The sequence below is a fragment of the Nicotiana tabacum genome, chromosome 1 (assembly GCF_000715075.1).
Source record: "Nicotiana tabacum cultivar K326 chromosome 1, ASM71507v2, whole genome shotgun sequence".
NCBI classification, from domain to species: Eukaryota; Viridiplantae; Streptophyta; class Magnoliopsida; order Solanales; family Solanaceae; genus Nicotiana; species Nicotiana tabacum.
In genome coordinates, this window is record NC_134080.1 from 40,686,338 (window position 1) to 40,758,426 (window position 72,089).

Below are 72,089 nucleotides of genomic sequence, written 5' to 3' on the forward strand. Positions count from 1 at the left end.
ATAGCAAACAATGTAAAGCATCACCCTTCGATCTTTAACACTCTTCCTCACCCAAACAACAATCACAAGCAAAGGGGCAAGGGAATAAACAAAATAGTAATAGAGATCATGGCAAGGGAACAACAGCTAAACAATTAAATCCCGGCAAGGGAACAACATCAATAATCTCAATATCCCGGCAAGGGAGATAATCAACAAGCAACAATATCCCGGCAAGGGGATAATTTAATAACTCTTTCTCTTTCTTTTACTTTTATTTCATAACTCACTTTACCACTTGAGCCAAATACTCCAAAGGGTTCAATCATCTCTTATACTTTCACAATTCATAATATAACTCGAGCCAATGCTCCAAAGGGTTCAATCATCTCATATACTTTCACAATTCATTATAACTTGAGCCAATGCTCCTCGATGTTCAAAGGTTAAAATTCCTTCCACAAACTTTCCACAACAATTAGAAATCTTCACCAAGGCATGAAAGATACAACGAAATCAATATCTTCAAAATTTAAAGACTCACGGTCATGCTAGACACTAACGTATAGATACTCGTCACCATGCCTATACGTTGTACTCAACAATTATCATGCAACAAATAAGACTCAACTCCTAATCCCTCAAGCTAAGGTTAGACCAAACACTTACCTCTATGCCTCGAACACAACTCAAGTTTCAATTATAGCTTTACCCTTTGGTTCCTTCGCCAATTCGCTCGTATCTAGCCACCAGTTACTTAAATACATCAATAGACGCTAAAGGAATAAATTTGAATGCATGAAAATGAGTTTTCCAAAGTTTTACCTAAAAAGTCAAAATTACCCCTGGGCCTACGTGGTCAAAACCCGAAGTTCGAACCAAAACCCGATTACTCATTCCCCCACGAGCTCAAATATGTAATTTGTTTTGAAATCGAACCTCAAATCGAGGTCCTAATCCCCAATTTTTTGAAAATCCTAGGTTCTACCCAAAACACCCAATTCCCCCATGAAAATAATTGATTTGAAGTTGAAATCATGTTAAAAGATGTTAATGATTGAAGAAAACTAGTTAAAAACGACTTACAATTGATTTGGAGAAGAAAGGTTGTTTGAAAAATCGCCTCTTATATTTTTGGGGGTTTTTGAAAAATGCAAAATAACTGAAAATCTCGTCTATTTATACCCCTCTCAAACCCCGTGTACAGACCGCACAAAATGGACTGCGGCCGCACAGGCCTTCCTGAGGTATTGCGGTCCAATGCCCTATGCGGACCGCTCAAAATGGACTGCGGCCGCATAGGCCTCCACCGCGCACCGCACGAAGTCGACGCTGACCGTACTGGCCTCTTTCCGCGGTCGCACACGATTTTGTACGGACCGCACTAGCGGGTTCAGAGACCTGCAACTTCTGGTTTTAAGTCTAAAACATCCCGAACCTACACGAAACTCACCCGAGCCCTCGGAACTCCAAACCAAGTGTGCATACTAAATCAAAAACATCATATGGACCTACTCGTGTAATTAAATCATCAAAATAACATCATGAACATCAAATTAAATCTCGAGATTAATGAAATTTTCTCAAAACTTCTCTAAACATAAATATTTTTGCGATTTAAGTCCGAATCACGTCACATGACATCCGTTTTTCACCAAATTCCATAGAAATATCTTGAATCATATATAAGACCTGCACCGATCGCCGGAACCAAAATATGGGCCCGATACCATCATGTTCTAATCAAATTTCATTTCAAATTTATTTAAACAATTCTAGAAAACAATTTCCTTTAAAAATTCGTTTCTCGGGATTGGGACCTCAGAATTCGATTCCGGGCATACGCCCAAGTCCCATATTTTCCTACGAACCCTCCGGGACCGTCAATTCAAGGGTCCGGGTCCATTTACTCAAAACGTTGACCGAAGTCAAATTAGCCCATTTTATAATCAAAACTTATCGTTTTTCACAGATTATCATATTTATGCTTTCCGGCGACGTGCCCGGACTGCGCACACAAATCGAGGTGACTCTAATGTAGGTTTTCAAGGCCTCAGAACACAGAATTTCATTTTAAAAAAAGTGATGACCTTTTGGGTCATCACATTCTCCACCTCTAAAACAACCGTTCATCCTCGAATGGAAAGAAGAAGGAAGTACCTGAGTCAGGGAAAAGATGGGGATAACGGCTCCACATATCAGACTCAGACTCCCAGGACGATGCCTCAGGAGGCTGACCTCTTCACTGAACACGAACAAAAGGAAAACTCTTTGACCTAAACTGACGAACCCGCCGGTCTAGAATAGCTACCGGTTCCTCCTCATAAGACAAGTCCTTGTCCAATTGGATAGTGCTGAAATATAACACATGGGATGGATCGCCGTGATATTTTCGAAGCATGGACACATGAAATACTGGATGCACGGTGTGATGACCCAATAATGTCATCTTTAATTTAAATATTTATTTCTATGTTTCATGAAAATGTCAAGAACTTACCTGCTATGAGTTGAGTATCACTTAAATAGTTGATATATATGGCATTTCTTTTCTAGCAACATATTGCTTATGAGGTCACTATCAGAATTGTGACCTCATAATTCTTGGTGTTACGTTGATTGGATTGTGTATGTGTTGTTAGGATTGGTTCTTGGGATTCTCTGACAGGTGGATAGGCCTAGTTACAAAGGAAACTCTGGCAAAAAATTTGGAAAACTTGGGAGTTAGTCAAAATTTTGGAGTTAGAGATGTGTGAGAAAAGCGATAAGTTACGCTAAGTATTTGGGGGTCGACTCTACTTCTCATTCGAGGACTATTAATATGATGGATACCAATTAGATGATAATAGGTGTACGAGACATATTAGAAGAGATATGGGGTCTAAGGAAAGTCCTAAGTCTAAGCCAACTTGGAAAATTTCATAATAGACAAAAGTTGCAAATGAGTACGCACAAGACCTCACTTTGGACGAGCATATCTACATATATATAAGGATTTGTGTGAGGCACAACCTATCAAATTAAATCTCTATGAGTCTAGTTTCCAGAACATCAAACCGATTGTCATTTGGAGGTGTATACAGAAAGTTATAACCATTTTATAAAAAGTTAGCAGAGCAGGCTACGCAACCTGTGTATGGCTACGCAGCAGGCTACGCAACATGCGTAGCAAAAATCAGGATTTGGCCAAATTGAAAGCCTCTTGCGTAGGTTTCATGCGTAGGCTACGCAAGGAGGCTACGCAGAACTAGAGTTGAATTTTAAAGAGCTGAAAACGTGGGTTTAGAGATAGAATGAGTTAGTTCTTCAACTTGGAATGAATTTTAGAGAGAAGGAGGAGCTCTTCCAGCATGGATACACTTCAAGATAAGTTATTTTGGCATAAAGATGATTATATAACATCACTAGGTGAGAATACTAACATTATTATGGATCAAATCCATAGAAAATGGGTTGAATCTTCACGAACACCAAAAGGAGGAAAAAATTAGATTCCTCCACCAAAAGATAATTCCTTCACTTGAGCTTCATATATATGTAATATTGGAGTATGGATAGCATGTTTATGAGTTTTATTTGAAGTTGTAATGGGATATTGTATGAACCCTAAGGGTGGGTCTTGAAAATGCTATTTTTGGGGAAAGAAGAAGATGAATAGTGAGGAATTGAATTGAGAATCACCATATTGATTGGAGTAAATGATTTTAACTCGAATTTGGTTAAATTACATGAATCTATTATTTTTTTTATCAACAAATTATTGTTTTAGGTTAAAAGAAATGGTAGAAAATTCCATAGACTTGAATTGAGAATTTGAAGGCCGAGTTGTGGTCGAATTTGAGTAATTTTGGTATGGTTAGCCTCGTGAGAGTATGAGGATTCTGAAAATGTAAATTTTTCCCGATTCTGAGATGTGGGCCCGAGGGGAATTTTGGTCATTTTACATAATTTTGCATATTATCTTAGAATTTAATTGTAGAATCAGTTACTCGAAGTGTTATTTACATTATGAAATTGAATTGACTAGATTTGGGCCATTTGGAGTCTGATACTCGTGGCAAAAGCGGTGTTTGAGGCTTGAGTTGGCCGTGGAAGTTCGAGGTAAGTGTTTGTTCTAACTTTGGCTTGAGGGAATAGGACTAGGATGTTATTTGCTACTTGCTAATGTGGAGTACGGTGTATAGGCATGGTGACGGTTATCTATGCACCGGAGTCTAGCATGAACGTGGGTCTTAATTGCTTTTAATTCGAATAATGTGACACAATCTCCTTGTTTACTTGATGAATTTCATATAATGTGAACGATTGATGTAGAATTGTGATTGGTATACTTTTGGAGTGTTAGCTCGAACATGAATGTGTTAGTTGAGGAAGAAGTGATTTAAAAAGAGAATGTGTTGTTAGTACTCCCTTGCCGGGATGTGTAGACTGATATATACTCTCCCTTGTCGGGATATTTTGGGTTGTTAGCTGTACCCTTGTCGGGTTAAAAGTATTGAGTTGTTATCCTCCCCTGAAGGGGTCTACTATATGAAGTCAGATATTATATGATATTATGGGATCGTGTGGCACGTCGTCCACTTATATATGATATTATGGGATCGTGTGGCACGTCGTCCACTTATATATGATATTATGGGATCGTGTGGCACGCCGTCCACTTATATATGATATTATGGGATCGTGTGGCACACCGTCCACTTATATATGATATTATGGGATCGTGTGGCACGCCGTCCACTTATATATGATATTATGGGATCGTGTGGCACGCCGTCCACTTATATATGATATTATGGGATCGTGTGGCATGTGGAAACCGGAGTTTCTTATGTTTATTTCCGATACTTCATTTTTATCTGTTACTCCCCGATAGCATGTCCCCTCCCAGCTTTACTTTGTATTATCTTGTTATTGTTTCTTGCACTTGTTATATATATCTGTACAGGTTAATTGTGGTAGGTCCTGTCTAGCCTCGTCACTACTTCGCCGGGGTTAGGCCAGGCACTTACCAGCACATGGGGTCGGTTGTGCTGATGCTGCACTCTGTGCATTTTTTTGTGCACAGATCAGGGAGCAGCTTTCGCACCGCAACAGTAGGACTTTTGGGAGCTATCTTCAGCCCAGGGACTCTCGAGGTAGCCTAGCTGGCGTTCGCAGGCCGAAGTCCCTTTCCATGTTTTTCGTTTGTTTATCTTGTATCAGACAAACATGATGTATTTTCCTTTCAGACATTGTTTGTAGCATTCTGTAGTAGTCCGTGAGCTAGTGACACCAAACTCTGGGTAGCATTTTGGTTCAAACTTCCGCACCTTTGATTTTCAGTTGTTTTAAATTTAAAGTCTTCTGTTTAGATTTTGTCTCGCTTATTATATTGTTGAAAGGAAGCAGGAAAGGTGTTTTAAACATTTGGCTTGCCTAGCTCTCATTAGTAGGCGCCATCACGACTCCCGAGGGTGGAAAATCCAGGTTGTGACACCATCGGTCCATTAGAAACACTAGGTTACTTAGGTCTCACAACTCACGGACAAGCTCAGTAGAGTCTGAGGGATCGATACGGAGACGTCTGTATTTATCCCGCAGAGGCTACTGAGTTAGGAAAACTTCACCTTGTTCATGCTTGTCGTGCGATTTTATTTCCCAAGTACTGATTGTCTTTCCACTATATTCTTTCGCAGATGGCGAGAACACGTGCTTCCTCTTCTACCGCGCAACAGCCTGAGCCCCCAGCAGCAGCTCCTATTAGGGGCAGAGGGCGAGGCCGAGGCCGGGGTAGAGCTCAGCCCCAAGAGGCAGTCCCAGTGGTGGAGCCTCATGTTGACTACGACGAACAGGTTCCAGCTCCAGTAGCTTCCGGTGGGCCCAGCTCACATCCTAGAGGGTTTCATAGCCACTCCAGTTCTTCAGGACGCTTTGGTCCGACTGGTTGGCTTTATGGAGGGCATTTTTATAGCGCGTTTGCTTCCCGTAGCTCCAGCCACATCTCAGGCTGGGGGAGGAGTTCAGACTCCCGATACTCGTACCCCATAGCTGGTAGCTCCTCAGGCTCAGATTCCATCAATTCAGCCAGCCGTGGCAGTTCAGCCAGCTGTGGCAGCCCAGCTAGGTATTGCAGCTCAGTCCAGTGATGGTGCGGCTATGTCCGCGGATGCTTTGTGAAGGCTTGATCGTTTCACCAAGCTCTTCACTACTACATATAGTGGCACTCCCTCAGAGGATGCTCAGGATTTTATCTTCAGTTGTCATGAGGTTCTACGGACTATGGGCATTGTAGAGACCAATAGGGTTGCCTTCGCCACTTTTCGCCTGGCATGATCCGCCAAGACTTGGTGGAGGGATTTCTGTTTACCCAGGCCAGCAGGATCGCCATCATTGACCTGGGATCAGTTTTTAGAGTTATTTCTGGGGAAGTTTCTTCCAGTTACTCAGCGAGATGCTCTTCGCAGGCAGTTTGAGCGTCTCTAGCAGGGTCCTATGACGGTCACCCAGTATGAGACCCGGTTCATTGATCTCGCTCGTCATGCCATCGTGATACTCCCCACTGAGAGAGAGAGGGTGCGGAGGTTTGTCGATGGTTTGGTTCAGCCGATCCGTGTTCAGATGGCCATGAGTGCCGGGAGTGAGATTACATTTCAGGAATCGGCAGATGGTGTCCGTTGGATAGAGCTGGCACTTTCTCAGGGAGGTGGTCATGGGTCAGATAAGAGGCCCCATCATTCGGGTAGATTCAGTGGTACCTCGTTTGGAGGTAGGGATTCTTATGGTAGAGGCCATCCTTCGAGGCCCTTTCAGTCAGCTCTCCGGGCTTCTCATGGTACACCAGGTGGTCGTGGTTCTCAGCTGCAGTATTCTGACCAGCAGCTCTTCAGTTCACCATTAGCACCTATCAGTGCACCACCACTTCATTATTCTTAGCAGTCGAGGGCTTGTTATACTTGCGGCGATGTGAGTCACATTGCCAGATATTGCCCTCGAGTTTCCATCAACTCGCAGTAGTAGGGTCCTCGCCCGATGATTCAGGCACCAGTTGCCCCATAGCCTGCCCAGCCAACTAGAGGCGGGGGTAGAGGACATAGAGGTGGAGGTAGAGGCCTTAGAGGTGGAGCTCAGACCGCTAGAGGTAGGGGTCAGCCAACAGCAGATCGTCCTAGGGATATAATTCAGGGAGGTGGGGCCCAGCCCCGTTGTTATGCCTTGCCAGCCAGGCCAGAGGCTGAGTCATCAGATGCTGTGATTACAGGTACTATTTTGGTCTGTGATAGGGAAGCTTCTGTGCTATTTGATCCCGGATCTACGTATTTATATGTGTCGTCCTATTTTTCACCCTATTTGGTTATGCCTAGTGAGGCCTTGAGTATTCCTGTATGCGTGTCTACACTAGTGGGGGATTATATAGTGGTGGACCGGGTTCATCGTTCCTGTGTTGTGGTATTCAGGGGTCTTGAGACCCGTGTTGACTTGTTTCTCTTGGATATGGTGGATTTCGACGTCATATTAGGGATGGATTGGTTGTCCCCATATCATGCAATCTTGGATTTCCATGCCAAGACCGTGACCTTGGCGTTGCCAGATTTGCCCCGACTAGAGTGGAGAGGGACTCCTGGTCATTCTGCTCGCAGCGTTATTTCTTATGTGAAGGCTCGACGCATGGTCGAGAAGGGGTGCCTAGCTTATCTGGCCTATGTTCGCGACTCCAGCACTGAGGTCCCGTCTATTGATTCTGTTCCTATTGTTCGGGAGTTTCTCGAGGTTTTTCCTTCGGACCTGCCGGGCATGCCGCCCCACAGGGATATTGATTTTTGTATTGATCGGGCTCCGGGAACTCAGCCCATTTCCATTTCGTTGTATCGTATGGCGCCGCCAGAATTGAAAGAGTTAAAGGATCAGCTTTAGGATTTACTTGAGAAGGGTTTCATTAGACCCAGTGTTTCGCCTTGGGGCGCACCGGTGCTATTTGTGAAGAAAAAGGATGGTTCGATGAGGATGTGCATTGATTACCGGCAATTGAACAAGGTGACGATTAAGAACAAGTACCCACTGCCGAGGATCGACGATTTATTCGACCAACTTCAGGGTGCGAGGGTGTTTTCAAAGATAGATTTGAGATCTGGCTACCACCAGCTGAGGATTAGGGCGTATGATGTCCCTAAGACAGCATTTCGCACTCGGTATGGGCACTATGAGTTTTTGGTCATGTCATTCGGATTGACTAATGCCCCAGCAGCATTCATAAAGTTGATGAACCGAGTGTTCAGACCTTATTTGGACTTGTTCGTAATAGTCTTCATTGACGATATTCTTATATACTCCCGCAGTCAGGAGGAGCATGAGCAGCACCTCAGAGCGATTCTTCAAACCCTGAAGGATAGTCAGTTGTATGCTAAGTTCTCGAAGTGCGAGTTTTGGTTGAGTTCGATCGCATTCCTAGGTCATGTCGTATCAGCAGCAGGTATTCAGGTAGACCCAAAGAAGATAAAGGCAGTCAAGAACTGGCCTCGACCAGCTTCAGCTACGGAGATTCAGAGTTTCCTGGGGTTAGCAGGTTACTACCGTCGGTTCATAGAGGGGTTCTCATCTATCGTAGCCCTGATGACCAGGTTGACCCAGAAGGGTGCCCAGTTCAGATGGTCAGACGCGTGTGAGGCGAGCTTTCAGCAGCTCAAGACAGCCTTGACTACGACACCAGTGTTGGTTTTGCCCACAGGTTTAGGGCCCTATACAGTCTATTGTGATGCATCTCGTATTGGACTTGGCACAGTGTTGATGCAGGATGGCAAGGTCATTGCCTATGCTTCGAGGCAGTTGAAGGTTCATGATCCAGTGCATGATTTGGAGTTGGCAGCCATTGTTCACGCATTGAAGATTTGGAGACACTATCTGTATGGTGTGGCGTGTGAGGTGTTCACGGATCATAAGAGTCTTCAGTATTTGTTCAAGCAAAAGGAGTTGAATTTGAGGCATAGGAGGTGGTTGGAATTGTTGAAAGATTATGACATCACTATCTTATATCACCCGGGAAAGGCCAATGTGGTGGCCGATGCCTTGAGTAGGAAGTCAGCCAGTATGGGCAGTCTTGCTTATATTCCGGTCGGTGAGAGACCGCTTGCTTTGGACGTGCAGGCTTTGGCTAATCAGTTTGTGAGGTTGGACATTTCTGAGCCTAGTCGAATATTAGCTTGCACGGTCGCTCGTTCTTCGTTATTGGAGCGTATCCATGATCGGCAGTTCGATGATCCCCATTTGTGTGTCTTGAGGGACACGGTGCAGCGTGGAGGTGCCAAGAAAGTGACCTTAGATGATGATGGTGTATTGAGATTGCAGGGGCGAGTTTGTGTGCCCAATGTTGATGGGATTCGAGAGTTGATCTTAGCGGAGGCCCACAGTTCTCGGTATTCTATTCACCCGGGCGCCGCGAAGATGTATCAGGATTTGAAGCAGCACTATTGGTGGCGTAGAATGAAGAAATACATTTTTGCATATGTGGCTCGTTGTTTGAACTGTCAGCAGGTTAAGTACGAGCATCAGAGGCCCGGTGGTTTATTTCAGAGGATTGAGCTTCCCGAGTGGAAGTGGGAGAGGATTACTATGGATTTTGTTACTGGACTTCCGATGACTCGGAAGAAGTTTGATGCAGTTTGGGTCATTATTGATAGGCTGACCAAGTCAGCGCATTTTGTTCCTGTTGCAGCCACCTATTCGTCGGAAAGGTTAGCCGGGATTTATATCAGGGAGATTGTTCGCCTTCATGGGGTGCCGCTATCTATCATTTCGGATCGGGGTACACAGTTTAGCTCGCATTTTTGGAGAGCGGTTCAGCGAGAGTTGGGCACCCAGGTTGAGTTGAGTACAACATTTCATCCCTAGATGAACGGTCAGTCCGAGAGGACTATTCAGATCCTTGAGGACATGCTCCAAGCCTGTGTCATTGATTTTGGAGGCTCGTGGGACCAGTGTTTACCTTTGGTAGAGTTCGCCTACAACAATAGCTACCAGTCCAGCATTAAGATGGCTCCGTATGAGGCGTTGTATGGTAGGAGATGTCGGTCTCCAATTGGATGGTTTGAGCCGGGAGAGGCTCGATTATTGGGTACGGATCTGGTTCAGGAGGCCTTGGACAAGGTCAGGATTATTCAGGATAAACTTAGTACAGCTCAGTCCAGACAGAAGAGTTATGCAGACCGCAAGGTCAGAGATGTTGCTTTCATGGTTGGTGAGCGGGTATTGCTCCGTGTATCGCCTATGAAGGGCATGATGAGATTTGGGAAGAAGGGCAAGCTCAACCCTAGGTTCATCGGTCCATTTGAGATTCTTGATCGTGTGGGAGAGGTGGCTTATAAACTTGCCTTGCCACCTAGCTTGTCAGTTGTGCATCCCATGTTTCATGTATCTATGCTTCGGAAGTATCGCGGAGATCCATCGCACGTGTTAGATTTCAGCACTGTCCAGTTGGACAAAAATCTGTCATATGAAGAGGAGCCGGTGGCTATTCTAGACCGGCAGGTTCGACTGTTGAGGTCGAAGAGTTTTACTTTGGTGCGTGTTCAGTGGAGAGGTCAGCCTCCTGAGGCATCGACCTGGGAGTCCGAGTCCGATATGCGGAGCCGTTATCCTCATTTATTGCCCGACTCAGGTACTTCCTTCTTTTGTCCATTCGAGGACGAACGGTTGTTTTAGAGGTGGAGAATGTGATGACCCAATAATGTCATCTTTAATTTAAATATTTATTTCTATGTTTCATGAAAATGTCAAGAACTTACCTGCTATGAGTTGAGTATCACTTAAATAGTTGATGTATATGGCGTTTCTTTTCTAGCAACATATTGCTTATGAGGTCACTATCAGAATTATTTTTCATGTGGTGTTACGTTGATTGGATTGTGTATGTGTTGTTAGGATTGGTTCTTGGGATTCTCTGACAGGTGGATAGGCCTAGTTACAAAGGAAACTCTGGCAAAAATTTTGGAAAACTTGGGAGTTAGTCAAAATTTGGGAGTTAGAGATGTGTGAGAAAAGCGATAAGTTATGCTAAGTGTTTGGGGGTCGACTCTACTTCTCATTCGAGGACTATTAATATGATGGATACCAATTAGATGATAATAGGTGTACGAGACATATTAGAAGAGATATGGGGTCTAAGGAAAGTCCTAAGTCTAAGCCAACTTGGAAAATTTCATAATAGACAAAAGTTGCAAATGAGTACTCACAAGACCTCACTTTGGACGAGCATATCTACATATATATAAGGATTTGTGTGAGGCACAACCTATCAAATTAAATCTCTATGAGTCTAGTTTCCAGAACATCAAACCGATTGTCATTTGGAGGTGTATACAAAAAGTTATAACTGTTTTACAAAAAGTTAGCAGAGCAGGCTACGCAACCTGTGTATGGCTACGCAGCAGGCTACGCAACATGCGTAGAAAAAATCAGAATTTGGCCAAATTGAAAGCCTCATACGTAGGTTTCATGCGTAGGCTATGCAAGGAGGCTACGCAGAACTAGAGTTGAATTTTAAAGAGCTGAAAACGTGGATTTAGAGAGAGAATGAGTTAGTTCTTCAACTTGGAATGAATTTTAGAGAGAAGGAGGAGCTCTTCCAGCATGGATACACTTCAAGGTAAGTTATTTTGGCATAAATAATTATATAACATCACTAGGTGAGAATAATAACATTATTATGGATCAAATCCATAGGAAATGGGTTGAATCTTCAAGAACACCAAAAAGAGGAAAAAATGAGATTCCTCCACCAAAAGATAATTCCTTCACTTGAGCTTCATATATATGTAATATTGGAGTATGGATAGAATGTTTATGAGTTTTATTTGAAGTTGTAATGGGATATTGTATGAACCCTAAGGGTGGGTCTTGAAAATGCTATTTTTGGGGAAAGAAGAAGATGAATAGTGAGGAATTGAGTTGAGAATCACCATATTGATTGGAGTAAATGATTTTAACTCGAATTTGGTTAAATTACATGAATCTATTATTGTTTTTATCAACAAATTAGTGTTTTGGGTTAAAAAAATGGTAGAAAATTCCATAGACTTGAATTGAGAATTTGAAGGCCGAGTTGTGGTCGAATTTGAGTAATTTTGGTATAGTTAGACTCGTGAGAGTATGAGGATTCTGAAAATGTAAATTTTACCCGATTCTGAGATGTGGGCCCGAGGGGCATTTTGGTCATTTTACATAATTTTGCATATTAGCTTAGAATTTAATTGTAGAATCAGTTACTCGAAGTGTTATTTACATTATGAAATTGAATTGACTAGATTTGGGCCATTTGAAGTCTGATACTCGTGGCAAAAGCAGTGTTTGAGGCTTGAGTTGGCCGTGGAAGTTCGAGGTAAGTGTTTGTTCTAACTTTGACTTGAGGGAATAGGATTAGGATGTTATTTGCTACTTGCTAATGTGGAGTACGGTGTATAGGCATGGTGACGGTTATCTATGCACCAGAGTCTAGCATGACCGTGGGTCTTAATTGCTTTTAATTCGAATAATGTGACACAATCTCCTTGTTTACTTGATGAGTTTCATATAATGTGAACGATTGAGGTAGAATTGTGATTGGTGTACTTTTGGAGCGTTAGCTTGAATATGAATGTGTTAGTTGAGGAAGAAGGGATTTAAAAAGAGAATATGTTGTGAGTACTCCCTTGCCGGGATGTGTAGACTGATATATACTCTCCCTTGTCGGGATATTTTGGGTTGTTAGTTGTACCCTTGTCGGGTTAAAGGTATTGAGTTGTTATCCTCCCCTGAAGGGGTCTACTATATGAAGTCAGATATTATATATGATATTATGGGATCGTGTGGCACGCCGTCCACTTATATATGATATTATGGGATCGTGTGGCACGCCGTCCACTTATATATGATATTATGGGATCGTGTGGCATGCCGTCCACTTATATATGATATTATGGGATCGTGTGGCATGCCGTCCACTTATATATGATATTATGGGATCGTGTGGCACGCCGTCCACTTATATATGATATTATGGGATCGTGTGGCACGCCATCCACTTATATATGATATTATGGGATCGTGTGGCACGCCGTCCACTTATATATGATATTATGGGATCTCATGTATGGGATCGTGTGGCACGGCGTGCGCTATATATATATATATTATGGAAACCGGAGTTTCTTCTGTTTATTTCCGATACTTCATTTTTATCTGTTACTCCCCGATAGCATGTCCCCTCCCAGCTTTACTTTGTATTATCTTGTTATTGTTTCTTGCACTTGTTATATATATCTATACAGGTTAATTATGGTGGGTCCTGTCTAGCCTCGTCACTACTTCGCCGGGGTTAGGCCAGGCACTTACCAGCACATGGGGTCGGTTGTGCTGATGCTGCACTCTGTGCATTTTTTTGTGCACAGATCAGGGAGCAGCTTTCGGACCACAGCATTAGGACTTTTGGGAGCTATCTTCAGCCCCGGGACTCTCGAGGTAGCCTAGCTGGCGTTCGCAGGCCGAAGTCCCTTTCCATGTTTTTCATTTGTTTATCTTGTATCAGACAAACATGATGTATTTTCCTTTCAAACATTGTTTGTAGCATTCTGTAGTAGTCCGTGAGCTAGTGACACCAAACTCTGGGTATCATTTTAGTTCAAACTTCCGCACCTTTGGTTTTCAGTTATTTTAAATTTAAAGTCTTCCGTTTAGATTTTGTCTCGCTTATTATATTGTTGAAAAGAAGCAGGAAAGGTGTTTTAAATATTTGGCTTGCCTAGCTCTCATTAGTAGGCGCCATCACGACTCCCGAGGGTGGAAAAATCGGGTCGTGACACACGGTTGATAAGCTCAGCGGCAATGCAAGTCTATAAGCCACCTCTCCCACTCGATCAAGAATCTCAAACGGACCGATGAACCTAGGGCTAAGCTTGCCCTTCTTCCCAAATCTCATCACACCCTTCATAGGCGACACTCGGAGCAATAACCGCTCTCCAACCATAAAAGCCACTTCTCGAACCTTGCGGTCTGCATAACTCTTCTGACTGGAGTGAGCTGTACGAAGCCTATCCTGAATAATCCTGACCTTGTCCAAAGCCTCCTAAACCAGATCTGTACCCAACAATCGAGCCTCTCCCGGCTCAAACCATCCAACCGGAGATCGACACCGCCTACCATATAAAGCCTCATAAGGAGCTACCTGGATACTCGATTAGTAACTATTGTTGTAGGTAAACGCTGCTAAAGGAAAAAACTGATCCCACGAGCCTCCAAAGTCAATGACACAAGCTCGGAGCATATCCTCCAAAATCTAAATAGTCCGCTCTGACTGCCCATCCGTTTGAGGATGAAATGATGTACTCAACTCAACCTGGGTGACCAACTCTCGCTGAACTGTTCTTCAGAAACGCGAGGTAAACTGCGTACCTCGGTCCGAAATGATAGATGCAGGCACACCATGAAGATGAGCAATCTCCCGGATATAGATCTCAGCTAACCTCTGGGATGAATAGGAGATTGCCACATGAATGAAATGCGCTAACTTGGTCAGCCTATCAACAATGACCCATACTACGTCAAACTTCCTCCGAGTCTATGGGAGTCCAACAACGAAATCCATAGTGATCCGCTCCCACTTCCACTTGGGAATCTCAATCCTCTGAAATAAACCACCAGACCTCTGATGCTCGTACTTAACCTGCTGATAATTCAAACACTGAGGTACATATTCAACGATATCCTTCTTCATTCTCTGCCACCAATAATGCTGCCGCAAATCCTGATACATCTTCGCGGCGCCCGGATGAATAGAGTACTAGGAGCTATGGGCCTCCTCTAAAATCAACTCTCGGAGCCTATCCACATTAGGCACACAAACGCGACCCTGCAATCTCAAAACTCCATCATCATCAAAGGTTACCTACTTGGCACCTCCGCACTACACCGTGTCTCTAAGGACATACAAATGGGGATCATCATACTGCCAATCACGGATACGCTCCAATAAAGAAGAATGAGAGACCGTGCAGGCCAATACACGACTAGGCTCAGAAATATCCAACCTCACAAACTGATTGGCCAAAGCCTGAACGTTCAAAGCAAGCGATCTCTCACCGACCGGAATATAAGCAAGACTGCCCATACTGGCTGACTTCCTACTCAACGCATCGGCCAGCACATTGGCCTTTCTCGGATAATACAAGATAGTGATATCATAATCTTTCAACAACTCCAACCACCTCCTCTGTCGCAAATTCAACTCCTTTTGCTTGAACAAATACTGAAGACTCTTCTGATACGTGAACACCTGACATACCACGACATACAAATAATGCCTCAAAATCTTCAATGCGTGAACAATGGCTGCCAACTCCAAGTCATGAATCGGATAGTTCTTCTCATGAATCTTCAACTACCGCGAAGCATAGGCAATGACCTTGTCATCCTGTATCAACACTGCACCAAGCCCAATACGAGATGCATCACAATAAACTATATAAGGCCCTGAACCTGTGGGCAAAACCAACACTGGTGTCGTAGTCAGAGCTGTCTTGAGCTTCTGAAAGCTCGCCTCACACTCGTCTGACCATCTGAACTGGGCATCCTTCTGGGTCAACCTAGTCATCGGGGCTACGATAGATAAGAACCCCTCCACGAACCGACGGTAGTAGCCTGCCAATCCCAAGAAACTCCGAATCTCTATAGCTGATGCTGGTCTAGTCCAGTTCTTGACTGCCTCAATCTTCTTCGGATCAACCTGAATACCCTCTGCTGATACAATATGACCCAGAAATGCAACTGAACTCAACCATAACTCACACTTCGGGAACTTATCATATAACTGACTATCTCTCAAGGTCTGAAGAACCACTTTTAAATGTTGTTTGTGCTCCTCCCGGCTGTGGGAATATATCAAAATATCATCAATGAAGACTATCACAAACGAGTCCAAATAAGGTCTGAACACTCGGTTCATCAAATCCATAAAAACTGCTGGGGCATTGGTCAACCCAAATGACATGACTAGGAACTCATAATGTCCATACCAAGTGCAGAAAGCTGTCTTAGGAACTGGTGGTAGCCAGATCTCAAATCAATCTTTAAAAACACCTTGTCACCCTGAAGCCGATCAAACAAATCATCGATCCTCGACAATGGATACTTATTCTTGATTGTAACCTTGTTCAACTACCGATAATCAATACACATTCTCATCGATCCATCCTTCTTCTTAACAAACAACACCGGCACACCCCAAGGCAAAACATTGGGTCTAATAAAACCCTTCTCAAGCAAGTCTTGCAACTGTTCCTTTAACTCTTTCAACTCCGGCGGGGCCATACGATACGGCAGGATAAAAATGGGCTGAGTGCCCGGAGCCAAATCAATGCAAAAGTCAATATCTCTGTCGGGTGGCATACCCGACAGGTCTGAAGGGAAAACATCAAGAAACTCTCGAACAACGGGCACAGAATCAATAGAAGGGACCTCCGCACTAAAATCACGAACATATGACAAATAGGCCAAACACCCCTTCTCGACCATATGTCGAGCCTTCATATACGAGATAACACAACGGGTAGAATGACCAGGAGTTCCTCTCCACTCTAAACGGGGCAAATCCGGTAAGGCTAAGGTCACCGTCTTGGCATGACAATCCAAGATAACGTGGTAAGGTGATAACTAGTCCATACCCAATATAACATCGAAATCGACCATGTCCAGAATTAACAAATCCATACGAGTCTCAAGACCCCCAATCACCACAATACAAGAACGATAGACTCGATCTACCACAATAGAATCACCCACCGGTGTAGACACATAAATAGGAATACTCAATGAATCACTAGGCATGACCAGATACAGTACAAAATAAGATGACACATACGAGTAGGTAGACCCTGGATCAAATAACACCGAAGCATCTATATCACAAACCAGAATAGTACTTGTAATGACTGCATCTGAAGCCTCAGCATCGGGCCTGGCTGGAAGGGCATAACATCGGGGTTGGGCCCTACCACCCTGAACTACATCTCTGGGACGGCCTGCAGCTGGCTGGCCTCCACCTCTGGTGGCCTGAGCTCCACCTCTAGTACCTCTACCTCCACCTCTAGCACCTCTACCCCTACCTCTAGCTGGCTGGGTGGGCTGTGGAACCCCTGGTGCCTGTACCATAGCACGAGGACCCTGATGCTGATAGTTACTCGGTGCTCGAGGGCAAAACCTGGCAATATGACTCGGATCACCACACGTGTAACAAGCCCTCAGCTGTGGAGACTGCTAGCCTTGACGACCTGAATGACCACCCCAAAAACTCTGAAGCGGTGGTGCACTAATAGGAGCAGGTGGTGCACTGTAGGACTGCTAATCGGGATAATGCATCTGGGGACCACGACCACCTGGAGTATCGTGAGAAACCTGGAGTGCTGACAGAAAGGGCCTAGGAGGATGGCCTCTACCATACAAATCTCGACCTCCGGATGAGGTACCACTGAATCGGCCTGAATGGCGGGGCCTCTTGTCTGACCCATGACCGCCTTCCTATGATAGAACCATCTCAACTCTACGAGCCACATTGGCCGCCTCCTAAAAAGTAATCTCACTCCCAGCCTCTCTAGCCATCTGAAGACAAATTGGCTGAACAAGACCGTCAATGAACCTCTTCACCCTCTCTCTCTCGGTGGGGAGTATGATGAGAGCATGGCGAGCTAAGTCGGTGAACCTGGTCTCATACTAGGTAACAATCATGACACCCTGCTAGAGGTTCTCAAACTGCCTCCGATAGGCCTCTCTCTGAGTAACGGGGATAAACTTCTCCAGGAATAACACTGTAAACTGCTCCCAAGTCAAAGCTGGCGATCCAGCTGGTCTTGCTAAGCAATAATCTCTCCACCAGGTCTTGGCAGATCCAGACAAGCAAAATGTAGCAAAATCGACCCCATTAGTCTCAACAATGCCCATGTTCCTGAGAACCTCGTGCAGCTGTCTAGATAATCATGGGGATCCTCAGTAGATGCACCACTAAAAGTAGAAGTGAAGAGCTTGGTGAACCTATCCAGTCTCCACAAAGCATCGGGGGACATAGCCGCTCCATTACCGGTCTAAGCTACCACACCTGGTTGTACTACTCCAACTAGCTAAACCGCTGGAGTCTGAATCTGAGGAGCTACCTGCTCCAGAGTGTGAGTAGCAGGAGTCTGGGCCCCTCGTCCAACCTGAGAGACGGCTGGTGCTACAGGAAGCAAGCCTGCCCGGGTGACACTCTCTATGAGGCCCACTAATCGGACCAGAGCATCCTGAAAAACTGGGTAGCAATAAACCCCTCTAGGACCTGAGATGGGCCCACCGGAACTGCTGGAGCCGGAACCTCCTCATCAAAATCAACCTGAGGCTCCGTCACTAGGGCTAGTGCTCGGGGCTGAGATCTTCCCCTACCTCGGCCTCTAGCACGGCCCCGGCCTCGCGCTCTGCCCCTCGTGAGAGCTGCTACTGGGGACTCGAGCTGCTGAGCGGAGGATGAGGAAGTGTGTGTTCTCTCCATCTTTGAAAGAACAGAGTAGAGGTTCAATTAGCATTGAGAAACAAAACCGTACAACGAGAAAGAACAAATGTGAAGTTTTTCCTAACTCTGTAGCCTCTGGGATAAATACAGACGTCTCCGTACCGATCCCTCAGACTCTACTAAGCTTGTCTATGAACTGTGAGACCTATGTAACCTAGAGCTCTGATACTTGCTTGAACTGTGAGACCTATGAACTCTTAACTACTTGCTACGCTTCCATATTGCTTCATTTTAACAAAACACAAGGCGATAACATGATAATAGCGGAACTTTAAATAATTTAGCAGAAGTCAACAATTAATTATATTAAGTCTACGTCTATTACAACTTTTAAAACCTCAAATACCCAAAACTTGCTATCATAGTGTCATAGACTATCTATGATTTCTACATACAAGGTCTGAAGAAATAACAGTACGTTGTTTCTGAATAAAAGAAAATGAAACAGGAAGTAGAGATAGAGGGAGATGCTAGGGCCTGCGGACGCCTTCAGTATAACTTGGGTCCGGGTGGACTGAAGGAAGCACTCCAACTACTGTCCGAAAGTGGCTCCTGGATCTGCACACAGTGCAGAGTGTAGTATTAGCACAACCGACCCCATGTGCTGGTAAGTGCTTAGCCTAACCTCGGCGAAGTAGTGACGAGGCTAGGACCAGACTACCAAATAAACCTGTGCAGTTCAAATATATATACAGCGGAAAAGAAATACAAAAATAACCAGTCAAGTATGGGAGGGGGAGCATACTATAGAGGAGATAACAATTCCGAATATAAAGACATCAAGTAAACAAAAGTAACAACATAACCCGGATATCAACAAAGAATCGGAAATCAATAAATGCACGGCATCACCCTTCGTGTTTTTACTTTCGTCCTCACCAATGCATCATATAATAAAAATATGCACGACATCACCCTTCGTGCTTTTACTTTCGTCCTCACCAAATCAATCATATAATAAAGATGTTCACGTCACCACCCTTCGTGCTTTTACTCTCTTTCCTCACCATATAATCAATGAAAATCGGTACCAAATGGAACATCGTATGGCACGATGTCACCCTTCGTGCTTTACACTCTTTCCCCACAATAGCAAACAATGCATGGAATCACCCTTCGTGCTTTAACACTCTTCCTCACCCAAAAAACAATCACAAGCAAAGGGACAAGGGAATAAACAAAATAGTAATAGAGATCCGGGCAAGGGAACAACAGCTAAACAATTAAATACCGGCAAGGGAACAAAATCAATAATCTCAACATCCCGGCAAGGGAGATAATCAACAAGCAACAATATCCCGACAAGGGGACAATTTAATTACTCTTTCTCTTTCTTTCACTTTTATTTCATAAATCACTTTACCACTTGAGCCAATGCTCCAAAGGGTTCAATCATCTCATATACTTTCACAATTCATAATATAACTTGAGCCAATGCTCCAAAGGGTTCAATCATCTCATATACTTTCACAATTCATAATATAACTTGAGCCAATGCTCCTCGATGTTCAAAGGTTACAATTCCTTCCACAAACTTTCCACAATAATTAGAAATCATCACGAAGGCATGAAAGATACAACAAAATCAATATCTTCAAAATTTAAAGACTCGCGGTCATGCTAGACACCAACGTATAGATACTCATCACCATGCCTACACGTCGTACTCAACAATTATCACGCAGCAAATAAGACTCAACTACTAATCCCTCAAGCTAAGTTTAGACCAAACACTTACCTCGATGCCTCGAACACAACTCAAGTTTCAATTATAGCTTTACCCCTTAATTCCTCCACTAATTCGCTCGTATCTAGCCACCAGTTACTTAAATACATCAATAAACGCTAAATGAATCAACTTGAATGCATGAAAATGAGTTTTCCAAAGTTTTACCTAAAAAGTCTAAATCGCCCCTGGGTCCACGTGGTCAAAACCCAAGGTTCGAACAAAACCCGATTACCCATTCCCCCACGAGCTCAAATATGTAATTTGTTTTGAAATCGGACCTCAAATCGAGGTCCAAATCCCTAATTTTTTGAAAAACCTAGGTTCTACCCAAAACACCCAATTCCCCCATGAAAATAATTGATTTGAAGTTGAAATCATGTTAAAAGATGTTAATGATTGAAGAAAACTAGTTAAAAATGACTTACAATTGATTTGGAGAAGAAAGGTTGTTTGAAAAATCGCCTCTTATATTTTTTGGGGTTTTTGAAAAATGCAAAATAACTGAAAATCTCGTCTATTTATACCCCTCTCAAACCCCGTGTGCGGACCGCAAAAAATGGACTGCGGCCGCACAGGCCTTCCTGAGGTACTGTGGTCCAGTGCCCTATACGGACCGCACGAAATGGACCACGGTCGCACAGGCCCCCACCGCGCATCGCACGAGCCGATCGCGCACCGTACAAGCCTCCACCGCGCACCGCACGAAGCCGACCGCGGACCATACTGGCCCCCTTCCGCGATCGGACACGATTTTGTGCAGACCGCACTGGCATGTTCAGAGATCTGCAACTTCTAGTTTTACGTCTAAAACATCCCGAAACTCACCCGAGCCCTCGGAACTCCAAACCAAGTGTGCATACTAACTCAAAAACATCATATGGACCTACTCGTGTAATCAAATCATCAAAATAACATCATGAACATCAAATTAAATCCGAGATCAATGAAATTTTCTCAAAACTTCTCTAAACATAAATTTTTTTGCGATTTAAGTCCGAATCACGTCACATGACATCCGTTTTTCACTAAATTCCACAGAAATGTCTTAAATCATATATAAGACCTGTACCAGGCACCAGAACCAAAATATGGGCTCGATACCATCATGTTCTAATCAAATTTTATTTCAAATTTCTTTAAACAATTCCAGAAAATAATTTCCTTTAAAAATTCATTCCTCGAGCTTGGGACCTCGGAATTTGATTCCAGGCATACTCCCAAGTCCCATATTTTCCTATAGACCCTCCGGGACCGTCAAATCACGGGTCCGGGTCCGTTTACCCAAAACGTTGACCGAAGTCAAATTAGTTCATTTTATAATCAAAACTTATCGTTTTTCACAAATTATCATATTTAAGTTTTGCAGCTACGTGCCCGGACTGCGCACGCAAATCGAGGTGACTCTAAATGAGGTTTTTAAGGACTCAGAATATGGAATTTTATTTTAAAACAAATGATGACCTTTTGAGTCATCACAGGTCCGCAGAGGTGGAAATCTGTGGAGTATTCTATAAATACGAGGTTTTGGGTTTTATTTAATATTTTGACCTAGTGAGCTCGAATTTTGGCGATTTTTTGAAGGTTTTTCAAGAAATTCATTGGGGTAAGTGATTGTAACTCATATTTTGCTAGAGTACATGAATCTATCATTGAATTCATCATTTAATTCGTGATTTGGGATGGATTTTGGGAAGAAAATTTGTGGAATCTTCCAAAAATATAAAATAATGATTTGAAAGACCAAATGGTACCGGAATTGTATAATTTTGGTATGGTTAGACTCGTGAGGGTATGAGGATTCTGAAAATATAAATTTTACCCAATTCTGAGACATGGACCCGGGGCTCGGGTTTTGGTAATTCCAGGAATTGTGTCATATTTTGATTGTTTTTGCTTGGGCTTTATTCCCTTAGCATATTTTGACGTCCACGTTCTGATTTTGGATAGATTCGACGCGCGTGGAGGCCGATTTGAGGGGAAAAGGTGTCGCGAGCTAGATATTTAGCCGGTTCGATGTGAGTAATGATATTAAATATTGTCCTGAGGGTTTGAAACCCCGGATCGCAAATCGTAGCGCTATATCGAGGTAAGGTACACACTTGATGACGAGCATGGGGTCGTGCACTATTGGGGATTGTGACTTGGTCTGTCTCGGTTGATGGTTATATCGCGTATTTGATTTAAAACTATTTGCTATCATCATTTATTGGACTAAATGTCATATTTGGGCTTCGTGCCAACTATTTGAACCCTTCAGGGCTTTTATTTGATATTTTCTCACTGATTTGGTTTGTTACTTGAACTCAGTCATGTTATTTTCCACTATTTTACTACTCAGCCATTTTTACTCAGATTTTGAGATTTAAATGATATTTTAAATGATGTTTTGGGCTGAGAAATACTATTTTTCTAATGCCCGAGGGGCTTGTGATGATTTTCGAACTGAGTAAGGCCGAGGGCCTAGTTGTGAGGATTCACTGATACTGCTATGAGGCCGAGGGCCTGAGATACATATATACGCCACGAGGTGGCTTGATTGATATGAGGCAGAGGGCCTAGATTTGATGCCACGAGGTGGCTTGTTATTGCGCTTGGGTCGTAAGGGGCCCCTCCCGGAGTCTGTACACCCTCAGTGAGTGCGGGTACCCATTGTGATGTAAGATATAGCCCGAGGGGCTGATATTGTTCTATGTGATAGCCGAGAGGCTGGTACCGTTCTATATGATTGCCCGAGGAGCTGGTATTGTTCTGAGATATTGCCCGAGGGGCAGAGTTGTTGACATTGTGCCCGAGGGGCAAACCTTTATGTGTTTATCTTTCATATTTACCTGTCATTTACCTGTTAAGCTATGGTATTTGTGTCCGAGGGGCGGATTTTTGTGCTTATCTGCACTACCTGTTTTGCAATTATTTGTGTAACTGTTGAAAAAGTCATCTTCAAAGAAGTTTAAACTGAACTAAGATGTTTTAAGAGATTTTTATAGCTCCACTGCTTTCTTACTGGTTTTGAACTACTTCTATACATCATCTTGATATACTTTACGTGATTTGTTAGCATTCAGACTTTAGTTATGATTATTACTCACTGAGTTGAAGTACTCACTTTACTTCATGCACCTTGTGTGCAGATTCAGGTATTTATACACCTAGTAGTGGGTTTTGGCTGATCAGAGGCAGAGTCATCGGAGTTTAGTAAGGTAACTATCGGCGTTCGCAGCACTATTTCTCTCTCTCTTCATTCATTAGTCTGTATTTGTACACTCAGACTTTCAGTTGTATTTATACCCTAGTAGATGCTCGTGACTTGTGACACCCCGGTTAGGGCTGTGTTGGGTTGTACTTCCGCACTTATTGGTATTATTCGCTACTTAGTATTGCTATATCATGTTTTAGACTGATTTTATGTTATTTAACTGTTTAAAAGTGAATTGGGTTTAATTGACTGGCCTTGTCTTCATGAGAGGCGTCATCACGACCGGGTCCGGGTTTGGGTCGTGACAAGTGGTACCAGAGCCTAGGTTACATAGGTCTCATGAGTCATGAGCAGGTTTAGTAGAGTCTCGCAGATCGGTACGGAGACGTCTGTATTTATCGTCGAGAGGCTGCAGAACCTTTAGGAAAAAAAACTTCACATTCTTAAATTTTTATCGTGCGTCCTTGATTCAGCTTGAGATGTAACTTTTGAATTCCTTCCATGCGTTCGTATGCGCGCATGAGCACTCAGTATCAGATGTGCATTAGTGGCTTGAGATTCCCTGATCGTGGGGCGAGATATGATCTCTGTGAGTTGATGTTGGGCCAGTCTGGAGGACTTGAGGTCGGATCTTTGCCTATAGTTTGAGCACCGAGGTGCTGATTGTGTGAGCAAGTATTTTTGAACTTATATGTTGTGTATTGTCCCTATTAGTGGAAGTGACAGCCGGATGGCTATGTGATGAGTATGTTAGTACTGCGAAATGTATCCATATGATTAGAAGCGACAAGAAGGGTCTGGTGGAGGATAGAAGAACTATTAGGTGCTTGATTTCCATCTTGATTCGAGGTATAGCCCCGAGTTATGGGCCTGTGAAGAATATTTTCATCTTTCCTAGTTGGGAGTGAAGTAAATTTCATGTTGCGCTATGAGTTCAAACTCAGGAAGACTAAGTGACTGCGTAAAGTTTATGATGGTAGAAGGTATGCGAAAAAGTTAGTTCGAGGCGAAGCAGGTGGGTTATCTCCTGCGGAGTGTTCGGAAGTTTGTACGATCTTTATGTTGTCTGATAGAAGATCTCATTTGCAAGTGAAAGATATGTGTTGTAATTTATATTGGGTCGCTTAAGAGTGTGGGTTTAACTATTGCGAGAGTGAATGCGAGATTTGTAGAAGATTTAAGGTACTTGATGATCTTTGTTTTCCCAAGCTTACAAAGGATTTGAGTTTAACCTCACTATGGTATTATGGCAGCAATAGAGTATATGCATTATGAGTTATTGAGTGTGTTTTGATCTATGGCTTCGAGCCAAGTGGGGGGAGTCTGCTATTGATTAGTTGATTGTACGTTTATGTGCTATGTTGGTCCCAGTTCAAGGCGTTCGGCCGAATCAGTTATAGCCTACGGAGATTGAGACCGAGGATGGCTCGAGTAAAGAGAAATTCTTAAGAAAGGATATAATATGCTTCATAGGTGTGTGAGAATCACGAAATGTCTTGAGTTTTGTTGGTAAAGGATGTTCGGTGCATAGAGCGGGAAGTTGCTTGGTTGTAATGGAATGATGTCACATTCCGCAGTGTCGGAGTGCTAATGAGGCACAGGTTGATCAGTTCGTTTGATCAGACTAATTGCAGTTTGAGTAGAGTGAATAACTGGTGGGAGTGGTTCCAATGTGTTCAAGATTCTACATGTAACAATAGGGTAAGTTAAAGTTGTATATGTGGTTAGTGACTGAGTTTTCATTGGAAGATGTCAAGACTTGTGGTGTTTTCTATATTTATTATGGGATTCTATGTATCAGTATCAGGTGGTAACGGATTTAGATTCGCAGGAAGTTCTTCAGAGTAAAGTATTTTGAATGTGGTGCTTTTGGGAATATTTAAGAAAGTATTCAGCGGTTTATGAGTCTTTGACGGTGTGGTTTTGTGCTTGGGTCTCGTGTGGTGAGTCTGGGTTGAGGAATTGTGGTGCTACAGCAAGAGGTAATATCAAGTTGAAGATGAATCAGAAGGAAACTCAGATAGATGGGATAGCTTGGTAGTAGACCGGATCGGTATGGTAAGGATACGATTAGTTCCTTGGGTAAGTACGGGGTAATGAGTTCCTACAGGTATTTCGCGGCGATGCTCTTAGGTTTTGATGGCTTGCATAGCTTGGTCGAGTTAGAAGGATTCAGTCTTGGCAGGTTGGTTTGTGCAAGGGGAACTCGGAGAGTTCTTGATGGTTTCTACCTTGGTTGGAGATGTATAATTTCTATGGGCATGAGGAGCATGGGATGCATAGTGATTTCCTTCTAGATAGGATCAATGGAAAGTTCTTGACTAGTGGAGTACGTAGATGTTTGTGGCTCGGAAGGGAGATGAAGTTCTCATGTTATCCTAGGATGGTATGGTATATGCGGTATGTTGTGAAGGATTGAGAATTGCGCGTGTAAGGTTATAGTTCAGTTTTGAACGGAAAGTCATAAAATTATTAGGCAGCAGTTTCAGATGATTAGAGAAATGAGCTTCAGATGATTAGGGGGATAATCTCCAGATGATTAAGTAAATGGTAATGCTAAATGGGAGTGATTTGACGAGGGTATATGTTTCAGAAAAGGCAATGTGATTAAGTTGATGGTACTTCGGTAGAATTGTGGCACTTTCTTGTTAGATCGACTGCTGATATTCGAGTTTGCTTGGTGACACAGGGGAATTTTAGAGTATTTTTCATGGAATGATTAGGTATTTGAGGTGCGGTATGCATTCGGACGGCAGAATTGGGATCAGGTATGTTGATTCATGTGCCATATGGATTTGGAGAAAGGGAAGTTCTCACATTCAGGCTATGTTGTGGTTATGGGTCGCATGAATCGGCACTGCTTAGTGATTATCGGGGTTTGGAGACCCGAGCGGATCTTTTGTTGCTTGGTATGTTAGATTTGGATGTGATATTGGTTTCAGACTGGTTGTCTCCGTGTTGTGTCATTCTGGACTATTGTGCTAAGGCGGTGCTGGTGGCTTTGCCGGGAATGCCACGGATTGAGTGGCGAGGTTCGACGGATTATGTCCTAGTAGAGTGGTTTTATATTCGAAGACCCAACGGACGACTAGGAAGGATAGTCCTTCTAATTTGGGTTTTCATAATGAATGTCAGTGTAGAGGCTTCTACCATCAATTCAGTTCCGGTGGTGATGGACTTTTCGGATGTGTTTCTTATGGCCGGGTATGTCGTCTGGTAGGGTGGTTGATTTCGGTATTGATTCGATGTCGGCCACCATATCGTATGGCACCGGCAGAGTTAAAGGAGTGCAAGGAGCAGCTTCAGGATTTCCTTGATAAGGAGTTCGTTGGCAGGACAATATGGATGCATGTTCTAACTTGATTCGGCTTGGTTGGCTCCGAAATTTATTGTTGAGGGATGTGTTGATTCGATTGTTATTGAGCTTATTAGTAATCTGGGGAGATCTATGAGTTACCTTTCTGTGTTGCGAGGCATTATGATTTGTTGGTTATGGGCACATACAGTGCAGTTCTATTAGGGTTTCATAGTGGAAGTCGAGCGGGGAAAGTAACTGGGTACTACGCGGTGGATGGCGTATCGGTTATGTCCTTTCGGGTTGTGAGGTGTTATGTATTTGCTTTACCGTGGTTATGATGATTTACTTTGGTTCTAGACATCAATTGCGCATGGTCGTCAATTTCGACCAGAGTGACTTGAGGTGTTTCATGTGGAGCAGTGTTTGGATAGGATCGCGCGTTGCAGCGAAGTTATGTGGAGGTATGACCTTGAGGGTTGGATTCGTGTGTTTTGTACCAATGATGTGAGACGGGTTTTCAGCCTTGTATTGTGGTGGTACTGGTGAGCTTGAGGTACAGCTCTTTCATTTGAGTCATTTTTATGATTTGAGTATGTTCAGACTGTTGCTTATTGGTGCGCGTATTGCGCAAGTTGTGTCTTAGGCCTATATTGATGTGTCATGTCACTAGAGTAGTATGTTGGATTAGATGAGATCGTTGGGATCATTAATGGATACGAACGGGTTTGATTTCAGCATGTTGGAAGGATAATATCGAGGTTCGGCTCAAAAATTTGCTATGGTCTTTATCAAAGGAGAAGTGGCTTCAGTAATGGTTGATCTGAGAAATGGTTGTGGCTTACTATGTGTTTCATTTATCATTGGCAGTATATGAAAGTGTTGGAATGATATTTTAGGTGATAAGAGGTTTTCTACCGGTATTCGGTTGTTATGGGCAGCTGCTGTGAATAGAAGTTATCGATACAAGCGTTTAAGTTATGTGGCTTATCATGAAATGGCATCTGAGGTTGCAGGTATGGTTGGTTGTAGATGGTTCGGGCTTATTCATAGTATAAATGTGAGATTCGGATCGTATTGAGGATTTTAGAAGTGGAAATGTGGTTCTATAGTTTATGGGCTAGATTGGGTTGTGAAATTTCGGTTACAATGTGTTATTGGACATATGAGATAGGGTGACGCAGGATCACCCCCGGTTATGTGCATGGTAAGATTATTCAGCGATTGGTTGGCTTTTGGAACAACTCGGGTCACGTTCGAGGACGAACGTATGTTTAAGTGGGGGAAGATGTAATGACTCGACCGGTTATTTTGAGCTTTTGTACTTTGATTGCTAGTTTTCGGGCATGACTTGCCCCGTGTGATGTATTATGACTTATGTAAATCGTTGGTTTTGGTTTTCAGGGTAATCGAAATGAATTTGGAAGAAAACAGTTCTCAGTTGAAGCTTGAAATTCGAAAGGTTTGACCAAGATTTGACTTGTTTGTATATGATCTCGGATCGGAATTTTTATGGTTGGGTTAGCTCCGTTAGGTGATTTGGGACTTAGGAGCGTGATCGGAATGCATTTTGGAGGTCCGTAGAAGGTTTAGGCTTGAATTGGCGAAATTGAGATTTCGGTGTTTTTCGATTGATAGACGAGATTTTGATATAGGGGAAGGAATGGAATTCCGAGAGTTGCAGTATCTTAGATGTGTCATTTGGGATGAGTGTGCAAAATTTTAGGTCATTCGGACGAGATTTGATAGACTTTTTGATCGAAATCATAATTTAAGAGTTTTTAGAGTTCTTAGGCTTGAATCCTATGTTAAATTGGTGATTTGATGTTGTTGTGAGCGTTCCAAAGTTTTTAACAAGTTTGAACGATGTCATGAGATGTGTTGGTACAATTGGTTTGAAGTTCCGGGGGTTCCGGGGTTCCGGGTAGGTTCCGGGATGTTTTTGGCCGAAAATCATAGTTGTAGCAGGTCTAGAAGGGTTGCAGGCCTCAGAACGCACCAGCGCGGTCCGCACAAAAAGAAGTGCGTCCGCGGTAGGTGCTGTACGGACCGCACAAAATAAAGTTCGGCCGCGGTAGGTGTTGTGCGGACCGCACAAAATGCAGTGATGCCGCGGTGGGGAACATTTCACTGGTCCTACTTCGAAAGCTCATAGGTTTTGATCTACAAGGAATTTTGAGATAAATTAAAAACAAATTTTGTATCCCTTCGTGTCTAGTTTCCATAAAGGTAAAGATATTACAATTTGGACATCTGTAGCGAAAGTTATGGCCAAACCACTAAAGCCTGTCACTGCAGACGAAAACCTGTGCGGCCGCAGCCGTTTTTGTGCGGACCGCACTGGTTTTGTGCGGACCACGATCGTTTTTGTGCGGTCCGCAGAGGTGGAAATCTGTGGGGTATTCTATAAATACGAGATTTTGGGTTTTATTTAATATTTTGACCTAGTGAGCTAAGATTTTGGCGATTTTTCGAAGGTTTTTCAAGAAATTCATCGGGGTAAGTGATTCTAACTCAGATTTGGCTAGAGTACATGAATCTATCGTTGAATTCATCATTTAATTCATGATTTGGGATGGAATTTGGGAAAAAAATTTGTGGAATCTTCCAAAAATATAAAATGATGATTTGAAGGACCAAATGGTACTAGAATTGGATAATTTTGGTATGGTTAGACTCGTGAGGGTATGAGGATTCTGAAAATATAAATTTTACCCAATTCTGAGACATGGGCCCGGGGCTCGGGTTTAGGTAATTTTGGTAATTGTGTCATATTTTGATTGTTTTTGCTTGGGCTTTATTCCCTTAGCATATTTTGACGTCCACGTTCAGATTTGGATAGATTCGACGCTCGTGGAGGCCGATTTGAGGGGAAAAGGCGTCGTGAGCTAGAGATTTAGTCGGTTCGAGGTGAGTAATGATTGTAAATGATGTCCTGAGGGTTTAAAACCCCGGATCGCACATTGTAGTGTTATATCGAGGTGAGGCACATGCTTGATGACGAGCGTGGGATCGTGCACTACTGGGGATTGTAACTTGGTCCGTCCCGATTGATGGTTTTACCGTGTATTTGATTTAAACTATTTGCTATCATCATTTATTGGGTTGAATGCCATATTTGGACTTCGTGCCAACTATTTGAACCCTTCGGGGTTTTTATTTGATATTTCCTCACTATTTTGGTTTGTTACTTGAACTCAGTCATGTTATTTTCCACTTTTTTACTACTCAGCTTTACTCAAATTTTGAGATTTAAATGATATTTTAAATGATGTTTTGGGCTGAGAAATACTATTTTTCTAATGCCCGAGGGGCTTGTGATGATTTCGAACTGAGTAAGGCCGAGGGCCTAGTTGTGAGGATACACTGATACTGCTATAAGGCCGAGGGCCTGAGATACATATATACGCCACGATGTGGCTTGATTGATATGAGGCCGAGGGCCTAGATTTGATGCCACGAGGTAGATTGTTATTGCGCTTGGGCCGTAAGGGGCCATTCCTGGAGTTTGTACACCCCCAGTGAGCGCGGGTACCCATTGTGATGTGAGATATAGCCCGAGGGGCTGATATTGTTCTATGTGATAGCCGAGAGGCTGGTACCGTTCTATGTGATTGCCCGAGGGGCTGGTATTGTTCTGAGATAATGCCCGAGGGGCGGAGTTGTTGACATTGTGCCTGAGGGGCGAACCTCTATGTGTTTATCTTTCATATTTACCTGTCATTTACCTGTTTGTGCCCGAGAGGCGGATTTCTGTGCTTATCTGCACTACCTGTTTTGCATTCATTTGCGTAATTGTTGAAAAAGTCGTTTTCAAAGAAGTTTAAACAAAGCTAAGATGTTTTACGAGATTTTTACAGCTTCACTGCTTTCTTACTGGTTTTGAACTGCTTCTATACATCATCTTGATATGCTTTACGTGATTTCTTACCATTCGGACTTTAGTTATGATTATTACTCACTGAGTTGGAGTATTCACTTTACTCTCTGCACCTTATGTGCAGATTCAGGTATTTATACACCCGGTAGCGGGTTTTGGCTGATCGGAGGCAGAGTCATCGGAGTTTAGCAAGGTAGTTACCGGCGTTCGTAGCACTGCTTCTCTCTCTCTTCATTCATTAGTCTGTATTTGTACACTTAGACTTTCAGTTGTATTTATACCCCAGTAGATGTTTGTGACTTGTGACACCCCGGTTAAGGCTATGTTGGATTGTACTTTCGCACTTTATTGGCATTATTCATTACTTAGTATTGCTATATCATGTTTCAGACTGATTTTATGTTATTTAACTGTTTAAAAAGTGAATTGGGTTTAATTGGATGGCCTTGTCTTCAAGAGAGGCGCCATCACTACCGGGTTCGGGTTTGGGTCGTGACAAAGACAAATAATCACTCAAAAAAAAAGTAATGAAAAATAAAATAAAATTTTAGTCTAAACAGAAGTCATCCTGTATAATATACTGGAGAAAAAGCTTACACACGGTAGACTTCCTGTAAAATATACTGGAATAAAAAAGAAACTAAACTATATTATAATATTTATCCAGTATAACATACTGGAAGACAAATATTCACATGACAGACTTCCATTATAATATACTAAAATCAAACAAAACTCAAGTATTAAATACCAGACTAAAGAGCATAATTAAAAAAAAAAGACAAATAATCATTCAAAAAAAGTAATGACAAATAAAACAAATTTTAGTATAAACAGAACTCATACAGTATAATATACTGGAGAAAAAGCTTACACACAGCAGACACCCAGTAAAAAATACTGGTATTAAACAAAACTCAACTATATTATAATATTCATCCAGTATAACATACTGGAAGATAAACATTCACATGACAGACTTCCAATATAATATACTGGATAAAATTTTACTAAATTTAATAAACAAAAAACATAATTAAAACCCACACATTAGACGTCTAATATTCATACACAACAGACGTCCCGTAAAAAATACTGGGATTAAACAAAACTCAACTATATTATAATATTCATCTAGTATAACATATTGGAAGATAAATATTCACATGACAAACTTCCAATATAATATACTGGATAAAATTTTACTAAATTTAATAAACAAAAAACATAATCAAAACCCACACATTAGACTTCTACTATTCATACACAGCAGACGTCCCGTAAAAAATATTGGGATTAAACAAAACTCAACTATATTATAATATTCATCCAGTATAACATACTGGAAGATAAACATTCACATGACAGACTTTTCAATATAATATACTGGACAAAATTTTACTAAATTTAATAAACAGAAAACATAATCAAAACCCACACAGTAGACATCTACAATTCACACACAGCAGACGTCCCGTAAAATATACTGGGATGAAACAAAACTCAACTATATTATAATATTCATCCAGTATAACATACTGAAAGATAAACATTCAGATGACAAACTTCCAGTATAATATACTAGACAAAATTTTACTAAATTTAATAAACAAAAAACATTAGCAAAACCCACACACTAGACGTCAATTATTCACACACAACAGACGTCCCGTAAAATATACTACAATGAATTAAAACTCAACTATATTATAATATTCTTCCAGTATGTTATACTGTAATCAAAATTTGACAAGAACTGGAGAAATGTAAAATGCAGACGAAGCAAGAAAATACTTGAAAATTAACTCTAATATACAAAGACTAGAAAAATTTTGAAAAACTTATAAAAATAAATTAAACAACGATTACAACATTACAGCATAAAACTAATAACAGAGTTACAAAATTACCAGAAATAAGACAAACTAATGAACAGAGAAAAAATCGTAAAAGTTAAAATACAACAAATATTTAAACCCTAACGGTACGGAAATCAAAATTAAACCAAAAGAACCATTAATAACAACGAAAATTCAAACACATTATCGTAAAAAACAAAACTCACCTATAATTTTGAAGAAAATTGGACCTAACTCAGACAAGATTCGAAGAAAAGTGAAATCGATTACATTTAGATCGCTGGCTATTTTTCGATAGCCACCCATAAAACTGGCTACGCCATACAATTTTGACTGGTTTATACATACGATTACTGCAAAAGTCAACTTCAAAAGTCAAAGCCTCTTAACGAAGATAAATAAGTGAAGTTATTCCCAACTGCAGTAATAAATTATCATTTAGAAAGATTTACTTGGAAAAACCAACAAAGTCTCCCTATTAATACCACTTATATCCCTATTCAACATCAATGATTCAAACTGTAATTGTCCAAAAATTGGCGTATGCCACTAAGTACAACGCGCACACGATATTCTTTAGTAAAAGGCGAAAGAATAGTTCTCTTTGTGCTCACTGCGTGGCTGCGTGAGTTTTGCATTCTGCTTAACTAACCTTTTATATCAACAAGAAGTTTGGCTTACTCTTTCTTTTCCGATGTGGGTGTCACCTCTCTTCTTCCACTTTAGTCTCTTCACTATTTTCTTCACTTATTCTGTGGTTTGAACTACTCATTTTAAATAAAAGTGTATAATGGAGGACCCAATTCACAATATCGGAAAACAAAACAGTTGACAATTATTTAGTCGAGATGCGCTCAAGCTGGTATGGACACTATCGCTATAGAAAGAAAAAAATACATTGCATCCCTTTTATTATCTTTAGGTTGGGTTTACAATGGAATTGAGTTGTGTTAAGGGAACTTGTATTACTGGAGCTATGACCTTGAAATCCAAGTAAAATGAATGATGCCCCAGAAGAATATTATTCTTCAATTAATGAGTAAAATGGCTCTATGAATTATCGATAATGTGAATTTAAAATTGCTCTATAAATTAATCGATAATGGGAATTCAAGTGTTGATTTCAGTATGGCAATTGACGAAATTGTTATAGCTAAAGTTTTCCTTAGAAAGTATTTTCAGACAACCAACATACTTTCTCAAAAGTATTTTTCTAAAGATATTTTTCTCATACCAAACACACAAAGGGAAGTTTATTCCTACATACAGTCGTTTACATTTAGTAAATTGTTAACGTGCAAACACCGAATGAATTGGATTCTTTTGGAATATAAATTTTGAAGCACAAGATTCCACATTAAGAGCCCGTTTGGAAAGCCACCTTGGAAATGGATTTGAGTGTAACTAAGTGTAATTACACAGTTTGGCAGGTTTCTTTGGTCAAGTAATTACTTGATCAGCATGGAATTGGGTGTAATTACACTCTCCAATTCTCAAGGGGAGGTGAGAATTGGTGGTAATTACACTGTGCAATTACAAGGTTGCTTTTTAGTTTCTTTCCTTTTAGTTTTATTTTAATTTATTTTCTTTATAACTTTTTATATCTATTATTTTAATTATTAATTTTATTTTTACTTTTTATTTTCTTTTGAAATTTTAAAATATATTTTTCTTTGTATATTATTTATCTTTTGTTTCTCTATCTTTACTTCTTGTGATTCCATGTAATTGCTTATATTTTATTTTTTATTTTTTGAAACTACACTTCTTAATATTAAAAATATTAATGAGTCATTAACAAACTTGGCATACAATGAGTGATGCAATTAAATTGGAATTTCATTGTTGAATGTGATGCAGTTACAAAGTTGTCATGTTTCCTAATCTTAAGTTGTAGTGGAACTTACTATATTATGTCGGAATTTGACATATGTTAAACTATTTTTTTAAAATTTTGAAATTATGTTATATTCATGGTTCTAATTTACTTGTTTTAGTAGTATTGGCTCACACTGCATGTTGTTCATTTTTTAGTTAGAATTAATAGATTAGTTTTGTAAAATATTTGACTAATGTTATGACATTATATTTATAAATTAATTTATTTTATCAAACATGAATTTCATGATGTTCTTATAAAACGTATATTTTTAATTTTTGTCAGTATCTAAACTAAATATTATTAATTTAAAAAATATATATATTATTTTTACAATATTAGTTATAAATAAATGATTACTAAATTAATGTATATTCACAAAAAAATATACATCTTAAATACCAAATATAATATTATTTATACTTATAAAAATTTATAGGCATATATTTATTATATTAACTTTTATGTTTTGATAATTACTTCATTTAAAATTTAATTAAACTATGTAATTACACTTGTGTAACCAAACAGTAAACATGTAATTACACTATGACAAACGTAATATTACAGAGTGGCTCTAAGTTTTAAGGAGTATGAAAGCACCTCCACAGATTCAAATAACTGACTATGAGGCGGAATAAAAAGAAACCATACGAAAACAAGATGTCATCCCAAAAGTTTTTTTCAAGAATTGGATAGGGGCCGCGCGAACGCAGGCCCCCCTATCACAAATTATGATGTAGGTTCGACCGCTTGGGTCGACCTTAGGCAAGCACCCTTCCAAAAAAGTGCAATGGAGGTCACCAACCTAGGCCATGAGTCTTATTGATCGCTCATTGACCCCATCCAGGTAAGTATGTATCAACGTGGCTCCTCCCTATGGTTTTATACAGCTCCTGGTCCACTGTTTTCTTTGTGTCAGCCGATGAGGGATATTTTGTGCCTAAGCTATCCCTCTTATATTCTCTCTTAACTCATTTACTACAACAGACTGGTTGTTTGTTTCAAATCTAAGATGCTTATCCACACAAAAAAATTATATATACATTTAATTGTGATTTACCTATTACAACTCCTTAATCGTAAAAACCATTGCTTCCCTTTCTCTCCCTCAATTTCATAAAACAAGCAGATAAATAACAAAGAGAGCAAATAAACGTAAAAGATGAAAGAAAGCCAGAATGTAGCTGGATAGAGATTAATCTGGATTTTGAAGAAGTTGCTTTGAAATAGTACTTAACTGAAAAGAGAAAACTCAAAATGCTCACGCCAGATGCCATTTACGGAGCTGATATTAGCAAAGTAAACGAAATATGTAGTGAAACAATTTATCAGAAGATTGGATTATTAGTTCAAGTTATATACAGGGTTTATTAGAGTAATTTATGTTACATACAAGTTTATTAGTCACTTCTGTCCTAATTTATGTGAAGGTATTAAGATTTCAAAAGTCAAACGACTGTTCTTTAATTTTTTCATATCTTTTGAATATTATGAATTGTTAATTACAGTACTTCTTGTGAAATTTGAATCTCAAAAAGTGAAAAGTGTTACATAAATTGGATTTAACCGGTCGTTAGTGGTCACCTGTAGTATGTCATGGTATTAAAAGTTTTTCTCTTTATCTTTTTTCATTGTCTTCTTACTACCTAGAGTTGATTGAAAATGATCATACACGATAAAAAGGCTAGGATAAAATATTCCTCAGCTTATAATTAGAATTCCTCCTTCTAAACACAGAAAAAATTATTATTAAATATAAAAAGACTAAAACTTGAATTGTAGGGGAACTCAATTTGAGAACCCATACAAAAATAGGCGTATTCCACTAAATGCAGCACGCATACGGTATTCTTTAGTAAAAGGCAAAAAGAATAGTTCCCTCTGCGCTCACTGCGTGAGTTCTGCATTGTGCTTAAGTAACGTTTTATCTCTACCCAGAAGTTTGCGCTTACTCTTTCTTTTACGACGTGGGAGTCAGGCAGTCAGCTCAGTCTTTTTCCTCTTATTGAACTCTGTTAGCTAAAAGTATAGCTCTTCTTCTTCTTCCACTTTACTCTCTTCACCATTTTTATTCACTTACTCTGTGGTTTAAAGTCTACATTTCAAATAGAAGCGACTTTGCGGATCTTCTCCTTTGACGTTTGATTCATTCGAATTGCTCTTCAGGTTCTTGATGATTGGGAAGAAAGCTGAATGTCTGCTAATATTTTGTCTGCAGGTTTTGTTTTTAAGTGTATAATAATGGAGGATCCAATTGATGAAATCAGAAAACAAAGCAACTATAAGGCAGGACATAAAGACACCATACCAAAACAAAATGTGCATAAGCTACCCAATATTTTTGGTTAAGAGTTGGGTAGGGACCGCACGAACGCAGGCCCCCGCTGCCACAAATTATGACGTAGGCTCGACCACTTGGGTCGACCTTAGGCAGGCACCCCTCCAAAGTGCAATGGAGGTCACCAACCTAGGCCATGAGCCTTTTTGATCGCCCATTGACCCCGTCCAGGTAAGTATGTTTCCACGAAGCTCCTCCCAATGCTTTTATGTCTTTCCAGCTCCTTTCATTCCTTTGTCTCATCCGATGAGGGACATCACACATTTAAGCTTTCTTCACTTGTATTCTTAATGAAACCAATATTGTTACTTAATTAAGGATGTTTTAAATTTACACTAAATGTGAAGCAGTTGGGAATCACAAGGAATTATCATAGAGGTTAACAACCATAATTCCATGATTCAAAGTAATGATTGACTCAGCTCATACAAAAGAAACACGAGACATCAAATCTTTGAGTAGATGGAATAGAAGAAGTTGCGTCAGTCTATGTTTCAAAATTTGTGGCAACCGTAACCTCCAAATCTTGGATCCGCATCTGATTGCATGGAAATATGCCAGTGGCATATCGAAAAAGGGCAGAAACAGCAACTATACTGCTGCTTGCAAGGCCGCAAAATGTGATAAACATAGCATCTATCGTTGCCCCATAAAATTTTTCTCTTGATCCCAATATAATTATATAAAAAGTTAGTTGTGTGTATCTTCTTTAATCTTTTGATAGGTACTTTGTTAAAATAGGTACTTTTGCTGTATTCTTGTAACTATTGAGTGTTAAACTATGTTTAATACATCGTCCAACAATCAACCAAAACACACATTTGATGCTCAATATTTTCCTATTGATATCATAACTCTCGAAAAAACGATTTTGCTCTAAGTGGAATCTGGAATGTCATCCTTCCCGTAAAAAAGAACTACTCTGCTCTCAGATTTAGTGAAAAAATACATCAAATCCTCATAAAGAACGCATAAACCAAAAATTACACTACCACTTTTAACTGAAACAAGAGTTTAACAATAAAAAGCTACCACAGATCCTCATGTTATTTAGTTTACATAGGAAACGAGTTCTAAATATTACACTAGAGTTGTAGGGGGAACTCAATTTGAGAACCCCTCCAAAAATAGGCGTATGCCACTATTTGCGGCAGCACACGGTATTCTTTAGTAAAAGGCGAAAGAATAGTTCGCTTTGTGCTCACAGCGTGGCTGCGTGAGAACTCAAAGTGGCTCGCCTGGAATTTTATAATAGTGTAAACACGTTGCATTGGCGTTCTCTTTCGATGTGGTACGGACACAGACCTCAGTTTCATACATCCTTTTACCCACATCCTTAACTAAAGCAATTACTTTGATTTGTCTTTGACTGGTAGAAGATCGAAATTTCCAACTTCTCAATATGAAAAAAAGAAGAAAAAGGTCAGGTCTTTGACCTTTTGCTTCGTTTTCCCCTTGCTTTCCTCTCTTTTCCTCAATTTTACAGCAAGCTGAACATATAACTGGAACATGAAAAAGGGGATGTCTGGTTCTTTGAAGTTAAACTAAAAAAAGAAGACTACCTTTGAGATTGTAATTAAAACAAATATTTGCATTTGAAAGGGCACAAGATCTAGTCACTTTTTTCATCAGTAGATTTTTTATACCAGGAAAGAAGTATATGTAAGAAACACGACAACAAGGGCAGTGCTGCAGCTGGGGGCTGCTCCCATTCTAGTTTTTAACCATTTACAAGCATCTAAAATTTCAATTTTGTCTTTATATTGATCTCCGTTGCCTCTTCAAATCCTTTGAAAATATTCTAAGTTGTTAAGAAATGAGAGCAAAATAGAACAATATAGTAATAGAGACAAGATGTATAGGAGGAGAATGTAGAAATTATGTTATTCAAGTGTGTTTCTTGTGTGTACTTCATAGGATAAAAAATACCCTATTTATAGGATATAAGATACATGAAAGGTTACAAAAATACATCCTAAAGGTTACAAATATTAAGTGATGATTTAACTAAGTACATGAACTCAAATGGTTCATGGAATAGGGATGTTTAAGAGTATTCAAAGGACATCCACTTTTAGGAGAACTCAACTAAGAGAACCCCTCCAAAACTAGGCATATGCCACTATTTGTGGCGTGCACACAATATTCTTTAGTAAAAGGCGAAAGAATAGTTCGTTTTGTGCTCACCACGTTGCTGCGTGAGAATTTTAAGTGACGCGCGTTGAATTTTATAATAGCGTAAACATGTTGCAGTTGCTTTATCTTTCGATGTGGTATGGACAGAGACCTCTGTTTCATACAACTCCTTAATTGAAGTAATTACTTTGATTTGTAAATGCCTAATTTTTGCCTTTTCTTTTTCTTCTACATTATATTTTTATTTTTTATTATTTTAAAATTTTTGTAGGATTGTTATTTGTGTATTTGTAAATTTTGAACTAGGACTTTAGTTAACTAATTGTTATGAGGTTCAAGGGATTGAGTTTCTTTATGTTTCATCCAAATTGGGCCAAATTTGAGGCAAATTGACGGCCCAAATCAGCCAACCCAGTCCAAATATTGGCTTGCCAATATCTAGATCCAAATGACGTAGTTTCATATTGAAACTACGTCGTTTTACTTAATGAAGTTGAGAACAAATCTCATCCATTCAATCCCTTCAATCCAATGGACCACATTTCATCTCCTTTTCCAAATAAAAGAGCCAAAAAATCAGATTTTTGGCTATTTACCCAAACCTTAGAGACCTCTCTCCACTCTCTCCTCTCTCTCTAAACCCCTCTGCCTGCCGCCACCTTCTCCATGGTGGCTCTGCCGTCCGGAAATCGCCGCCATCGACGGACCACCTCCAATCAACCCCAAAATCTCACCATCTCTTCCCTCACTCCCCTCATTCCAAATTCATGACCCAAATTCCCCAAATCTCCACCAAAAATTGACAAACCTAAACCCTAGTCGTGCTGCCGCCTCTGCCCCGCCGCGCGCCGCCGCCCCCCGTCGTCCAAATCCCACAAACCTTACACCAAACTCCTCCTCTTCTCCCCCTTTACTCGAATCCACCAGTCAAGACAGCAAAAAAAACTCCTCCGCCACCTACCATCGTTCGGCCGCCCCCCATCACCGCCTCCAGCGGTGGTCCGTTCATCTAAAGACTTGCACCATTCTCTGCTTCTTCACACACTCTACTTCTATCCAAATCCTAAATCTCCAAAATCCTCACCAATCTCCTTTAATTTAGCTTTGACGGAAACCCTAGCCCCTATTTCTTTTGAAATTGGTCAGCTTCTAGCCGTCCTCATTCCATAATACACACACATTTGGATAGATCTCTTGGAGAGCTATTGGTTTATGTCAGTTTCGGTTCCAAACTCCGACCACTATTTTCCGGCAAGCTCGCTGGTGACCACCTGCCCGTAAAGGGTCTGTTTTTTAGCCTTTTTTGACTCAGACGATCATTTCTTTTTAGCACTACGCTAAAATCCAATGGGTCTAGCGTGTGCTAAAAAGAAACATCCGTTTCGAGGTTGGACAACCACCATTTGGTATCTCCGGCATCTTCTCATGGCTCGAACAGTGTCAAATGCCCTCGATTGGTATAAACCTTACTTCTTTTTTATCTTTTCTGATTTTTCGCTTTTGCAATTAGTATTAGTTTTAACGGTTTAATTTCCATTAATATTTCTTTTATTTATGAGCAATGAGTATTAGTTTTTAAATACATGTTACTTTATAAATGTGAATTTCAGTTCTTCGACCTAGCCGGTCGAGTAGTTTGTTATTGTCTGTTAGTTCTGATTTTTGGTTCTTCGACCTAGTCGGTCGACTATTTTGTGTGGATTTGTTAAGTTTGAACTTTCCTTTCGTGACCTAGCCAGTCGAGCAGTTTGTTGTTATCTGTTAGTTCCGATTTTTGTTTCTTCGACCTAGTCGGTCGATTATTTTGTATAGAGTTTTTAAGCCTTGTTTTTCAGTTCTTCGACCTAGTCGGTCGAATAGTTAAGTCTTTATGTTAATTTCATGAAAAATCAAAAGATTAGTTGAATTGTTTATATAGTTAGTCATATATTTAGTTGTTATTAATCGTGATAATTTAGCGATGTTCGTTTAATTTCTGTTTCGAGCATTAGCTTGTGAAATTCAGTTGTTGTTCCATGTTAGTTTGCACAAATCGAATTCATTCTAATCTAGTTTGTCTGAATACTTAGTTCGATTACATTTTGAGTCTTATTTCTACTTTGCTTGTTCATATTTGGTTGGAGTTTGACTGTATAAACTGAATTTTAGTCATGTACAGATAAAAGCTGAATACTTGAGTTTAAAGTACATGGTTGTTGGGTATTTTACTGTTTAGGCATACTGGAAATGCAACTGCTCTGCTTTATGTCAGAATTTGGTAAAAAGTGAACTGTTTTGGCACACAAAAGTTAGTCCTTTTTGACAAATTTTTGGTGAACCAAAATCTATCCAAAAGGACTTATTTTTCCTACTTAAAGAGGTCATTCTTCACACTAAAATAGAGACAATCTATCACATAGTTGCTGGGTATTTTACACACTAAAAACCCAACTTTGAGAGGAGGAGAAACCATCAGCTGAATACATTACAGTAAGCTGAAACTAAGAGAAAAATCTTCTAAAATAAAAGTAGTAAATTGTCACGACCCTAAACTCAGACTCGGTCAGGATGGCGCCTCTCGTGAAGACAAGGCCAGCCAGTTAAACCCAATTCCATTTTTAAATAGTTAAACAATAAGAAACAGTTTAAGCATGAATAAATAAATCAAAGTAGCAGATGATATTATAAATATGCGGAAGAACAACCCAACATAGTCTGATACCAGGGTGTCACTAGTCATGGGAATCTATAAAACCTAATACAAGTATGAAAAGTCTACAATCTATTACAAATGTTTGATAAGAGTTAGAAATGGTAAAGAGGGAGAAACACGGGACTGCAGACATCAACAACTACCTCGTGGACTCTGATATCTGCCGGGAACTCTCAACTCGCACTGGCAGGATCCGCAATGCCTGAATCTGCACACGGGGTGCAGGGAGTAAAGTGAGTACTCCAACTCAGTGAGTAACAAATGTAAATAAAGACTAAAATCAAGAAATCATGTAAAGCACAAAGCATTCAATAATGAAGCAGTAAAGCCATTTAAAACAATAAATCCGTGAAAGAGAGGTAAAGTTCTTTAGCTCAAATGTAGTTTCATGAAAAGCCTTTTTCAATAATAAAGCAAGTAATTGACAGTCAATTATGAAAAAATAAACACATAAAGGTTCGCCCCTCAGGTACAGTATCAACAAATCCGCCCCTCGGACAACATCTCAGAATAGTACCAGCCCCTCGGGCTCAATCTCACATCACAATGAGTACCCGCGCTCACTGGGGTGTACAAACTCCAGGAGGGGCCCCTTATGGCCCAAGCGCAATATCAAGCCACCTCGTGGCATCATTACTAGGCCCTCGGCCTCATATCAATCAAGCCACCTCGTGGCGTACATATCTCAGGCCCTCGGCCTCATAATCAGTATCAAATGTTTCCTCACAACATAAGCCCTCGGCCTTACTCAGTCAAAAACCTCACAAGCCACTCGAGCAATAGTAAAATATGTGTTTCTCAGCCCAAACATTATTTAAAATATAATTAAAGTATTAAAACTGAGTAAACATGGCTGAGTATGAAAAATAGTGGAAAATAACATGACTGAGTTCAAGTATAAAGTCAAAACAGTGAGAAATATCAATAAAAATCCCTCGGTGGGTTCAAATAGTTGGCACGAAGCCCAAATATGGCATTCAGCCCAAATAATGATGGTAGCAAATAGATTTCAGTCAAATACACGGTAAAATCATTAGTTGGAATGGACCAAGTCACAATCCTCAATAGTGCACGACCCCACGCTCGTCATCAAGCGTGTGCCTCACCTCAATATAGCACTACGATGTGAAATCTGGGGTTTCAAACCCTCAGAACATCATTTACAATCATTACTCACCTTGAACTAGCCAAATCTCTAGCTCACGATGCCTTTGCCCCTCGAATCGGCCTCCACTCCGTCGAATCTATCCAAAATCAGAATGAGGACGTCAAAATATGCTAAAGGAACGAAGCCCAAGCGAAAATAATCAAAATACGACACAAATCCTGAAATTACCAAAACCCGACCCCCGGGCCCACATCTCGGAATTCGATAATTTTTACATCAATAGATTCCTTATCTCCTCACGAGTTTATACATATTAAAAGTTCTGAAATCCGACCTCAAATGATCCTTCAAATCCTCAATCAAAGGTCTAAGTTTCCAAGTCCTAGTTTCCCCGATTTTCACTCTTAATTTCCATAATTTCTAGTTCTAATCTGTGAAATAATAACATAGGAACGAGTTTTAGGTCCAAATTTCTTACCTCAATAAAGTTCCCTTGAAATCCCTCTTTCAATTCGTCCAAAAAGCTCCAAAGCCAAAGTCAAAAATGGTGAAATAGCTCAAATTCGCGAAGGCAACAATTTATACCTTCTGCCCAGACATTTTCGCATCTGCGGTCCCATACCCGCTTTTGCGGTACTGCATTTGCGGCTCATCATCCGCTTTTGCGGAAATCACTTATCCGGCCATAAATCGCATCTGCGATCACTCTCCGCATCAGCGACATCGCAATGCGGTCACCCTAATCGCTTCTGCGGTCGCTGCTCATCGGGCCCTTTTTCGCTTCTGCGATCGATCTCCCGCATGTGCGGCGTCGCACCTGCGGTCCTCAATCCGCAGGTACGTGTGAGCACGTGATTTTTGTTTTTGCGCGACAGTCGCTTCAAAAGAATAAAATAGGTCCTGCTGTACAATTTTTGGATTTCTGTGCGGCACCTTGTTGATTTATTTGTGACTTCGGCCCATTTTTATTTATTTACTTTATTAAAACAAAATTCAAAAAATATATGTGTCCTGCATAATTCGAACCGTAATCCGGTCGTTAAATAGAAAATCATGAATAGGCATCTTCGTCCGTGATTTTTTTTTTTTTTGACTTTACCTGTTTTGAAATATTTTAGTGTGTGTGCAAATAATTGTATTGAGTGTGTATTTAATTTTAATTTGATTTTTTTTTGCTTAGTTTTGTTTTAAAATAAATAAGAACAAAAAGAAATAAAAAAAAATAAAATAAAATAAAGGACCCTTTCCCTTCCGGACTTGGGCCAATTTTAACAAAATTGGCCCAAACGAACAGCCCAAAACCCAGGCCTGCCCGGTCCAGACCACCTGATGCCCAGAGAATCCAAACGACGTCGTTTTGGTACAGGTTGATCTGGGTCGTTGATCTCAAATTGATCAACGGCCAAGATCAATTCCCCATAACCCACCAATAAACCCGACCCGTCTCACCCGGACCGACGCCAACCCTCAACCCTCAAAACGACACCGTTCCATTTAAGCCTTCAGATCCAGACCGTAGATCTGGATTGATCTAACGGTCGAGGTTCACCCACCCACTAACTATATAAACCCTTCACCATACCCTGCCCCCCTAGCCAACACCCCCGCCTTCGTCTTCACCAAACCCATCCCCTTCAAACCCTAGCCGCCCCTGCACACCTTCACCAGAAACCCGGCGGCCTGAACGCCGGTGACCTCCACCTGAACACCGTATAACCCCCATGCCATCCTGAACCTAAATCTACCAACCACACACTTCGAATCCTACCCCACCTTCTCGAATCTTCATTTGAAGATTCGAGTCGGAACCTAATCTACACCAACCAACCCAAGCTTCACACCAGACACTCCCCAGACCCTCCTCGTGACCAAACCATACTTGGTTTGGTCCGAATCTGATCAGGGAAGCCTGAATCCCAGATCTAAGTTTCGAAAGTTTTGTGTTCCTTCATCACTGGCCCATGCCAGTCCGAGCCAAAGAGATTAAGGTCTAATGGACCTTAGACCTTAATCGAAGTGTTTCTCATCTGAGAAACACTTCGACTAAAGTCCATTCAGCCTTAAGAAAGGTTTGTCCAAATCCGAGTCAAGGTTTTGATTTTTCAAAGATGTGAGGTGAGTCTTGTTTTCTTTTCTTTATTTTTGTTTTAGTCCGTGTGATTTGTTTTTAAGAGTCTGTTCATATTTGTTTTAATTTTACCAACTTCTGTTTGTCCACTTTGCCTGAACTTCTGTTTGTTTGAATGAGTCTTTCCATTTGTTCTGATAATGTGTATGTAAATGTTGTGCAAGTAGCTGATTTTCAAGTTTGGACTGACTAGTTGACTCCTCGAGTGTATTTCTGTTTAATCAGTATCAGTCGAGTCATGTATCGATACTGTTTAAATGTCTGATTTTGGCTACGATTGAGTATGTTAACGCTAATATAGTCGAGTCGACATGTGTCGTCAATTAGTTTCAACTGTCCGAACAATAACAAATCGACTTACTTCTGCTAAGCATGTGTTGAGTCAGTTTAAGAACCAGTTTTTGTTTACTTATAGTTGTTGAATTGATCAGTAATGTAAAAAGGGATGTTTGGTTTAAATTCTGAATTGGAAAGCATGTTGCACTTGTGCACAACATGTGCATTGGTGCACCTCATGTGCTTTGTGCACAGCCTGTGACCTGCATAAAGGCTTTTGTTAAGTTTTAAACAATCCGACAGCATATGCTGTCAGATACATCCTATGCCCATACTTTGCTTTAGTTTAAAGAAATATTTAAACCTTGTAAAGTTAAATCTGCCAGGGAATGTTGATGGGGTTTAATATTTAATTAGCTAAAGTTGTAATTGAAAATGGAAGGCACATGGGAGGGGTACTGGGATATTCTGAAAACAGGCTGTTAAAAGAGATAGTGTTGAGGCCTATAAAAGGAGGAGAACCTGGGAGATTAAAGGGGAGATAGACAGAATTAGAGGGAGAGACAGAATTTAAAAAAGAAAGAGGACTGGACCTTGAGGGTTATAAAAGAAAAACACACTGTGAGGAATTTTGGGGGGGAGAGCTGAAATACATACAAAATAGATACACATAGATAGAGAGAGATTAAGGGATACAACCAACAATCAGAAACTTTTTCCTCCTATTATTATTGGGTTTCAGTGGTTCAACTTGTTCAAATCAATTCTGATTCTTTGAAATTCCAGTTGTGTCTATCAGTCGAGTGTTTTCATTGGTTTACTACTGGTTTGGTCTGTCTGGAGTTCTGATTCTACTCCACTGGGTGTGACTGTTATTTGGCTTTTGCTTTCTATTGGCCATAGTTGCAATTCTGCACTCGAGCCTGTTTCTTGCTGTATTGCTTTGCCTGCTGCTATTCTGCCCTGCTGCTACTGATAGTGCTGTGATTGCTGCTGCATTCTGTTATCATTGTACTCTACTGATTGCCCTCTTCTTCAATTGCAAATATTCCCAGGTACACAACCTTTGAACCATGTATTGTTGAAAGTTTGAAGTTGAAGCAGAAATAGAGAAATGAATATCAGTTTATGTTATAGCATTGGTGTAAAAGATAGTTCGAATGTTAGTTGGGCCAGTATTTTTACTGCAAACTGCAAATATTCTGTATAAACTAGCATACATTCTGTTTAAAGTGAACTGTTAGATAGCATGGCTCAACAGTAATGACAGTATGACCTAGACATCATGTTTGATTTAGTATACATTCAGTTCAGTATAACACTTGTTTGGTTTAGTTATGACTGTATAACATAGAGCCATGGTAAGCACTTGTATGTATTTTACATAGACCTCTGAATTGACAAATCTATGGTATTAAGTCCGGGATAAATGTATCCCAAACAAACCCTCATGCAGTCACATTAAGAGTTTGGCTATGAAGGCCAGCTTTCCTGTCAGATCATGTGCTCCAATATAAGTTCGATGTCGGGTCTCGGTATAGATTCCTTGTTGCGAAATAATGTGATGAATGTTGAGGGAAGCTAGTAGTCGTTTTGAGGTCAATTAGTCGTAATTTTTCTAATAAAACAGCCGATTTCGTTTATCAATTTCAAATAGGTTAGAGTGTTAAAATAGAACTTAGAGGCCGTTAAACATAACTCAATATATGTTGTTAGTTTGTTTGCAATCTCACTTAGCGAATTAATAAGCGTATCCACTCGATGAAGACAAAGCATGAGGTGACCCTCACCTCATGAACAATCAATCAGGTAATCAAACAAGTTTAGGTTCGGCAAACATAATAAGGATTCATTCTGTATTTGTTCAAACAAGCAAAGTTCGGCATCATCCTCCTCTTTAAAGATAAACGTAGTTAGAAATGTAGTCACTGTAGGGTACCCTTCTAAAATAATGAGACGAGCCTCGCCGAATAAAAATGCAAATTGCAGGGCCCTCAATAATTGATCATGATAAGTACTTAGAATTTATGACGGACTGTTTAGTGAATTCCACTGCCTTCCCCAAAGATAATAACGCGTTTAGATTCTTTAGGCGCGACTTTAAGTAAATTATATTCTTAAAATCGGGTGCACATTGATGTGACCCAAATTCAAGTCTCAACGGAGTCAAAATATGTTAACAACTACGGGTGCATTGATTGTGACATGGTTCGAAATGCATTTTCACGACGTCGCAATTCCATAAAATAAATGATAATAAAAGCGGTTTAAACTTAATAAAAGCACATAAATCACAACATGTATTTAAATCAGATATTTAGCCATTATAACAATTTAAGCGACCGTGCTAGAACCACAGGATTCGAGGGTGCCTAACACCTTCCCTCGGGTCAACAGAATTCCTTAATTAGAATTTCTGGTTCGCAAACTTCATTTGGAAAAGTCGAAAATCTCCTCGATTTGGGATTCAAGATAAACCGGTGACTTGGGACACCAAAAGCCAAACATTTCCCAAGTGGCGACTCTGAATTAAATAAATAATCCCATTTCGAATATTGTCACTTAAATTGGAAAAACTCCACCCGCGCACTTAACCCTTCGGGGCCGGGCACGCAAAAAGGAGGTGTGACAGCTCTGGCGACTCCGCTGGGGATTTGTAACCCAGAACCACTGGTTCAGGGTTCAAGAATTCGAGCTTAGAATAATTGTTATATTTGGCTTTATTATGTGATCTTTATTACATGTTTTTGCATAAAGTGCTAAAAGTTGCCTTTTACCGCTTTGATATTATCTGAACTGTATATAAACTGTGCCGAAACCCTTCTCTTCTTACCTCCGGGGAGAAGCTCGCTGGTCGAGACTCCCTATTCTGTTAGTGTCAATGCCCGAAATAAGAAAGAGGACGGATAAGTTACGAAGCCGGACGGCCTTTTGGTTCCCGGTAAGTTGCCACTCCTCGACTCGAGTTGTCCGCTCGGGTACACAGTCTAGAACAAATACCAAGGTTTAAACCTAGTATAACTCGACTTCATGCCGGATCCCTAGTAGGAACGCTTATTTGCATCATGTTGCATTTGACTTAGGGGGCTCAACACAGGGGTTGGGTCCGTCTAGGACAAGCAACCAGAAATGAAAAGACCACCCTGCTGCATCCTATTTGTTTTGCGCATTTATTTGCTTCGGTTCCGCATGTTAACCGGTTTCTAAAAAAAAAAAAAGGAAAAATAGCAGCGTAGGGAGATAATTACTTATTTTGGAGAAATAAAACCATTGTCCAAGTAGTGTCGAAACCTCGTCGGAATTTTTCTAAAAAAAAAAAAGAATAAAACCAAAAGTTGCCTTTTAGTCTGATTTATTAAAAAAAAAAACATATAAAAATTGTTCTTTTCTTTTAAGAAAAAAGAGGGTATTTATTTCAAAAAATAAAAAAAAAATTGGAAAACTCATAATTCAAAAAATGTGTTGTTTCTTTTGTAGTACCCTTTTATAAATTCGGACTAATAGTCCAAATATTGCAAAAAAAAAACAAAAAAAATATATCTTTTTTTAGTATTTATCTTTCTCAAAAAATAATAAAAATACTTATTCTTGATTACTAGGTTTATTTGATTTTCTCTATTCACGATATGACCGAACTACGCGGGTCTGATTCTCACCGGATGTGAGATACGTAGGCAAACCTCGCCGGTTCCGGCCCCAATAGAAAAAATCCAAAAAAAAATATATATAATATATATTTTTCTTTAGTTCTTTCTTTATAAATGTTTCTTTAGAAAATACAAAAAAAAATGCAAAAAAATAATAATATAGAAGTTTTCTTTAAACTCCAATATATAAAAAAATAAAATAAAATAAAAATAAATAGTCTTCTTCTTTCTGAAGTTTTTCATATGAAAAATGAAATAATGAATTAAAAAAAAAGCAGCAACAAAAAAAAAAAAAATTATAAGAGGGAAATACCGGAACGACGCATGCTCTCGTAGCAAACATATAGTAGTCCACTTAACTATATAGGTGCATCATGCCTAACGTGAGATTAACTATCTGTTATTTGCTACAAATTAACCGTGCGCTTGTCGTTGAGTATTCCCAGGGTTTTTGAAAAGACGGTTGGTTTGGTGAAAGTCTGGCCTCGCACTCATACTTCACAAGGTCGAGGGGAAGTGTTCAACTGCCTGTTGTTAGGACCAGAAGCAGTACCCACACTTACTTCACCAGGTCAAAAGGAAGTGTGGAAATGTCTTCAGAAATTCCGTTGCAAACAACCCCGGTTTCCGAGGAAAGCTCGATCTCAGCCGTCCTCACACCTGAATCCGCAACTGCGGAGGAAAATAGAATCCTACGGCTCCGCATGCTGGAAATGCTGGACGACTGGAACAATGGGAAAGAGCCGCCAAGTGTCATCCCCGGATTCCCTGAATTATTCTCCAGGTCAAGTGGGACTTCAAATGTTCCCATAAATTATCCTGCTACCCCATTCGGGCACCCAGCCACCTCAGCCTTCTCTGCTGGATCGCCTTCTGACCCTCATCCCCGAATGTCAGCCACCGATGCAAGCATGAACATCTTTACTGCATCGCCTTGCCCGATTACGGCACAGCCTGCCACGTACAAGCCAAGCTTTGACTCATCCTCTTTTACATTCCAAGCACCATCGTTCTGAGTGGAACCAACTAGATTCGCTACCAGCACTAATCCTCTACCGCCTCAGTGCGAGCTTGCACCCAGGCAGGATCAGAGCCCCAGGATTGCAGAACAAAATGAGATTGCCAAGAGAATGAGAAGCCTTGAACAAAGTTTGAAAAATATGCAAGGATTGAGCGGACAAAAGAGCGTCTCTTACGCCGACCTGTGCATGTTCCCTCACGTGCACCTGCCGACGGGTTTCAAGACCCCGAAGTTTGAGAAGTACGATGGGCACGGCGACCCCATTGCACATCTTAAAAAATACTGCAATCAATTGTGGGGAGCCGGCGGAAAAGAAGAACTGCTAATGGCATATTTTGGAGAAAGTTTGGTGGGAGTCGCTTCGGAATGGTATATGGACCAGGACATATCTCGCTGGCATATATGGGATGATCTTGCCAGAGACTTCGTAGGGCAGTTTCAATATAATATTGACATCGCACCAGACAGAAATGCTTTGTCAAACTTAAAGAAGAAACCCTCGGAAAGTTTCAGAGAATACGCCATCAAATGGCGTGAGCAAGCGTCAAGGGTAAAACCTTCCATGGACGAGATAGAGATGGTCACTACTTTTCTCCAGGCCCAAGAGTCCGACTATTTCCAAAACATGATGTCGGCCATGGGAAAGCCTTTCGCAGAAGCGATTAAGATTGGAGAGATGGTGGAGAACAGTTTGAAAACGAGAAGAATTTTGAGTCAGGCAGCCATAAGGGCAACCTCCCAAGCCGTCCAAAGCGGGTCTGGAGGAATAGCAAGAGGGAAGAAGAAAGAGGAAACATCCATGGTAGTGTCGGAGGTGGGAGAATATCATAATCCCGGGCTTTGTTCTTCGGAAAGAACCTCGCAACATTATTTCCCCCACCAAAATGCGACCTACGCTCCTCAGCCTTACATGGTTATGAGCACCCAGCCTTATATCCAGCGGTCACAACCAGTCAATCGGGGGCAGGCCCCACATCCTAGGAATCAGCCTCCTCACCGAAACCACTACAATCCTCGACCTCCTCAGAATAATTTCCGTCCTCGGGAACCACCCAGGAGACCCAACTACACACCAATCGGTGAACCCTATTCCGCCCTATTCCCTAAGCTTGTCCAAATGAATTTGTTGCAGCCCATACCACCAAACGGGCAGAACCCGGGATCACCATCATATCAGCGGGGTGTCAGATGTGCATACCATTCAGGGGTAGAAGGGCACGACACCAACGACTGTTGGACATTGAAACAAGCTGTAGAGAATCTGTTAGACCAAGGGAAGATTGTGTTGAGAGACGAGGATATCCCAAACGTGACCAATAATCCGTTGCCCGCCCACGACAACGGGCCGATAGTTGGGATGATTTGTGAAAACGAGGAAGTTGATCCGGCACTTAAAGCCATAATTGCTGTTGCTGATACAGGAAAAGGACCCAGGGTAACTCCGGAACAAGAAAAAGGAATAAGTGATGTGTTCAAGCAAGCCTCCATGGTATGGGGGACGGTCAAAACACCCCGGCCGAACGAGCCAGTGTTTGTTGGACGCATACCACAGGAGCCAAAATACAACAAAGAGGAAGATGATAAGGTGTCCCCGCTCGACGAGAGTGAGGAAATATGTGAGGCAACAAGGGAAAAGCTATGCGAAATACACATGGTCCAGCCAGGAGAGGGCACTAGCACCGTTGAAGTATCGTACATGGGGCCAAGCCATTCTTGATCAAACGGAAGTCCTATTGAACCTGTCTTGCCACTTTCTCTGCACCACGAGTAACCCCCGAGGGTGACTCAGATGTTTTTCTTCAGTTTCATGTTTTTAATTTCCTGAATGTCGACCTTTTTCCTTATCTTCCCCAAAATGCCAAGAAATGAAATCATTGCTTGATTACTCACTTTCTTCTTCTATGTTTTTTTTTGTGTTCTTTTCAATTTGGATAAATGCAGCTTTAAATAACATGACATGTTTGCGGACTTCATGCCCGGATCACGAGAACTCCGATCAGACTTCAAATAATGAGTCAAAATTTGAGATATAAAGAATTTGAAAAGCAGGAACAACTAAAAAATTTTGGTTCATGGTTTGGAAAATGTCCGTCACTAAAGCGGAGTTTGAGAGAAGTAAAAGGGTTTAGACCCGTACAGAATGGTAACCTTAATAACTGCGGTTTGTCACGAGCAATTATACCCAGAAAGAATGGCCCATACGTCATTGAAGAACGTTACCAAATGGAGCATTTGTATCTGGGCGACGTCGAAAGAAACGACGTCAGCCTTGCTTGGAAAGCAGGTGCAGCGATATGTCTAAATCACTCTGGCGATATCTTTGCACAGTTTGAGATGACGAAGGCTTTCATTCTCGCTACCCAAACACTATCAACCCTTTGCAAAACCCATTTGAGCTGGTTACTCTTCTTTGATTACCCTCTTTGGAACCTGAAAATATTGTTGAAAAAAAAAAAAAACAGAAACAAAAACAGAAACAAAAACAAAAACAAAAACAGAAACAGAAACAAAAGCAAAAACAAAAAACAAAAACAAAAACAAAAATCCAAAAACAAAAGTGTGCCTGAACTACGTTTGACTTGATTCCGAAAGGATACGTAGGCAACCTCTCATTGGGGTTCAGTCACACCAACAATAAAATCTAGGAATTCCCTGGAAAGTAAAACTGGGGCAGAAGTTATAATAATTCGGCAATAATCCCACCCAAAAGGTTCCAAAGTTGTAGTTCAATCCAAATTCTTTTCACCCCATACCTTTTTAAGTCCTTCTGATCAATCAGCAAAGTATTTCAAAATAGGAAGATGGAATTATTTGGACCCGATACAACAAAATGAGGGGAATAGAGATGAGAGAGTCTTGTCGGTAAAAACCTTTGGGCACCATGAGGCGACGCGAGAAGAGAAATTGAAAATGAAAAAGTTTGTTTAGTAAAAACTCGCAAAGAGTACTAGCAGGCGACAGTAAGAAGAGAAATGAGAGAGGTCGGCTAAGCAAAAACCCGCAAAGGGCGTTGTCGGCCAAAAAGATGATTCTGCCGCAAGAAAAGTCCCGGCGAGGTTCCCAGGTTTTGAAAACATTAGATCTGTTTTGATTCATAAGGGAATGCAAGTTCTCGGAAGTCGGGCATCCAGTCCAAAAGGCATGTCATGTCAGTTGAAGCCAGCATACACTCCAGATAAGTCCTTCTTTTCTCCCCGAAAGGGGCGTTTCTCTTTAAACTCATATATTCTCCTTTACATAGTTTTCTTTGAGTTCTTTTTGATCTAACTCTTAAGTCCGTAATAATCGCAAAGAAAGGTGGCAGGACCAATTTTTATAGGGCTCCGTTTGGCAAGAGTCAAATAAATGTACGACCTCAGTGGCGCGTCAGTCCCATCCCGATTGGCCATGGTAGTTGATTTGTTTCCAAAACCGACAAATCCCCACAGGGTATCCCTTGTTACAAATCCCCCATGGAGTCTCCCCTTGTACAATTCCCCAAAGAAGTCCACCCCAGCACATCCCCAGCAGGTTTGCTACAAAAAAAAAAAAAAAAATCCTCACGAAGTTCGCATTGGACAAATCCCCACGGTTTTCTCTTGTACAAATCCCCACAGGGTCTCCCCGATAAAATCCCGCCAAAAATCCCCAAGCAGAACGGGACGGAAAAAACCAAAGCCTTATAAGGCAAATCATCACAAAATCTGGAAACGCAAGTCTGAGTAGTCCAAAGGTTTTCGCATGTGAACCCAATCAATAGCAGAGTTTCTCAACAAGAATTAGGCCAAGACAAAGCAATTGGAACAGTCAAAGCCCCCAAACCAACCTCCGTTTTCAAACTAATAATCTTTTTTTGTTTAGGAAAATTGAGACAGGTGCGACACAAAGCAGCTGTACAAGAAGCAGGTGTAGCCCAAAAGAGATAAAGCGCGCAAGCATTGAAACAACCTTGCAGCAGAAAACGACCAAAGGTAAGTTTCCCATAATATTTTCATGCATTTTGATTCAAAACCATGGATCTCCCTAGCATAACCCAAGGAGCTTTATCTACCCAAATCCCCGGCATAACCCGATGAATCTCCCCGGCATAACCCGATGAATTTTTCGGCATAACACTCTTACCTTTTCCCGGCATAACCCGATGAATCTTCCCGGCATAACCCGTGGACCTTTTCCAGCATAACCCGATGAATCTTTCCGGCATAACCCGATGAATCTCCCCGGCATAACCCAATGAATCTCCCCGGCATAACCCGATGAACCTTCTCGGCATAACCCGATGAATCTCCCCGGCATAACCCGATGAATCTCCCCGGCATAACCCGATGAAGCCTCCCGGCATAACCCGATGAATCTTCCCGGCATAACCTGATGAAGCCTCCCGGCATAACCCGATGAATCTTCCCGGCATAACCCGATGAATCTTCCTGGCATAACCCGATGAATCTCCCCGGCATAACCCAATGAATCTCCCCGGCATAACCCGATGAACCTTCTCGGCATAACCCGATGAATCTCCCCGGCATAACCCGATGAATCTCCCCGGCATAACCCGATGAAGCCTCCCGGCATAACCCGATGAATCCTCCCAGCATAACTCAATAAATCTTTTTGGCATAACCCGAGAACCTTTCCATGCAATCAACATTAGGGTTTTAAACCCTAAACTGAATTCTCCTTTTTAGTCAGCATTAGGGTTTTAAACCCTAAACTGAACCTTTTTTCTTTTAGCCAGCATTAGAGTTTTAAACTCTAAACTGAGCTTTTTCATGCAATCAGCATTAGGGTTTTAAACCCTAAACTGAACTTTTCCCTTTCAGCCAGCATTAGAGTTTTAAACTCTAAACTGAGCTTTTTCATGCAATCAGCATTAGGGTTTTAAACTCTAAATTGAACCCTTTCCTTTCAGCTAGCATTAGAGTTTTAAACTCTAAACTGAGCTTTTTTATGCAATCAGCATTAGGGTTTTAAACCCTAAACTGAATTTTCTTTTTAGTCAGCATTAGGGTTTTAAACCCTAAACTGAATTTTCCTTTTAGTCAGCATTAGGGTTTTTAAACCTTAAACTGAATTCTTCCTTTGTTCGGCATTAGGGTTTTAAACCCTGAACTGAACCTTTCCCCAGCTAGTCGGTATTAGGGTTCCAACCCTGAACTGAGCATGCATATCCTCTTTCATCAATTTTATGAACTTCCTGGTGAATAATTAACGAAATTTTCCTAGTGAAACTGGGGCAGAAAATTTCGTTCGTTTGTTTGTTTTTTCCCGCAGGTCTAACCTCGAGCCACACGGATCGAAATGACCCACGAGATGAGTCTCGACTCAGAATCAAAGAAGAAAAAAGACAAAAGGAGACATCCCGAGATATCAGAGTGAATGGAGAGCAGATCGACTCAGGTCCTAAACCCTGCCAATCGCGTCTCACTCAGTATCCCAGAGGTTGAACAAGTCGCCGCAACTCGCAAGCATCAAGATTCAGATCGGAGTCTACAAGCAGAATCAGCTAAGACCCAAGATCAAGTCGTAAAAGAATCATAGATATGAATCTTGTAACTAGCAGTTGACATATATATAAGTAGTTAGTTCAGTTTCCAATTCTCGTTTGGTTGTAATAAGGCGGTCAGTGACGTAGCAGTGACAACAGCAGCAGCAGTAACAGCAAGCATTGCAGTCCCATGGTAGTCCCAGCTACCAAAACTTCTCGAACTACATTGACCTGATTCCTGTTTAGCCCAGGATATGTAGGAAATCTTTGAAGCAAGATTCGGTCAGATCTTTCAAAAACATGCTTCATACGGAGTGGCCCATAGGCAAAAATCGCTCATATACGCTCACTTTATCTTTGCACGAAAACTCTTCGTGTTTCCGAACAAAGAGGGGCAGCTGTGAGCACGTAATTTTTGTTTTTGCGCGACAGTCGCTCCAAAAGAATAAAATAGGTCCTGCTGTACAATTTTTGGATTTCTGTGCGGCACCTTGTTGATTTATTTGTGACTTCGGCCCATTTTTATTTATTTACTTTATTAAAACAAAATTCAAAAAATATATGTGTCCTACATAATTCGAACCATAATCCGGTCGTTAAATAGAAAATCATGAATAGGCATCTTCGTCCGTGATTTTATTTTTTTTTGACTTTACCTGTTTTGAAATATTTTAGTGTGTGTGCAAATAATTGTATTGAGTGTGTATTTAATTTTAATTTGATTTTTTTTTGGCTTAGTTTTGTTTTAAAATAAATAAGAACAAAAAGAAATAAAAAAAAAATAAAATAAAATAAAGGACCCTTTCCCTTCCGGACTTGGGCCAATTTTAACAAAATTGGCCCAAACGAACAGCCCAAAACCCAGGCCTGCCCGGTCCAGACCACCTGATGCCCAGAGAATCCAAATGATGTCGTTTTGGTACAGGTTGATCTGGGCCGTTGATCTCAAATTGATCAACGGCCAAGATCAATTCCCCATAACCCACCAATAAACCCGACCCGTCTCACCCGGACCGACCCCAACCCTCAACCCTCAAAACGACGCCGTTCCATTTAAGCCTTCAGATCCAGACCGTAGATCTGGATTGATCTAACGGTCGAGGTTCACCCACCCACTAACTATATAAACCCTTCACCATACCCTGCCCCCCTAGCCAACACCCCCGCCTTCGTCTTCACCAAACCCATCCCCTTCAAACCCTAGCCGCCCCTGCACACCTTCACCAGAAACCCGGCGGCCTGAACGCCGGTGACCTCCACCTGAACACCGTATAACCCCCATGCCATCCTGAACCTAAATCTACCAACCACACACTTCGAATCCTACCCCACCTTCTCGAATCTTCATTTGAAGATTCGAGTCGGAACCTAATCTACACCAACCAACCCAAGCTTCACACCAAACACTCCCCAGACCCTCCTCGTGACCAAACCATACTTGGTTTGGTCCGAATCTGATCAGGGAAGCCTGAATCCCAGATCTAAGTTTCGAAAGTTTTGTGTTCCTTCATCACTGGCCCATGCCAGTCCGAGCCAAAGAGATTAAGGTCTAATGGACCTTAATCGAAGTGTTTCTCATCTGAGAAACACTTCGACTAAAGTCCATTCAGCCTTAAGAAAGGTTTGTCCAAATCCGAGTCAAGGTTTTGATTTTTCAAAGATGTGAGGTGAGTCTTGTTTTCTTTTCTTTATTTTTGTTTTAGTCCGTGTGATTTGTTTTTAAGAGCCTGTTCATATTTGTTTTAATTTTACCAACTTCTGTTTGTCCACTTTGCTTGAACTTCTTTTTGTTTGAATGAGTCTTTCCATTTGTTCTGATAATGTGTATGTAAATGTTGTGCAAGTAGCTGATTTTCAAGTTTGGACTGACTAGTTGACTCCTCGAGTGTATTTCTGTTTAATCAGTATCAGTCGAGTCATGTATCGATACTGTTTAAATGTCTGATTTTGGCTACGATTGAGTATGTTAACGCTAATATAGTCGAGTCGACATGTGTCGTCAATTAGTTTCAACTGTCCGAACAATAACAAATCGACTTACTTCTGCTAAGCATGTGTTGAGTCAGTTTAAGAACCAGTTTTTGTTTACTTATAGTTGTTGAATTGATCAGTAATGTAAAAAGGGATGTTTGGTTTAAATTCTAAATTGGAAAGCATGTTGCACTTGTGCACAGCATGTGCATTGGTGCACCTCATGTGCTTTGTGCACAACCTGTGACCTGCATAAAGGCTTTTGTTAAGTTTTAAACAATTTGACAGCATATGCTGTCAGATACATCCTATGCCCATACTTTGCTTTAGTTTAAAGAAGTATTTAAACCTTGTAAAAGTTAAATCTGCCAGGGAATGTTGATGGGGTTTAATATTTAATTAGCTAAAGTTGGAATTGAAAATGGAAGGCACATGGGAGGGGTACTGGGATATTCTGAAAACAGGCTGTTAAAAGAGATAGTGTTGAGGCCTATAAAAGGAGGAGAACCTGGGAGATTAAAGGGGAGATAGACAGAATTAGAGGGAGAGACAGAATTTAAAAAAGAAAGAGGACTGGACCTTGAGGGTTATAAAAGAAAAACACACTGTGAGGAATTTTGGGGGGGAGAGCTGAAATACATACAAAATAGATACACATAGATAGAGAGAGATTAAGGGATACAACCAACAATCAGAAACTTTTTCCTCCTATTATTATTGGGTTTCAGTGGTTCAACTTGTTCAAATCAATTCTGATTCTTTGAAATTCCAGTTGTGTCTATCAGTCGAGTGTTTTCATTGGTTTACTACTGGTTTGGTCTGTCTGGAGTTCTGATTCTACTCCACTGGGTGTGACTGTTATTTTGCTTTTGCTTTCTATTGGCCATAGTTGCAATTCTGCACTCGAGCCTGTTTCTTGCTGTATTGCTTTGCCTGCTGCTATTCTGCCCTGCTGCTACTGATAGTGCTGTGATTGCTGCTGCATTCTGTTATCATTGTACTCTACTGATTGCCCTCTTCTTCAATTGCAAATATTCCCAGGTACACAACCTTTGAACCATGTATTGTTGAAAGTTTGAAGTTGAAGCAGAAATAGAGAAATGAATATCAGTTTATGTTATAGCATTGGTGTAAAAGATAGTTCGAATGTTAGTTGGGCCAGTATTTTTACTGCAAACTGCAAATATTCTGTATAAACTAGCATACATTCTGTTTAAAGTGAACTGTTAGATAGCATGGCTCAACAGTAATGACAGTATGACCTAGACAGCATGTTTGATTTAGTATACATTCAGTTCAGTATAACACTTGTTTGGTTTAGTTATGACTGTATAACATAGAGTCATGGTAAGCACTTGTATGTATTTTACATAGACCTCTGAATTGACAAATCTATGGTATTAAGTCCGGGATAAATGTATCCCAAACAAACCCTCATGCAGTCACATTAAGAGTTTGGCTATGAAGGCCAGCTTTCCTGTCAGATCATGTGCTCCAATATAAGTTCGATGTCGGGTCTCGGTATAGATTCCTTGTTGCGAAATAATGTGATGAATGTTGAGGGAAGCTAGTAGTCGTTTTGAGGTCAATTAGTCGTAATTTTCCTAATAAAACAGCCGATTTCGTTTATCAATTTCAAATAGGTTAGAGTGTTAAAATAGAACTTAGAGGTCGTTAAACATAACTCAATATATGTTGTTAGTTTGTTTGCAATCTCACTTAGCGAATTAATAAGCGTATCCACTCGATGAAGACAAAGCATGAGGTAACCCTCACCTCATGAACAATCAATCAGGTAATCAAACAAGTTTAGGTTCGGCAAACATAATAAGGATTCAGTCTGTATTTGTTCAAACAAGCAAAGTTCGGCATCATCCTCCTCTTTAAAGATAAACGTAGTTAGAAATGTAGTCACTGTAGGGTACCCTTCTAAAATAATGAGACGAGCCTCGCCGAATAAAAATGCAAATTGCGGGGCCCTCAATAATTGATCATGATAAGTACTTAGAATTTGGGACGGACTGTTTAGTGAATTCCACTGCCTTCCCCAAAGATAATAACGCGTTTAGATTCTTTAGGCGCGACTTTAAGTAAATTATATTCTTAAAATCGGGTGCACATTGATGTGACCCAAATTCAAGTCTCAACGGAGTCAAAATGTGTTAACAACTACGGGTGCATTGATTGTGACGTGGTTCGAGATGCATTTTCACGACGTTGCAATTCCATAAAATAAATGATAATAATAAAAGCGGTTTAAACTTAATAAAAGCACATAAATCACAACATGTATTTAAATCAGATATTTAGCCATTATAACAATTTAAGCGACCGTGCTAGAACCACGGGATTCGAGGGTGCCTAACACCTTCCCTCGGGTCAACAGAATTCCTTACTTAGAATTTCTGGTTCGCAGACTTCATTTGGAAAAGTCGAAAATCTCCTCGATTTGGGATTCAAGATAAACCGGTGACTTGGGACACCAAAAGCCAAACATTTCCCAAGTGGCGACTCTGAATTAAATAAATAATCCCATTTCGAATATTGTCACTTAAATTGGAAAAACTCCACCAGCGCACTTAACCCTTCGGGGCCGGGCACGCAAAAAGGAGGTGTGACAGTACGAAAATACCAGAAGCAGCAAAAGTTCAGCAGCTGCAAACATTCCTCAAACTTCCCGTCAACCATCCGAAATCACCCCAAGGCTCCCGGGACCTCAACCGAAAGCACAAACATATCCCAATACCTTATCCAAACTTGTTCCAATCTTCAAAACACCTCAGACAACATCAAATCAACCAAAATACATCGGATTCAAGCCTAACTTTCTAAAATCTTCCGAATTCTGCTTTTGATCAAAAACAAACCCAAATCACGTCCGAATGACCTGAAAGTTTTTACACACATCCAAAATGACACGACGGAACTACTGCAACTCTCAGAATTCCATTCCGACCCCTATATCAAATTCTCGCCTACCAACCAGAAATTGCAAAAATATCAACTTCGTCAATTCAAGCCTAAATCTACTCTGAACCTCCAAAACTCATTCTGATCACGCTCCTAAGTCACAAATCACCTCCTAAAGCTAATCGAACCATCGGAACTCATGTCCGAGCCCTCTAACACATAAGTCAATATTCGGTTGACTTTTCCAACTTAAGCTTCCTCAAAAGAGACTAAGTATCTCAAACCTTACCAAAATCATTCCGGATTTGATCCGACCAACCTGATACCACAAAACACGGATAAACAAAGCATAAAGAAGCAGAAATAGGGAAAATGGAGTGATAACTCATGAGACGACTGGTCGGGTCGTCACATCCTCCCTAACTTAAACAAACGTTCGTCCTCGAATGATTCAACAAACATACCTAAAGCCTCAAATAGGTGAGGATATCTACTCTTCATCTCCAACTCGGTCTCCCAGGTAGCCTCCTCCACGAGCCAACCTCTCCCCTGCACTTTCACTGAAGCTATATCCTTTGACCTCAACTTTCGAACCTGACGACCCAAAATAGCTATTGACTTTACATCATAAGTCAAATCATCACCCAACTGAACCGTACTGAAATCCAAAACATGAGACGGATCCCTAATATACCTCCGGAGCATAGAAACATGAAATACCATATGCATACTTGACAAGCTGGGTGGCAAAGCAAGCTCATAAGCCACCTCCCCAATCCTCTGAAGCACCTCAAAAGTCACAATGAACTGCAGACTCAATTTCCCTTTCTTCCCAAATCTCATAACACCCTTCATGGGAGAAATCTTCAACAGAACCTTCTCGCTAACCATGTAGGACACACCTCGAACCTTCCTGTCAGCATAACTCTTTTGCCTCGATTACGCGGTTCGAAGCCTCTCCTGAATCACCTTCACCTTTTCTAAGACATCCTGTACCAAGTCTGTCCCCAATAGCCTAGCCTCACCGGGCTCGAACCAACCAACTAGAGATCTACACCGCCTCCCATACAAAGCCTCATATAGAGCCATCTGAATACTCGACTGGTAGCTGTTGTTATAAGCAAACTCTGCAAGAGGTAGAAACTGATCCCATGACCCTCCGAAATCAATGATACAAGCACGCAACATATCCTCCAATATCTGAATAGTGCGCTCGGACTGTCCGTCCGTCTGAGGGTGAAAGTTGTGCTCAACTCAACTTGAGTACCCAACTCTCACGGAGAATAAGTAAGTGCCCCTATCTGAAATGATGGAAACTAGGACACCATGCAATCGAACAATCTCCCGGATATAGATCTCTGCCTATCGCTCTGAAGAATAAGTAGTACACACAGGAATGAAGTGCGCAAACTTAGTTAGCTGATCCACAATCACCAAATTGAGATGGTACAATATAGTGATATCATAATCCTTAAGCAACTCCAACCACCTCCGCTGCCTCAAATTGAGATTCTTCTACTTGAACAAGTGTTGGAGGCTACGATGATCAGTAAACACCTCACAAGACACACCATACAAGTAATGCCTCTAAATGTTTAATGCGTGAACTATGGAAGCCAACTCCAAATCATGAATGAGGTAGTTCTTCTCATGGGGCTTCAACTAATGGGAAGCATAAGAAATAACTCTACCCTCATGCATCAATACACAACCAATGCCAAATCTCGATGCATCACAATACACGGTATATAAACCTGAAACTGATGGCAAAACTAACACTGGAGTTGTGGTCAAAGCTATCTTGAGCTTCTGAAAGCTCTCCTCACACTTGTTTGACCATACAAATGAAGCACCCTTCTGAGTCAACTTGGTCAAGGGCGATGCGATAGATGAGAATCCCTAAATAAACCGGCAATAATAACCTACCAAACCAAGAAAATTGCGAATTTCTGTAGCTGAGGACGGTCTGGCCCAACCGCCTCTATCTTCTTCGGATCAACCTAAATACCCTCGCTGGACACCACGTGCCCCAAGAAAGCCACTGAACTGAGCCAAAACTCACACTTGGAGAATTTTGCATAAAGCTTCTCCTCCTTCAATCTCTGCAACACAACTCTCAAATGCTCCGCGTGCTCATCCTGACTACGTGAATACACCAGAATATCATCAATGAAGACTATGACAAACGAGTCAAGATAAGGCTGGAACAAGCTAATCATCAAATGCATGAACGCTGCTGGGGCATTGATCAACCCAAAAGACATCACCAAGAACTCATAATGACTATATCAGGTCCTAAAAGTTATCTTAAGAATATCCCAGTCCCTGATCTTCAATTGGTGATAACCTGAATGGAGATCAATCTTGGAGAACACTCTCGCTCCCTAAAGTTGGTCGAATAAATCATCAATGCGAGGCAAAGGATACTTGTTCTTAATTGTTACCTTGTTCAATTGCCTATAATCAATGCACATCCTCATAGTGCAATCCTTCTTCTTAACAAATAGAACCGGTGCACCCCAAGGTGACACACTAGGCTGAATGAACTCTTTATCAGGGAGTTCCTGAAACTGATCCTTTAATTCCTTCAACTCAGCTGGTGCCATTCGATACGGCGGAATAGAAATGGGCTGAGTTCCCTGCACCAGGTCAATACCAAAATCAATATCCTTGTCCGGTGGCATGCTCGGCAGGTCTGCATGAAACACATCAGGAAAATCCCTCACAACTGGAACAGAATCAATACTGGGAGTCTCAGCACTAACATCCCTCATAAAGGCTAGATACAAAAGACAACCCTTCCCAACCATACACTGGGCTTTCAAGAATAAGATCACTCTACTAGGAACATAATCAGTCACACCTCGCCACTCGATCTGTGGCACCCTTGGTATAGCCAATGTGACTATCTTAGCATGACAGTCCAGAATAGCACGACACGGAGATACCAAATCCATGCCCAAAATGACATCGAAATCCACCATACACAATAATAAAAGATCCACACGGGTCTTCAGACCCCCAATAGTCACCACACACAACCGGTACACACGGTCTACAACAACAATGTCGCCCACCAGGGTAGATACATGAATAGGTAAAGCAAGAAACTCAAGGGGCGTACCCAAATAACGAGCAAAGTGTGATGGCACATATGAAAAGGTGGAACCGGGATCAAATAATACAGAGGCATCTCTGTGGCAAACTGAAACAATACCTGTAATAACAACATCTGAAGCAATAACATTGGGTCTGCCCGGTAGTGCATAGAAACGGGCCTGACCACCACCTGATCGACCTCCCCCTCTGGGGCGACTCCTAGCTGACTGGGTAGGTGGTGGTGAAGTAACTGGCGCTGGAGTTGATGACTAATTCACTCGTACGCCTCAAACTAGAACCAACATCGCACATAACTATGCAATCGACTAATTAATAGTGGACTCCCCCACTTGGCTCGAAGCCATAGAACAAAACATACACAATAACTCATAACGCATATACTTTATTGCTGCCATAATACTATAGTGAGATTAAACTCAATCCTTCAAAAGCTTGTGCAACACAGACCATCTAGTACTTTATTTCTTCTGCAAATCTCGCATTCACTCTCGTAGTAGTCAAGCCTACTCTCTTGAGCAACCCAAATTCGAATTGTACAACATATATTTCCATGGTAACAGAGATCTTCCAATAAATGACATAAGGGATTATGCAAACTTCAAAACAATCCGCAGGAGATAACCCCACCCGCTTTGCCTCAAACTAACATTTCTGTATACCTTCCACCGTCATAAACATTATGCAGTCACTTAAACTTCCTAAGTCTGAACTCAGACTGCAACATGAAATTTACTCCACTCCCAACTAGGAAACATGGGAAGATTCTTCACACACCCATAACTCGGGGCTATACCTCAAATCAAGATGAAAATCGAGCACCTAATAGTCCTCCTATCCTCCAACAGACCCTTCTCATCGCTTCCAAATCACATATACATCTCACAATCACATCACACTCATCACGTAACTATCCAGTCATCACCTCCCTTAATAGGGACATAACAAAACATATGGATCTAGAAACACACGCTCACGAAATCAATAGCTCAGGGCTCAAGCTATAGGCGAAAATCTGGCCTCAAGTCCTCCAGACTGGTCCAAAATCAACGCACAAAGATCACATCTCGCCCCTCGATCAGGGAATCACAATCCATCGATGAACATCCAATACCGAGCGCTCATGCGCGCATACGAACGCATGGAAGGAATTCAAAGAGTTACTTTTCAAGCTGAATCAAGGACGCACGATAAGAATTCAATAATGTAAAAATTTTCCTAAAGGTTCTGCAGCCTCTTGAGGATAAATACAGATGTATCCGTACCGATCTGTGAGACTCTACTAAACTTGCTCATGACTCGTGAGACCTATGTAACCTAGGCTCTACTACTAACTTGTCACGACCCTAAATCCGGACCCAGTTGTGATGGCGCCTCTTGTGAAGACAAGTCCAACCAGATAAACCCAATTCCATTTTAAACAGTTAAACAATAAGAAACAGTTTAAGCATGAATAAATAAACCAAAGTAGCGGATGATATTATAAATATGCGGAAGAACAACCCAACACAGCCCGATACCGGGGTGTTACTAGTCATGAGCATCTATTAAACCTAATATAAGTCTAAAAAGTCTACAATCTATTAGAAATGTCTGATGAGAGATAGAAATGGTAAAGAGGGAGAAACACGGGACTGCGGACGTCAACAACTGCCTCGTGGACTTCAATATCTGTTGGGAGCTCTCAACTCGCACTGGCAGGATCCGCAACTTCTAAATCTGCACATGGGGTGCAGGGAGTAAAGTGAGTACTCCAACTCAGCGAGTAACAAATGTAAATAAAGACTGAAAGCAAAAAATTATGTAAAGCACAAAGCATTCTATAATAAAGCAGTAAAACCATTTAAAAAATCCGTGAAAAAGAGGTAAAGTTCTTTAGCTCAAATGTAGTTTCATGAAAAGCCTTTTTCAATAATTAAGCAGGTAATTAACAGTCGATTATGAAAAAAATAAATACATAAAGGTTTGCCCCTCGGTCACAGTATCAACAAATCCGCCCCTCGGACAACATCTCAGAATAGTACCAGCCCCTCGTGCTTAATCTCACATCACAATGGGTACTCGTGCTCACTAGGGGTGTACAAACTCCTGGAGGGGCCCCTTACGACCCAAGCACAATATCAAGCCACCTCGTGGCATCATCACTAGGCCCTCGGCCTCATATCAATCAAGCCACCTCATGGCGTACATATCTCAGGCCCTCGGCCTCATAATTAGTATCAAATGTTTCCTCACAACATAGGCCCTCGGCCTTACTCAGTCAAAAACCTCACAAGCCACTCGAGCAATAATAAAATATGTGTTTCTCAGCACAAACATTATTTAAAATATCATTAAATTATTAAAACTGAGTAAACATGGATGAGTATGAAAAATAGTGGAAAATAACATGACTGAGTTCAAGTATAAAGTCAAAACAGTGAAATATCAATAAAAATTTCCTTAAGGGTTCAAATAGTTGGCACGAAGCCAAATATGACATTCAACCCAAATAATGATCGTAGCAAATAGATTTCAGTCAAATACACGGTAAAATCATCAGTTGGAATAGACCAAGTCACAATCCTCAATAGTGCACGACCCCACGCTCTTCATCAAGCGTGTGCCTCACCTCAATATAGCACTACGATGTGAAATCTGGGGTTTCAAACCCTTAGAACATCATTTACAATCATTACTCACCTTGAACCGGCCAAATCTCTAGCTCACGATGCATTTGCCCCTCGAATCGGCCTCCACTCCGTCGAATCTATCCAAAATCAGAATGAAGACGTCAAAATATGCTAAAGGAACGAAGCCCAAGCGAAAATAATCAAAATACGACACAAATCCCGAAATTACCAAAACCCGACCCCTGGGCCCACGTCTCGGAATTTGATAATTTTTACATCAATAGATTCCTTATCTCCTCACGATTTTATACATATCAGAAGTTCTGAAATCCGACCTCAAATGGCCCTTCAAATCCTCAATCAAAGGTCTAAGTTTCCAAGTCCTAGTTTCCCCAATTTTCACCCTTAAATTCCATAATTTCTAGTTCTAATCTGTGAAATAATAACATAGGAATGAGTTTTAGGTCCAAATTTCTTACCTCAATGAAGTTCCCTTGAAATCCCTCTTTCAATTCGTCCAAAAAGCTCCAAAGCCAAAGTCAAAAATGGTGAAATAGCTCAAATTCGCGAAGGCAACAATTTATACCTTCTGCCCAGACATTTTTGCATCTGCGGTCCCATACCCGCTTTTGCGGTACTACATTTGCGGCTCATCATCCGCTTCTGCGGAAATCACTTATCCGGCCATAAATCACATCTGCGATCACTCTCCGCATCTGCGACTTCGCAGATGCGGTCACCCTAATAGCTTCTGCGGTCGCTGCTCATCAGGCCATTTTTCGCTTCTACGATCGATCTCCCGCATGTGTGGCATCGCACCTGCGGTCCCCAATCCGCAGGTGCGAAAATACCAGAAGCAGCAAAAGTTCAGCAGCTGCAAACATTCCTCAAACTTCCCGTCAACCATCCGAAATCACCCCAAGTCTCTCGGGACCTCAACCGAAAGCACAAACATATCCTAATACCTTATCCAAACTTGTTCCAATCTTCAAAACACCTCAGACAACATCAAATCAACCAAAATACATCAGATTCAAGCCTAACTTTCTAAAATCTTTCGAATTCCGCTTTTGATCAAAACCCAACCCAAATCACATCCGAATGACCTAAAAGTTTGTACAAACATTCAAAATGACATGACGGAACTACTGCAACTCTCGGAATTCCATTCCGACCCCTATATCAAATTCTCGCCTACCAACCGGAAATCGCAAAAATATCAACTTCATCAATTCAAGCCTAAATCTACTGTGAACCTCCAAAACTCATTCTGATCAGCTCCTAAGTCACAAATCACCTCCTAAAGCTAATCGAACCATCGGAACTCATGTCCGAGCCCTCTAACACATAAGTCAATATCCGGTTGACTTTTCCAACTTAAACTTCCTCAAAAGAGACTAAGTATCTCAAACCTTACCAAAATCATTCCGGATTTGATCTGACCAACCTGATACCACATAACACGGATAAACAAAGCATAAAGAAGCATAAATGGGGAAAACGGAGTGATAACTCATGAGACGACTGGTCGGGTCGTCATATCCTCCCCAACTTAAACAAACGTTCGTCCTAGAACGATTCAACAAACATACCTAAAGCCTCAAACAGGTGAGGATATCTACTCTTCATCTCCAACTCGGTCTCCCAGGTAGCCTCCTCCACGAGCCAACCTCTCCCCTGCACTTTCACTGAAGCTATATCTTTTGACCTCAACTTTCGAACCTGACGACCCAAAATAGCTATTGACTTTACATCATAAGTCAAATCATCACCCAACTAAACCGTACTGAAATCCAAAACATGAGACGGATCCCTAATATACCTCTGGAGCATAGAAACATGAAATACCAGATGCATACATGACAAGCTGGGTGGCAAAGCAAGCTCATAAGCCACCTCCCCAATCCTCTGAAGCACCTCAAAAGTCACAATGAACCACAGACTCAATTTCCCTTTCTTCCCAAATCTCATAACACCCTTCATGGGCGAAACCTTCAACAAAACCTTCTCGCTAACCATGTAGGACACACCTCGAACATTCCTGTCAACATAACTATTTTTCCTCGATTACGCGGTTCGAATCCTCTCCTGAATCACTTTCACCTTTTCTAAGGCATCCTATACCAAGTCTGTCCCCAATAGCCTAGCCTCACCGGGCTCGAACCAACCAACTAGAGATCTACACCGCCTCCCATACAAAGCCTTATATGGAGCCATCTGAATACTCGACTGGTAGCTGTTGTTATAAGCAAACTCTGCAAGAGGTAGAAACTGATCCCATGACCCTCCGAAATCAATGATACAAGCACGCAACATATCTTCCAATATTTGAATAGTGCGCTCGGACTGTCCGTCCGTCTGAGGGTGAAAGTTGTGCTGAACTCAACTTGAGTACCCAACTCTTACTGCAAAGACCTCCAAAACTGCGAAGTAAACTAAGTGCCCCTATCTGAAATGATGGAAACTAGGACACCATGCAATCGAACAATCTCCCGGATATAGATCTCTGCCTATCGCTCTGAAGAATAAGTAGTACACACAAGAATGAAGTGCGCAAACTTAGTTAGCTAATCCACAATTACCCAAATAGCATCGAACTTCCTTAAAGTCCGAGGAAGTCCAACTACAAAGTCCATAGTAATCCTCTCCCAACTTCCACTTGGGAATATCGATCTGCTGAAGCAAGCCACCCGGTCTCTGATGCTCATATTTCACCTGCTGACAATTGAGACACCGAGCTACAAATCCCATAATGTCTTTCTTCATTCTCCGCCACCAATAGTGCTGCCTCAAATCCTGATACATCTTCGCGGCACCCGGATGAATGGAATACCGCGAGCTATGGGCTTCCTCTAGAATCAACTCCCGAAGCCCATCCACATTGGGCATACAAATTTGGCCCTACATCCTCAACACCCCATCATCACCAATGGTCACATCTCTGGCATTATCATGTAGAACTCGGTCCTTAAGGACAAGTAAATGCGGATCATCATACTGGCGCTCTTTGATACGATCATATAAGGAAGACCGAGAAACCATACAAGCCAATACCCGACTGGGCTCCGAAACATCTAATCTCACAAACTGATTGGCCAAGGCCTGAACATCAACTGCAAGAGGTCTCTCCCCAACTGGAATATATGTCAGACTCCCCATACTCACCGCATTTCAGCTCAAAGCATTTGCCATCACATTGGTCTTTCTCCGATGGTACAATATAGTGATATCATAATCTTTAAGCAACTCCAACCACCTCCGCTGCCTCAAATTGAGATTCTTCTACTTGAACAAGTATTGGAGGCTACGATGATCAGTAAACACCTCACAAGACACACCATACAAGTAATGCCTCTACATTTTTAATGCGTGAACTATGGAAGCCAACTCCAAATCATGAATGAGGTAGTTCTTCTCATGGGGCTTCAACTAACGGGAAGCATAAGAAATAACTCTACCCTCATGCATCAATACATAACCAATGCCAACTCTTGATGCATCATAATACACGGTATATGAACCTGAAACTGATGGCAAAACTAACACTGGAGTTGTGGTCAAAGCTATCTTGAACTTCTGAAAGCTCTCCTCACACTCGTTTGACCATACAAATGAAGCACCCTTCTGAATCAACTTGGTCAAGGGCGATGCGATAGATGAGAATCCCTAAATAAACCAGCGATAATAACCTACCAAACCAAGAAAGTTGCGAATCTCTGTAGCTGAGGACGGTCTGGGACAACTCTAAACCGCCTCTATCTTCTTCGGATCAACTTGAATACCCTCGCTGGACACCACATGCCCCAAGAAAGCCACTGAACTGAGCCAAAACTCACACTTGGAGAAATTTGCATAAAGCTTCTCCTCCCTCAATCTCTGCAACACAACTCTCAAATGCTCCGCTTGATCCTCCGGACTATGCGAATATACTAGAATATCATCAATGAAGACTATGAAAAATGAGTCAAGATAAGGCCGGAACATGCTGTTCATCAAATGCATGAACGCTGCTGGGGCATTGATCAACCCAAAAGACATCACCAAGAACTCATAATGACTATATATGGTCCTAAAAGCTGTCTTAAGAATATCCGAGTCCCAGATCTTCAATTGGTGATAACCTAAATGAAGATCAATTTTGGAGAACACTCTCGCTCCCTAAAGCTGGTCGAATAATTCATCAATGCGAGGAAAAGGATACTTGTTCTTAATTGTTACCTTGTTCAATTGCCTATAATCAATGCACATCCTCATAGTGCAATCCTTCTTCTTCACAAATAGAACCGGCACACCCCAAGGTGACACACTAGGCTGAATGAACTCTTTATCAGGGAGTTCCTGAAACTGATCCTTTAATTCCTTCAACTCAGCTGGTGCCATTCGATACGGCGGAATAGAAATGGGATGAGTTCCCTGCACCAGGTCAATACCAAAATCAATATCCTTGTCCGGTGGCATGCCCGGCAGGTCTGCATGAAACACATCGGGAAAATCCCTTACAACTGGAATAGAATCAATACTAGGAGTCTCAGCACTGACATCCCTCATAAAGGCTAGATACAAAAGACAACCCTTCCCAACCATACGCTGGGCTTTAAAGAATAAGATCACTCTACTAGGAACATAATCAGTCACACATTGCCACTTGATCTGTGGCACACTTGGTATAGCCAATGTGACTATCTTAGCATGACAGTCCAGAATAGCACGGCGTGGAGATAGCCAATCCATGCCCAAAATGACATCGAAATCCACCATACACAATAATAAAACATCCACACGGGTCTTCAAACCCCCAATAGTCACCACACACAACCGGTACACACGGTCTACAACAACAATATCGCCCACCAGGGTAGATACATGAACAGGTAAAGCAAGAAACTCAAGGGGCGTACCCAAATAACGAGCAAAGTGTGATGGCACATATAAAAATGTGGAACCAGGATCAAATAATACAGAGGCATCTCTGTGGCAGATTGAAACAATACCTGTAATAACAACATCTGAAGGAATAACATCGGGTCTACCCGGTAGTGCATAGAAACGGGCCTGACCACAACCTGATCGACCTCCCCCTCTAGGGCGACTCCTAGCTGACTGGGCAGGTGGTGGTGAAGTAACTGGCGCTGGAGCTGATGACTAATTCACCCGCATGCCTCAAACTAGAACCAACATCGCACATAACTATGCAATCGACTAATTAATAATGGACTCCCCCACTTGGCTCAAAGCCATAGAACAAAACATACACAATAACTCATAACGCATATACTTTATTGCTGCCATAATACTATAGTGAGATTAAACTCAATCCTTCAAAAGCTCGTGCAACACAGACCATCTAGTACTTTATATCTTCTGCAAATCTCGCATTCACTCTCGTAGTAGTCAAGCCTACTCTCTTGAGCAACCCAAATTCGAATTGTACAACATATATTTCCATGGTAATAGAGATCTTCCAATAAATGACATAAGGGATTATGCAAACTTCAAAACAATCCGCAGGAGATAACCCCACCCGTTTTGCCTCAAACTAACATTTTTGTATACCTTCCACCGTCATAAACATTACACAGTCACTTAAACTTCCTGAGTCTGAACTCAGACCGCAACATGAAATTTACTCCACTCCCAACTAGGAAACCCATGAATCAGAAGCTAAGGGTATTACATAGTGCTCTAACTCCAGAATAGTTTAAAACAAGTAAATACAGAAGGGTTGTAACTACAAGAGAGAATAGAGAGAGACTCCTCGGTCTGCGGACGTGGCAGATATACCTCGATGTCTCTGAAGGATCGCCTCGCCTCAAGGATGGTAAGTCTGAGTCAAGGTACCTGGGTCTGCACATGAAAACATGCACAGAAAAGATATAAGTACACCACATCGGTACTTAGTAAGTGCCAAGCCTAACCTCGGTCGAGTAGTGACGAGGAAGGTCAGGGCCCTACTGAAATAAAATAAAAATATAAGATATGACAGTATAAGATAAGCAGTACAGTCGAAAACTAACACTAAGAATTTAATAAAGGAAAACAAGGAATTCAATAACTGAAACAGAGGCAAAAACAATCACAAGGAAATAATCGGGGATCTCTCAGTATCCCGAGGATCTCTTAGTACCCTCAATATATGCCATGGATCTCTTGGTATCCCGAAGATATCTCGATATCCTAAATATATGCTAGGGATCTCTTGGTATCTCGAGGATCTCTTGGTATCCTCAATATACGTGTCAGGGATCTCTCGGTATCCCGCACCTCAGTTCAAATCATAAATATGTACATGGGATCTCCCGGGATGCCGTCCCGTA

The 72,089-nt window shown here is 41.2% G+C and overlaps 6 non-coding genes across 6 annotated transcripts; all 6 read right to left on the minus strand.

The window, feature by feature from the left end:
• Nucleotides 1-32,980: 32,980 nt before the first annotated feature.
• LOC142164964 (U5 spliceosomal RNA) lies at nt 32,981-33,096 on the minus strand. The gene has a single exon (XR_012696046.1). It is a non-coding gene; the product is annotated as a U5 spliceosomal RNA (small nuclear RNA).
• Nucleotides 33,097-35,047: 1,951 nt separating this feature from the next.
• LOC142165126 (U1 spliceosomal RNA) lies at nt 35,048-35,210 on the minus strand. Its single transcript, XR_012696095.1, has one exon. It is a non-coding gene; the product is annotated as a U1 spliceosomal RNA (small nuclear RNA).
• Nucleotides 35,211-36,138: 928 nt separating this feature from the next.
• On the minus strand, nt 36,139-36,255 carry LOC142164987 (U5 spliceosomal RNA). Its single transcript, XR_012696052.1, has one exon. It is a non-coding gene; the product is annotated as a U5 spliceosomal RNA (small nuclear RNA).
• A 456-nt stretch (nt 36,256-36,711) lies between these two features.
• On the minus strand, nt 36,712-36,872 carry LOC142165062 (U1 spliceosomal RNA). Its single transcript, XR_012696074.1, has one exon. It is a non-coding gene; the product is annotated as a U1 spliceosomal RNA (small nuclear RNA).
• A 920-nt stretch (nt 36,873-37,792) lies between these two features.
• LOC142164971 (U5 spliceosomal RNA) lies at nt 37,793-37,907 on the minus strand. Its single transcript, XR_012696048.1, has one exon. It is a non-coding gene; the product is annotated as a U5 spliceosomal RNA (small nuclear RNA).
• Nucleotides 37,908-38,772: 865 nt separating this feature from the next.
• Nucleotides 38,773-38,889, minus strand: LOC142164977 (U5 spliceosomal RNA). Its single transcript, XR_012696050.1, has one exon. It is a non-coding gene; the product is annotated as a U5 spliceosomal RNA (small nuclear RNA).
• Nucleotides 38,890-72,089: the final 33,200 nt, after the last annotated feature.